The sequence below is a fragment of the Triturus cristatus genome, chromosome 1_2, assembly GCF_964204655.1.
Source record: "Triturus cristatus chromosome 1_2, aTriCri1.1, whole genome shotgun sequence".
NCBI lineage: Eukaryota > Metazoa > Chordata > Amphibia > Caudata > Salamandridae > Triturus > Triturus cristatus.
The window spans coordinates 638,958,884-639,030,972 of record NC_140580.1 but is presented as its reverse complement, the minus strand read 5'-3'; the positions used below and the strand labels follow the sequence as shown (position 1 = coordinate 639,030,972).

General features: G+C 42.4%; 1 long non-coding RNA gene across 1 annotated transcript; it reads right to left on the bottom strand.

Moving 5' to 3' along the window:
• Positions 1 to 24,019: 24,019 nt before the first annotated feature.
• On the bottom strand, positions 24,020 to 34,831 carry LOC146867757 (uncharacterized). Its single transcript, XR_014962179.1, has 3 exons — positions 34,656 to 34,831; positions 28,006 to 28,035; positions 24,020 to 24,341 (listed from the first exon to the last, which is right to left on the bottom strand). It is a non-coding gene; the product is annotated as an uncharacterized LOC146867757 (long non-coding RNA).
• Between the last annotated feature and the right edge of the window lie 37,258 nt (positions 34,832 to 72,089).

Below are 72,089 nucleotides of genomic sequence, written 5' to 3'. Positions count from 1 at the left end.
TTGTTACCTAATACTGAATTTCATGCGGAATCTTAAGTAAAGTAAAATAGCTCAAAATAACAAGAGGCAGAATCCGTGGTATAAGAGATTTTCTAAATGGGCTTTATTCCATCAAAAATGGCCGACTCGAGTCGCGGCCTTCAGGTTCCGTCACCACGAGGGTTCAGGAAGTGAAGTACAATACTTTATTGACAGACATGTATTTTTATAATAAGTACATTACAATGAAACGAATGTAGAAGGCGTAACATTTGATAAGAAAAGTGACAAAACAGGGACGTAATCGAAACTAGGCGTAATAAGGAGCGAAAAGAAACATGATTGGCTCTGGTTATCTTACATAGGTGGATCTATACGATAATACTTAACATAGATGCGTGCGCAGCAGTATGACGTGTGATTGACGTGCAACTAGGGGGTGAAGGGGACTTGACATTTAGCTCTACATGTGGAGACGAGAAGTCTGGGGGGTCAAGTCAACCTAATCCCAAATCATATCTAACATCCTATGTTTAGAGAACTATGTTATCCACAAGAAGAGACTCTCGGACAGAATCTATTCTATACTGACTGTGTGCGTGTACAAGCGTCTAAGTGTCTACATGAGATGCGAGGGGGTAGGAATATTCTCCATGGCAGCAGGGCTATGAATCACTTGCATGAGGACAGAGAAACCGGGCCTTTTGCTTGGTAACTGGAGGAATGTTTACTTAAGCTACTAGGCAGGAATGCATCGGCTGAGGGGGAAGCAGATAATTCGAAGGTGAAATACAGCTCTTGGCAGAGAATAGGCTGATGTCAGGCTTCGTGGGCCGCGCAGAGAATGAGACAGAGTTCATGGTCACAGATGCGAGCTCAAGCTGAAGCTGTCAGAGACAGAGAGCAGGGAAGGCTTTGAGGACAGAATCGGGCCTACTTGCCTGAACTGTAAAATAGAGTAACTTAGCCATATAAAGTCGGTGGCCTTTCACACTTAGGAATCGAATATCCAGCCCATCAATGGCGGATCTGACAGAGAACATGTTGACGGTGGACACACATATGTTTGCGTTTTGGAAACTGGAACTGGAGAGAACATACATGTCCTTGTGACATGTACATAGAACCGTTGGGGTCCAAGATAGGGGACATAACTGATTAGGAAAATCCACATTTCCACAAGACATCACTGCTTAATGTCCTCCATGGCCACACCACACTGCTGACACAGATGGTGTCGTATATGGAGGGCATGTCAGCAGCGATGTCGGACCAACGGATGTTGCTGAGGTCCATAGACTCGTCAATGACTGCAGCAGTGGATCTCCAGCAGTGCTCTGTCCCCCCTACCCCTGCACCATCCACACTTCCCACTCCCATGCCTGTCCCATGCACACCCAGACATCCCCATGCACGCACCCCACCAGACACAGGCAGCACACCACCAGGGAAGGCCAAGCGCACACCTCCTGTCACGCACACACAGGGGGAAGTAGGCACAGCCACTGGGTCGGGGGGCAAACCTCAGCCACGCAGCCACAGTGGGAGTCCGCAGTCCTCAAGACCCACTTCCTCCAAAACCACTCCCCTAAGCTCTCCTGGCCAACTGTCAGATAAGGAGTCCTTCGTGGCCAGTGTGTCCCTCAGACCCAGTGTGGCACCACCCCGCAAGCAGTGGAGGCAGTGCCCGGCCAGGGTAGTTGAGTCCCCCCCCTGTCCACACCCTCCCCCAGTAGCGCTGCAACCCATCCCTCCGACCCCCCCCTCCTTGGGGCCTGTGGTTCATTCGGGTGCAGGGGAGACACTGGAAGACCTTGCGACCGTGTGCAGCGTCATCCTAACCACCACCTTTGGCGCTGCCCCACCCCCTGTGGGGGAGTCGTCCATCCCTGAACCCACAACACCTACCCTTGCCCCTCCTGTCCCTGCGGTGCCTGGTCCTTCACCCCCACATGATGCCCCCCCTTCTGTGGATGATATGGAAGTGTGAACTGTGCAGGCAAGCTAGGGGAGACGCGTCCCCAAGTGTCCCCCACCAGGACTTTGCACATGGCCTGGCATATGGCCCCTGTATATAGTTGACATTTCTTTAGCTATGATTTTTCATGCTGAATAAAGCATTTGGTTTTTCATTTGCACACGAATGCTTTACTGGTCTTGCTGTTGGTGGTGCTGCTCCATGATTGGGGGTGGTGATAATGTGTTAGGTGTCTGGGAAATGTTGTAGTGTGCTGCTCATGGGGTGTACCCTGGTATCTGTGTGCCATCACAAGGTATCTGCAAAAAATATTTGGTCATGTAAGCTCTTACTGTATGGTGACATTGTCCCAAGGTGTGTTCCTTCCTGTGTGGACCCTGACATCTTCCCTGCAGGGTGTTTCCCAATTGTTGTGCTGAGCTCTGTCTACATTGCCTGGGTGTGTGACGGATCCCTTCAACTTTGGACATGCATGCTCGGCAATGTCTCCACCTGCATCATTTGTGGCATCCTTGGTGGTCACTCTACTTGTGTATGGAGTATATTGACATGACTTCATGTGGACATGTTCCCTTTACGCACTATGCAGGTGTGTACTCCCAGCCTCGCACACATGTGTTACGTGTTCTGCAGGGTCTTTGGGCACCTGTCTGACAATTGTGGGCATTGTATCTGTGGGTACTCCACCCTTTTCCTTCCATGGGAGGCACCAACTTGTTGGCTGCCCCAGCACCTGTACATTCCTATCAGTCCTGGAATGTGCGTGACAGTGTGTGTTCCCTTTGGGTCTCTTAGTTTAGTAGGGTGGCAGATGAATATACTGTCTTGTTGCATGCTCTCAGTGTATGTATTGTGCTGCCAGTGCCAGGGGTGGGTAAGCATGTGTCATATGTCATCACACCCACATGTGGTGTGTCATGCAGTGGGGGATGGACACCCACCCTCATGGGAGTAGGACACTGCTGTCAGTGATGTGTTGGCATGCCACTCTCAATATAGTCGCCCTTTGTGTATGCCTTCATGCACCCATGGAGTTTTGCTAATTGTAGGATGATGTACACACCACCATGTCTCTGTCCACTGCTGAGAGGACTCTGCACCCACCTCTCCTGCGTCTGGGCACTGCTGGGAGGACTCTGCACCCACCCCTCCTGTGTCTGGGCACTGCTGGGAGTGATAGGCACCCACCCCTCATATGTCTGGGCACTGCTGGGAGGACTCTGCACCCACCCCTCCTGTGTCTGGGCACTGCTGGGAGTGATAGGCACCCACCCCTCATATGTCTGGGCACTGCTGGGAGGACTCTGCACCCACCCCTTCTGTGTCTGGGCACTGCTGGGAGGACTCTGCACCCACCCCTCCTGTGTCTGGGCACTGCTGGGAGGACTCTTAACCCACCCCTCCTGTGTCTGGGCACTGCTGGGAGTGATAGGCACCCAGCCCTCATATGTCTGTGCACTGCTGGGAGGACTCTGCACCCACCCCTCCTGTGTCTGGGCACTGCTGGGAGGACTCTGCACCCACCCCTCCTGTGTCTGGGCATTGCTGGGAGGACTCTGCAGCACCCCCTCGTGTGTCTGGGCACTGCTGGGAGGACTTTGAACCCACCCCTCATATGTCTGGGCACTGCTGGGAGGACTCTGCACCCACCCCTCCTGTGTCTGGGCACTTCTGGGGGGACTCTGCACCCACCCCTCCTGTGTCTGGGCACTGCTGGGAGGACTCTGCAGCCACCCCTCGTGTGTCTGGGCACTGCTGGGAGGACTCTGCACCCACCCCTCATATGTCTGGGCACTGCTGGGAGGACTCTGCACCCACCCCTCCTGTGTCTGGGCACTGCTGGGAGTGATAGGCACCCACCCCTCCTGAGTCTGGGCACTGCTGGGAGGACTCTGCACCCACCCCTCCTGTGTCTGGGCACTGCTGGGAGTGATAGGCACCCACCCCTCCTGTGTCTGGGCACTGCTGGGAGTGATAGGCACCCACCCCTCCTGTGTCTGGGCACTGCTGGGAGGACTCTGCACCTACCCCTCCTGTGTCTGGGCACTGCTGGGAGGACTCTGCAGCCACCCCTCATGTGTCTGGGCACTGCTGGGAGGACTCTGCACCCACCCCTCCTGTGTCTGGGCACTGCTGGGAGTGATAGGCACCCACCCCTCCTGAGTCTGGGCACTGCTGGGAGGACTCTGCACCCACCCCTCCTGTGTCTGGGCACTGCTGGAAGAGATAGACACCCACCCCTCATATGTCTGGGCACTGCTGGGATGAGTCTGCACCCACCCCTCCTGTGTCTGGGCACTGCAGGGAGGACTCTGCACCCACCCCTCCTGTGTCTGGGCACTGGTGGGAATGATAGGCACCCACCCCTCCTGTGTCTGGGCACTGCTGGGAGGACTCTGCACCCACCCCTCCTGTGTCTGGGCACTGCTGGGAGGACTCTGCAGCCACCCCTCGTGTGTCTGGGCACTGCTGGGAGGACTGCATCGGCCCCTCATATGTCTGGGCACTGCTGGGAGGACTCTGCACCCACCCCACCTGTGTCTGGGCACTGCTGGGAGTGATAGGCACCCACCCCTCCTGTGTCTGGGCACTGCTGGGAGGACTCTGCACCCACCCCTCCTGTGTCTGGGCACTGCTGGGAGGACTCTGCACCCACCCCTCCTGTGTCTGGGCACTTCTGGGGCTGATGGCCACACACCCCTATCTGTCTGTCCATTGGCGTGGTACGACCCGAAGCGTGGGTATGGGCCGTACCCCTACGGCACCCCAACAGTGGCGGTACGGCCCGTACCCACGTCCTACAGGCATGGGTACGGGTCGTACCACGCCCACCCCTACGTCACCCCAACAATGGCGGTACGGCCTGTACCCACGTCCCGAATGCATGGGTACGGGCCATACCGCCATTGTTGGGGTGACGTAGGGGTACGGCCCGTACCCACGCCTTTAGTGCGTGGGTACGGGTTGTACCACGCACACCCCTACTTCACCCCAACAATGGCGGTACGGCCCGTACCCAAGTCCCAAAGGCATGGGTACGGGCTGTACCTCCATTGTTGGGGTGCCGTAGGGGTACGGCCCGTACCCACGCCTTATGAGCGTGGGTACGGGTCGTACCACGCCCACCCCTACGTCACCCCAACAATGGCGGTACGGCTCCTACCCATGCCTTTGGGACGTGGGTACGGGCCGTACCGCCATTGTTGGGGTGACGTAGGGGTACGGCCCGTACCCACGCCTTTAGTGCGTGGGTACGGGTCGTACCACGCACACCCCTACGTCACCCCAACAATGGCGGTACGGCCCGTACCCACGTCCCAAAGGCATGGGTACGGGCCGTACCGCCATTGTTGGGGTGCTGTAGGGGTACGGCCCATACCCACGCCTTATGAGCATGGGTACAGGTCGTACCATGCCCACCCCTACATCACCCCAACAATGGCAGTACGGCCCGTACCCACGTCCCACAGGCATGGGTACGGGTCGTACCACGCCCACTCCTACGTCACCCCAACAATGGCAGTACGGCTCCTACCCATGCCTTTGGGACGTGGGTATGGGCCATACCGCCATTGTTGGGGTGACATAGGTGTGGGCGTGGTACGACCCGTACCCACGCTCTTAAGGCGTGGGTACGCTGCGTACCACAATTGTTATGTTGCCGGTTCGTGTCAATGTCGACTTCCGTTGTGGCAAACGCAGGCCTTGGTGGAGACGCCCCCGCCCCCCGAAGTGACCATGCCCTGGGGGTCAGGTATGTACAGGGCATGTATGGATTTTGACTTGGTTGGGGGTTATGTTTCCTGCCCCTGCCCCCCCCTTTGCCCCTGGGTGTTGTTCTGACCTTCTGCGGCGTCGGTTCCTGTACACCAGGTGGACTGCTATGAGGGCCGGGATGACACGTAGGTTGGGTTTCATGGCTGTCCGACGCGTACAGGTGCTCCTTCTGCGCGTCGTCCTGATTTCCCGGCAGTTTTTGGCTGCCGTAAAATATTATCCGTGCGGAGTGACGTGGGCACGAATCGTACTTGCTGGTTTGTGAAACGCTGCCTGACTCCGTCCGGACGTCACCTCCACAGTGTCCCGGATCCGATTTGTATGTTATTTTTTGCCGGTCGGTGTTTTGTACGATTCGTCCGGAAATGGTGTCTCTGTACGAATCGTACTTGCGGGTTTGTATGGTGTTTTTCACGGGTACGGGTCGGACGGAGAAAACGCTCCGTCCGACGATTTGTACCTGGTTTTTCCAGGATCGGAATCGACACCTGAGTTTCAAGAGTGAAAAGTTATTGCTTGTAACTTTTCACACATTGCCAGAGACCTCTGCCACCAATGTGGAGATCTTCCTTTTGGAAAATATAAGATAAAACTCAAGTGTTTATTAAACTTTAATCTAATATTCAAAATACTTTATTATAAAATAGTAATGTTAAATAATTTTGCATATTTATTTTGCTTATAACTAATCAAATAAAAAAGTTACAGGGCATTCATTTTTATCTTTATTAAATATTCAATTAATTAAAATATATTTTATTTATAAATGTATTTATAAATATTCTCTAAAATGAATTTTTAAATACTGCCATCAATTAAATATACATTTTTATTTCCTATGTATTCAAATTTACTAAAAACGATGTATAGAATGTATTTAACTATTTCTCATTATTTAACAAAAGTTGAAAAATTATTTACATTTGAATTAACAAATAAGCATAATTATGTAGTAACCAAATAATTATTCATTTAATTATACATACGCAGTTAACATTATTTCACATGGGTTTTATTTTAAGTCCTTGCCTCCACTGTTTTCCGTGGGAGAGTGTTGCACTACTTATAAGAGGACATGTGTAGACTTACTTCAAAGTTGACCTGGATTACATTTATTACTTGTGAGGAAAGGGGATTGTTATGTGGTGTGGTTGTGATCTCTCACTGTGTAACAAACCCACTACCTGTACTAAGTTGAGTCAGATTTGAAAAACCTTAGCTCAACCCTGGGTAGCTGTGGCTCTGATCAGTCAGGCAGTAGGAATGAGCAAGTGTAAAGCACTAAAAAGAACCAAAACAGATGAAGAAGAGCTGCAGGCTGGTGGTCAACAGAGGTCAGGCATTTTTGGCTACCAACTCACCAAGGCAGGCTTCTTCTGATTTTGTGGTCTAGTACCTGTAACAGGAAGTCAGCCAGCTGAATCTTGGAGTTTCTTCTCGAGGACAACTCTTCCTCGAGCACAGGCATAATTCTCTGTTTGCTAGTCCAAGGAGCTGAAGTTGCAGTCCAGTCTTGGTGCAGCCGCTCTTTGCTGAGTCCAGGGAACAGCAGGTCAGTTGTTCAATCCACTATTCAGGACAGACATGATATGGGGTATGGGTGCCATGGGTGCTACCTTTATGCCCAGTTTGTAGCCACAGGGGATGTGGCAATGTTAGACCTGTCAGCCCTAGAGTGGCCTTCTTCTAAAATTTTTGCCTTTACCTTCCTATTTTTCTGAATTTGTTATTGCTGCATTAAGACTCTGTGCGCTTTACCACTGCTAACCAGTGCTAAAGTGCTTGTGCTCACTCCGAAAACAGGGTAAAATTGGCTTACACCTGATTGGCATATTTAATTAATGTTTAAGTCCCTAGTAAAGTGGTATACCAACAACACAGGGGCAGTAACTTTTTGAAAATAGTTAACATTATTTCTAAAAGAGACTTGGACATAGGTTAAATCAACCTCAATGTTTTCATCTTCTTCACTTCTGAATGGAATGTTAGAAACTCTGTTGCAGGTTGTTATTATGCATCTTGGTTTTGTATTGTGCTGTTCCTCCGCCGCTTGACTAGAGCTGATTTATTTAAAAAAAGAAACAGACAAGAGGGACCCAGTCATTGGATACCATTTTTGCTACTTATTGTTCTACAGTTATGAGTCCTGAGGTGATCCCCGGAGTGAAAAGGGGTGCAAAACACATCACCAGCCTTAACTTGGGTGGTGTGTCCACTGAAAGAGGCAATTATAGGCATACAGGGAATTGTTGATGCAAATAATTCAACGCTAAGGTCCCTGTTTGAAGCCTTAAGTTAATGTAAAGGTCAGGTTGCCACCCCTAGGGTAATAGCCAGTAGAATCAGGGGTTTGCTATGGTCATTTGAGTCAGTACCCCCTGGGTGTTGTTAAATTCAGAACTGGGCAATGCACTGTTACATGTTGTTATTGTGTGTTCTTGATGTTGTGTCCAATGATTCATTGTTGTGATTATGTATTGACGTTCATTTGAGGTGGGTCACAAAATGAATGTGAAGTGATTCCTTTCTATTTCATTGTTGCTCCTCTGTTATTGACAGTTGTTTGTAAATTTGAATGATCTTTATGAATAACAATAAAATCAAATGGTGATCACAGTAATTAAGTTGTGTGACCACATAATTGAAACTATGATATAGGTGAAATTGAGTCAGCGCTTGCATTTGTGTGTCGGTAAAAAACCTTTAGAAAGTTGGCATTTTCCTGCACTAGCTATTTTGTGCTTGCAGCCTGTTCCTGGGTCACATGACTGGGTAAGGTTGGTAGTTGGACTTTGTTTATTCCTCCCAGACAGCCACACAATAAAGCGATTGATTAGGTGTGCCTGCATGGGTCTTCACTGGCAGGATGGGGGTGGAACTGAGCACAGCCAAACTTACAAGTCATTAGGCTGTGCCGTGGCTTCACACAAAGGACATGACACCAGTGCATTGTTCATGCCTGGAGCTAGGGCAAAGGAGGCGGGAAACTCCAAGCACTTCAAAGAGTATTCTCTATAAACATCTCCTACTTCAAAGAAGGCACCAGGTATAAAAAATAGGGCCCTCAGACCCACTCTTCAGTTAACTTTCTGGATCTGGTAAAGGACTCTCAGAGGACTGCCTGTGCTGTGGTCTGCTGTGTACTTGACAAGACTGCTTTGCTGCACCTGGACGAACTGCTTTGCTGCCTGAAACCTGCCTTGAACCTTCTGATGGCTACCCTGCTGCATGAGCCCGGTTCCACTTCTTTAACCCAGGACTATCAGAGGGACTCCAGGGATAGTTGGATGGCATCCTGATCAGAGCCTCGTGGACAGAAAAGGCTCCAACCACCTTGAACCCCCACCTGGACCTAGTCTGAATGAGCCCCAACCCTCCAAGTGGTGCTTCCTCAGTCCTGGACCCTTGTGAGTTGTGCTTAATGTGCCCAGATTGCCAGAATCCAATACATCAGACTTAGAAAACTGCTGTAAGAGTTCATAGGAGACAAGTACTGCAGTGCTCATTTATCTGCCCAAGGTGCATCACCGGTCGGCCTGACCTCTTGGCAGTTTCCACTATGTTCTTCGCTGCAGCAGCAAATCCAGTTTAGTGGTCCTTTGCTGAAGGGTATCCATCCTCGTGGAGCCCTCATAGGCTACAGTTTCCAGCCTCGTCTTGCTGGAGATTTTCGACTTCCAAAAAAAGATTAAGGGTCTGATTTATACATATTGTCATAGATGGTACTCCTTCGCAATGGTGATGGAGTTGCTTCCCTGCTAATATGGTGGTTCACCTGCCGCATTTATATGCGGACGGACTTTTGGGTTAATCACTGGTTATTCCCAGCAGAGACTATTCTGTACCACCGTGATTAATCCCGTCCATCATAAAAAAATAGTTACATGTTCGTCTACCCAATTTAGATGGGCCGGAGTGTAGTCATTATTTACTGGCCCTTACACCAGGTAAAACCTACCTGTCAGGAACAGTAAAACCATTATAATGCTCCCCTTGCCATGGGAGAAGCCTCCCATGGAGAAAGGAACATTACTCTTTTGCTTTTCAAAAAGAAAACCCCATCCCATTTTTGGGATTTTCTTTTTGAAAAGAAAAAAAGAATAGTGTTAGTTGCAGGCCTGCAGCAAACAGTAAAATGCATTGATACGAACTGCAGTGATGGCAGCTTTTGCCAATGCCTTTATAAATCACCGCCTGGTAGGCAGTCATTTATAAATCTGGCGAGCGAAGTATTCTCTGTCTGTCGGGCGAAAAATCCTCTCCCAGGCAAATGGAGAATGCTCCGTCTGCCACAATATAAATCAGGCCCTAAGAGTGAATGTGGAAATCTTCACCACAGCTTCATCCAGTGGCTCCCCGATCACAATGCCTCCTCCTCGAACACCACCTGCATCCTTGCCCCTCTTAACTTCTACCTCTCCTGTCTGAAGGTTAGCGCTGACCCAAACTAGCCCAATCCAATTTTTGTGTCCAATTTGCACTTCATCACAGTCATACATATTTTTGAACTTTAATTCGGTCTCATGCGACTAGATGTTTGTGGTTGGCGTTTTGATGTTTTAGGCTTTCTCACAAGGGACTACTCGCCAATTGACTACCAGGTCCCCTCCTGACTAGCGACAGCGTCCTGTGAAGTGTGGCATTTAGCTAGTCCAGAATACACCATTCTGCCCACTTCCAAAATGGTGGAAGCCTTCTTTTGACGTGTGGAGCTCTCTGACCCATCCCAGAGTTGTGACTGCCTGGGGGTTACATGCCCATGGAATAAACAGTTTGGCAATAGCTTCCCCTTCTCTGGCCTCAATGCCAAGCTGTCTGCAAGAACAAAAGAGCAGCCTCTCATGTTTGTCCATCATTTGCCCTCCAAAGGCGGTTGCCTCTTGGACTCACACTCTGTTTGGCCTTCTGGCCAGGGAGAGGTTACACCTCTTCCAACGGCAGGCTTCTTTGTGTTTCTTCCTGAGACTCATTCACACCTCCCCATAGGAGGTCAGAAAACAGTCTCGTCGCCAGCAACCATAAACGGTCAGTGAAAAACGTTAGGCAACAAAGTGGCTACTTACTAAATTTACCACTTATGCAGAAGTTACAATAAATTCAATCTGACCATCAAGTTGGGTTTAATAAAACGATTCTTTTGATACTTTGAAGTGTCATATTAGTGGTCCCATTCAAAACATTGTACTGTTGAATTGTCAGAAGCAACTCTGTGCACCTCAAAGGGGCTACTAGCATTTTCAGAGTGCAGATGACAAGGCAGAGTTTTTACTGTCAGGACATAGTTAGAAAACACATGTCCAACTTTTTAATTTAATGCACCCCGCCTTTAGGGATCAGTAGGCCTGCTTTTGGGGTGACTTATACATTTTTTTTAAAAGGATTAGACTCAGCAATTACTTTAAACAGCAAAGGTAAGTTAGCAGTCGAAAAACTGCTCTGCCAGTCAGCAAGGGAATAAGTATGCAAAACAGTGATGAGAGAAGGCTTGAATCAAACTCAGCCACTGGTAATCACACGGCCTGAATCACAATCCATTAATATTTTGCACCCTTCCCACCTCAGTTTGGACCCACCGATATGCAAATCATTCTTGACCCGGCTTCAATAGGAGTAGTCCAGCCCAAACTGCCAAGCCAGGTCCTCCCTGAACCGGAACACAAGCCACCCAGAAACGGTGGCATGGCTGGGAGTCATACTTTGCTTTGTCTCACTCATGGTGGCAGAATAAGTGCTGCAGTCTACAAGAGATAGTTTAACTTGGGGCCCCTGGTACCCCTGGTACCATGAACTAGTGATTTAAACGTAAGGTAACCTGCCAATAGTGGGTGAACCAATCAGACATATATATCTTTTCAGGGCCAGAGCACTAGCACTGAAGCCTGTTTGGCAGGACTCAGTGCACCTTCAGAGCCAAAACAACAGCAGATTAGTCCAAAACTTTTGGGAAAAAGAGACATTTCTTACTTACACTACTGTTTTGGGACCAATCAGGCTGTAGTAAATGTAAAAGTTTATGAAAAGAAAAGGGGTTATTCTTTTTTTTGTGGGTGTTTTGTATTTGTCTGTCCTTACCTCTCTCTAAATTCCTACCATGTAGGTGTAAGTATTCTCCATTTTCCAGCCGCTCCCCCATCCCTCCCACATTTACTACTAAAACGTAGGCTTACGTGTGCAGAGATCTTCGCACATGTGGCAGAGACCTCCGCACAAAAAAGGTAAGTATGCCGGAGGCTGAGTTTTCACCAGTTAGGTATGTGAATAGCATTTTGAAGTATATGAAGTGTACTACATAGTACTACTACACATATCCCAAAGGGCAGTTTGTACATAGGCCCCATAATTGCCTTATGGTTACATTTCAGGAGAAACTTGAAGGGGTCATTGCAGTTGTCTCTCTAATGCAATGTTAAGAGCTACTAAATTCTGAATGGTATGACTTGTTAAGTCAGTCAGTACAGAAACGCTGAAACCTAACTGCACATGGGCTGTGTTACACCTTGCATGCTTCAATTCAATGTTTTCCAAGAGTGGGGGCCTTCATATCGGGAACACCAATTAATTCACATTCCATTTCTGAAGCACGGCAGTTGCCTTTGCCTCTTATCTAGTCAATCAGAAGACCTGAAATTCCAGAGACCAGTTTCCTGGTATATGTTCACAAGGACGTGCCATATGAAACCCACAAGTGGGAGGCAGGAAGCAAAATGTGAAAAAATAAAGTCTTTAAAAGCAAAAATATTGCATTTTCAGAAAGCTGAGATACGAATGGACTCTCCCGTAGTTTCTCTTCACAACCTGATCTACCTTCAAACACAGCATCCACCTAACCACTAGCAATTCTGAATCGCTTCAATCCTCAGCCCTATGGAGAGGGTCCATGATTTAGAGCAGTGGTCTTCAAACTGGGGGGCGGGTCCCCCATTGAGGCCCTAATGAATCTCTCGGCTAGAATGCCAGCATGTCTAAGAGGAGCCTCTGGGGAACAGCAACAAAAACCACGCTGAAAACAACAGTGCAAGAACACAATAAGAGAAAACAGAGAAACAGTGAGACATTCTGTAATGGACCATTAGTAACTTCTTTCTTCACTTGTTCTCGTTGACAGGTGTCACAGTGGAGATGGGCTCCAAATAAACCTCAAAGTCCCTTTCCCAAATGTCTGATTAAGGATCACATGCTGAATACGTTTACACTTTTAAGGAGACCTGGCTGCAAATACATGTGATTTGTGTTTTAAGAGGGATTAGGGGCCATAACTGTTTGACTTGTCAAATATGTGTATAGAGGTGCCAATTGTATAGATTTGTGAGAAAATATTATTGGCATTATGTGGAGGCCCAATGATTTGTTTTTGCATGAGAGAAGCACATCATTAAAAAGTTTGAGAATCACTGACTTAGACATCATTTTAACTTTGGTGGAAGACCTGATAACCCACTGGTTTGTAGGAGGTTCTTGTTTCAGCCTGTGGAGAAGGGGACCGGCTGCCAAATCCAGAGATCCCCAAAGGATTGTTGAGAATGATTCTGGCAAAAGTGTTCCCACTGACCCTGCAAATCTAGAGGAGAAGGGTACAACATTTGCAAAAGATCACACCTCAACAATAGTGGTAGTGGCGGTGTCAACGTTTTTGGACACAGCCTGGACAACGAGGCAAAAGCTATTAGGCAACATGCCAGGTTGAGTCTTTTAGGGTCGCTGGATTGCTGAACACTTGATGAATTTTTCTACATGCATGCTTTTAAATTTAGAATTTATTATTTTTTAAGTCTGCAACAATTTGTTATACATTAGTCTGATTGTTTTAACTTATTTTACTTGTGATTGTCTCATGTATTTTGATGACATTTTTATTTCAAACTATCAATAAACTTAGAACTTGAACTCTGCAAATCACTTTTGTCAAAACTGAAATGCTGTCCACTGCCATGTCATGCTGTATATATTCTGTTTCTAAAACAAACTCTCAAAGCAGCTGGTTCTTTCTGAAAGAGAAAAAATCAATAGCCTCTTGCTGTGGGCATTTACAGTCTGTGGTAAGTACTTAAGCCCCATACAAAAAACTTATGTGCAGGAGCATTGCTGAGAATTACATTTATTAGAGACAGACATGTCACTAGCTTGGTAAATTAAAATTGCTAATATGTTTTCCAGGAATGAGCAAATGTTGTACACAATTCTCCCAGCATAGTAGACAAATCGCTGACAAATATAAGTAACGTGGGGTGTATCTACATGGCATACCACTCACCACAACAATTATGAGTTCACCAGGTGCAGACCTGCAACCAGTAAATATGCCTTTATATCTTCTCACAATTTCCACTTGCAAAATGGAGGTGGATTTTATGTGTGAAATGAGGCTTAGAATTCAGGAAAATGTACTCAGGAATTCTGGGACCCACATGCTCCATTCTGAGCCTGAACTCATAGTTGCTAGTTACAGGAGCATGAACATTAGCTGGCAATGATAATTCTGGTATTTCCTTATTCCTGCACCAGACATCTTGAAATTGACTACTTACAGAGCTCCTTAAAGGTCATTTCCCAGATTCTGTCATTCGGCTGTTGATCTGAAAGTGACAGATACAGCCGTTCTCAGTACTGCTCCTCAAACGGAATGAGAAATGTAGCTACCATCTTCTATAACAACATTGTTACAATATTTAAAATTAGTCTATAGTTAAATACATATCTAATAAAATGTGCAAGTCATTGAGTCATCTAGGAAATTGTCAGGGGAGAGGTTTGTCTAGATCAATTAGGCTAAGGTAAAGTCCATCCAGATCTTCCTATCAAAAAAGCCTTTATTAGATGAGTTGGATTGCCTAGATGAGGAACTTCCCAGGGTTAATGATGTCCTAGCCACTAAACCTGCTATCAGGACCAGTTATTTAGACAGCTGGACCTGGGAGAAAGGGACCCCGGGTAATATTTAAGATTTGCTAGAGTGAACCAAGAGACACATGTTTTGCCAGGAATGTTTCATGCGACTCAGTAATTGCACTTGGAAGGGATTGAGTTCATTTGACTTGAACTTGATGCATTTACATGAAGAATAGAGCTGAAAGGCTAGTTTTCTTTGTGCATGAATGCTGCATTGCTACCTTACAAATAGCCATGATAGCACTCAGTTGTTAAATATCCTATCAGTCAGTGTCAGGTAGTGACAATGTGGAAAGAAAAATCCCCTTGAAATATTTGATAATGCAACCTAAAGATTCAGATATCTCACAAATGTCAAAAAAGCATAGAGCTTAACAAGGGCCACTGCCAGGCAGAGTGTCCTTGCTCTGCAGTGGCTGATGTAATGTCCCTGTCCAGAAGATGGTTGTTATCAATAACTATAGGGACACAAGGAACCTGTGCACACTGATCAAGGATGCTAAAGAGTCATTGTTAGAGTAATATGTGTCAGGAAACCCTTTATTGAAGGATGAGAAAAACCTTGGGACATGCTTAGATCAGCACTAACACTTCTTAGACAAAGACAATGTAAACAGCATTAAGGTAAAAGGATGCAGACAGTCTGTAGTTCTGTGACATTTGCTTCATCAAGAGAACAATAGCTGATGGGGCAGTATGGAAATGCAAGCTAAATCCAGAACATTTTCATTGCAAAGCTTTGGGTAACGTGTAGTGCTGGGTGATAAAAAAAATTCTAACTCCTGTGGATGTGGATTCCAACAAAATTCTGTGAAAATCACTTCTGCATACTACAGAATAATGGGATTTGAAATGAGAACCAACCAGTTTCTCAGGAGTTGTAAGGTGAGAGGGGGGTTTAACCCAATTTCGCCTCACTAGAGCAGGAGTTTTCACCTTTATGTAGTTTGCAAAATAGTTCTATCAACCCCTAATGAGAAATACATTTGATTTGAACATTATACATTGCTATCTGTCCTTGAGACATTGATTGTGAGAATGGATAATGCAACACTCTAACTTTTTTTAGGTTACTTTGTCTCCTAAACTAGCACTGATCATATGGAACAACTTTCTTTTTGGAGACATCTTCTATTTCATCACCAATGAAGTTTCAATTATAAATCTGTTTTATGAGGCATCTGCTAAAGGGTTTCTTCCTTCTAATGGGCAACCCACTATCCTTTTTTTTATAATCATTTCACTTTTTTAGGATAGAATGAGGGAATTTCGTCTCTAGAGCAATGCATCACCATCATTATTAATCTTGGCTGCCACCTTTCTTCTTGGTAGTTGTGATACACTCAGATCAAACTGTGCCTGAGAGATCAGGACATTTCAAACAGTTATAAAACACATATATCTAAAGAGCAGAAAACCAATGACTTTCTTTTTAAACCATTGCCCTAATATATGTGAGCCCATACCAAGAGGAGTGTGTGTGCAATACTTCCATTAGTTAGAGATGGAACTATATAGTGATTGTCACAACCCATCATGGAGGACAGAAAGTTGTAACGGAGGGAAACACAGAAAGTGTGGTTCTGCTCCAGCCTTTCTGAGCTAAATCGCCGCTTTTCAGATGGCAAACCACTCATGGTGGTGAAAAGAGATTCATGTAGATGCAGGCGATCAACCTGACTGACCACTGGTGCCTCAAAAGAGAATAGTCCAACCTATTCAGAGCCCCTCTCCTGCCTAGTATGGATGTATACACTGTGGGGGAGTCACTGCCCACCAGCTCTCTTTACAGCACTAAAGGCTTGCCAAATTGGCGCTGTGTTTAAAGTGTCTGTTCTGCAAACCTTTATGTTTCGCAAAAACAAACTCCCAAAGTGGGAGATTGTTTTAGGGTAAAAAAAATGTATGGCCTAAAACGCATGGATCTCCCTGCACGTGGGGTCCATTTTCCATATTTTGTGCCGATTCTTTTAGGTATCTCTCTTTTAGGTTACACATGTTAATCGTTTGGAAATGAATGTGTGTGATTAATACAAAAAGCGAGTTTTATGTCATTTTTCTTTGCAACGTGATAATAAAGTCTGCTCATATATATTCATAGTATTTAATATGAGCTGACTGATTTTTTCTACTGAATAGTTATTGAGTTGTAAGCAAAGTTTCATGGAAAGCTGATAATTATGTGTCTCGTTTATTGTTGTTGTTCGAGGAACACACTGTTGGAGAATCAAAGTGAGTAAAAGGGCATTGGGCTGGGGGCGTGGCTATGGAGCCGTCGGAGATGGCTGCTCGACTGGAGAGCTCTGTGACACTGTAGAGCAGCGGACATCCACCTGGCTTCTACGTTGGTGTCGGGGACCCTGTTTTCAGCGCAGATTTGTTGGAACCTCTACTGCTTCACACGCGACTTTTGCGGATGACCTGGGTGAGCCCAGAAGATGTTTATTTGACTTTGTTTGCCAGCCGGGGCTATTTGCGTAGTCGCAGCCGCCATTTTGTATTTTGGTCGTCTCTCCCGCTTGCCGCCTGACGACCTGAGGTACTTCACAAAATGCTCGCATTTCTAGCGCTGCCTCCTCATATTTTTCAGTGCTCTTCCCCTCTTAGTTTGGCTTTCTGCTAATGAGCGTCTGGACAATAATTATTTATTTACTCTCCTTTTACACCTCAGAAGCACAAGTAATGTGCGTTTAAACACCTCTATAAGACTTGGGCTATATTTTCAACACAGCTTTCTGCAGTTTCATTTTGGAGGTCTCTTTTATTTTTTATTTTTTCCATGGCAAAACCCCGCTCTAACGGCAGTGATGCTCAGCCCATTGACCACACACCTATTGAGGAGTATAATCATATTAGTGTCTTGCAAGACAATTTGGAGGATATAGTCTCTGGACCTTCTGTTACAAGTGGCTTGTCTCCTCCCACTCCTAGATCCAACTCCGAAATTCCCTCTGCGTCCAGCTCAACGCCAGGCAAACGAGTTAAGCAGGATCCACCTTCTCCTACGTCTCCTCCCTCTTCAATTTCTATGGAGCTGCTGGTCGAAGAAATTTGTGCCCTTAAGCCTTACATGGAGGAAACCAATACCTGTCTCCAGAGCCTTGAAGATAATTGGTCAAATACAGAGCAAAAGGTTGAAGATTTAGTCAGGAGAGTTGATACTATCCAAACAACCACCGATCAGGTTCCCTCCATGCATAGAGAAATAGCTCTTCTTAAACAGCAGGTGGAAATATTAGAACACTGCAACAGGCGTAACAACCTACGCATTTATGGCCTTGTTGAAGGTCTCGAAGGTTCTGATCCTCTCTCCTTTTTCAAATCCTTTCTGCCAACTCTTCTTGGTCCCCACCACTGAAAATTCAAAAAGCTTATCGTCTGGGACAGAGCCCTAGCTCTTCTTCTTCTTCAGCGAAATCTAGAGGAGTTATTTTGTACTTTCTGGAGTATACCGATCTGCTTAAAGTCCTCCAGGCCGCCAGGCAGAAGGGGAACGTTTTTTGTAATGGTTCTAATCTCTTTTTCACCCAGGACTATGCCAAAGTGACAGTGGACCGTCGGAAACAGTTCTTGGATATGAGACCAGCGCTTCGCAATTTAAATGCTCGTTATGGGTTGTTTCACCCCTGCCTTTTCAAGATGACTTATAATAACAAAACAACAAACTATGAGGACCCTGCACTTCTTCAGCGCTTCTTGGATACCTGCAGCGACGAGTCCATGGACATTCCTCGACCATGAATGACTTAATTGTTCCATTAATGTTTGTCATTAAATTTCTTTTTCTTCTTTATCAGGTGCGGTTTTGTGGTCCCTCGATATACGTCTCCTCTTGCTCTGCCTGGAGGGTGTCCCCCATTGCCGTCTTGGTCCTGGAGTCCTCTGCTCGGCGTGCTGTCTCCCCTGTGTGGCTTCACCTACCCCGCTTTTATTGTCTCTTTGAGGTATGACTTTAGGCTATCCTTTTTCATTATCATATGTTTGATTTGTATTGTCTTTTTGTTCTTTATTCTGTTCTCTCTTTCTCCTTATCTTTTTTCTTCAGAACTTCGTTTCCCTTCCTTCTTCATAACATCATTCTTATCTCCCCTTCTCCCCTATTCTCTAACCTAAAACAATATTTCTTCTTTCACTTTTTTATTCTTTTTCTTTCTCTTAATAGTGAATTTGATGGTTTTGCTGTTTGCATAGTTAATGTTCATGTCAAAATGTATTCGTCATATTTAGAGTTACTACATGGAATGTTAAGGGAATAAGTAAACCTATAAAAGACAACGGGTATAAACCCATTTAGCTAAATTGAAAACGGATATTGCTCTAATTCAAGAAACTCACTTAACTGACTCCGAGGCCTCTAAACTAAAAAGATGTTGGGTAGGCAATGTATTTTCTTCCCCAGCTCTAGGTAAGAAGAATGGAGATTCAATCTTTTTCCACAAGAAATTTCAGGTTTCAGTTGCCCATCAAGTATCGGATTCAGAGGGACGTTGGGTAATAGTTAAACTTCTTATCAATCAGATACCTTTAGTTCTCTTTAATGTTTATGGTCCAGTTACTGTTGATAAAGATTTTTGGACTCAAATCTCTGATAAACTTCTTTTATTGGATGATGATTACATTGTTTTTGGCAGTGATTGTAATAAAATTTTAGATCCTGTATTAGATAGACATTCCTCAGTTAAGTTTGTTAATACAAAGGTGCACTCACAATTCACCTCCACCATACGTCGCAAATCCTTAATTGATATTTGGAGACTTTGTAATTCAGACCTTCGAGAATATAGTTTCTATTCCCCCCACACCAATCACAATCCCGACTTGATTACCTTTTTCTAAGTAAATCCCTATCTCAGCAGGTTCTTCATTCAGAAATAGGTTATATTTTAATATCCAATCATGCTCCAGTTTACGTTGATTTTGACTTGATACCTTTTACCCCTCATGCTGGTAGATTGCACTTTAATAATATTTTATTAACCGATCCTAATTTTTCTAGCCAATTCAGCTCTTTTATCTCTGAGTTCTTTTCTCTCAATTCAACTTCGGACTCCTCTTTTGTAATGGTTTGGGATTCTTTTAAGGCCGCAGCCTGAGGTTTTATAATAAATTTTGTTTCACAGAAAAAGAAATTCTTTGAAGCTCAAAATTTCCAATTACTCTCTAAGATTAAGCATTTGGAAAATACTTATTATCATTCAAACACTGAATCTTCTTCAAAAAATCTTATCAACGCAAAACTCACTTTCAACAAATTATCCACAGAAGCTGCCTCCTCCTATCTTTTAAAAAGTAGTTCTCGTAATTATGGAGGCCAAAATAAAATGGGGAAATTGTTGGCCAACTGCTTGAAGATAAGACGTGAATGGACTAAAATAGATTCTTTACGAAATGCTGCCGGTACTTCATTATTTAAGGACAGCGATATTTTAAATGAGTTAGCCTCCTTTTACAAAAATGTATATACCCCTGAACAACAACCATGTTCATTAGATCTTTCCTCTTATTTTCAATCTGTTGATCCCCCACTCCTCCTGACGGTTTTACTATTGAATTTTATGCGCATTTCGCTAACCTTCTACTCCCTAATCTCTTATCTTTATCTAGCTCTTTTGTTACAACTGGTTCTTCTAGTGGAACATTTCAAGAAGCCATGATATGTTTAATTCCTAAAGACAATAAAAACTCTTCTCTTTGCAAAAATTATCGTCCCATTTCATTAGTAAACACTGATTATAAAATATTTACAAACATTCTTGCTCTCCGTATTGATCCTATATTACCTAATCTAATCGGCCCTGAACAATCGGGTTTTGTAAAAGGTCGATTATCATCAGATGGCGCCAGAGATTTTTTCAATATTCTTAGCAAAAATTCCTCTCTTGATTATCCTATTGCAGCTATAGCTTTAGACGCAGAAAAAGCTTTTGACAGGATTGGATGGGATTTAATGTTTCAGGCCTTAAAATGGATAGGGTTTCCTCCAAAATTAATTTCTTTTATTTCTTTATTACATTCTGGCCCCAAAGCTTCTATTTTCATTAATGGTAAGATTTCAGATTATTTTCCTCTCTTCAGAGGAGTCAGACAAGGATGTCCCTTATCACCTTTATTATTTGTAGTAGCATTAGAATCTTTCTTAACTAAGATTAGACAAGAGACTCAGATTACTGTTTCTCAACTTGATACCTACCAGGTCAAAATGTCTGTATATGCAGATGATTTTCTTTTATACTGTTCTAACCCTACAACATCCCTCCCTTCTTTTCTTAACCAGGTTGATACCTTTTCTCAACTCTCCGGATGCTGCCTTAATCAAGATAAATGCAAGATTCTACCTCTCAATGTGATTTGTCTCAAACACTCTTTTATACATACTGGTTTCTCTTGGCAACCTTCTAAAATAAAATATTTAGGTCTATGGTTCACGAATATTTCAGACACATTGAAACTAAATTTTGTCCATGTTACCAAAAATCTAAATGATACTATTGAACGTTGGCATCCGCTCTTTCTCTTCTGGTGGGGTCGATTAGATTCCATCAAGATGATGCTTTCTCCCCTGATTCTATATACTTTATCAATGATCCCTGTACACATTCCTGGATTTCATTTTTTTTAAATTGACTCTATCTTAACAAAATTTCTCTGGAAAGGCAAATCTCCTCGGATAGCTTTATCCTCCTTAAAGAAAGACAAATCTAATGGTGGTCTTAAATTCCCTGATTTCAAATTTTATCATTATGCTTTTTTCTTTAAAACAATCATCCCACTGGCTCTCCCTTGAGCATGATACTCATCCCCCCATATGGATTTCCATAGAAAAGTTTGTAGTGTCCCCTTTTGTTTTTAAAGAGTCTCTTGCTTTCACTAATAACATCTCATCTTATCGCCCTCCCGTTATTTCCCATACTCGAAAAATTATCATCCCTCTTTTACCTTCCTCTTATCCTTCTCCTTCTTCTCTAGATCAGCAACCCATTTGGCACAATAACTTATTACGTCTAAAGAATCGCACCATTTACTGGAAGTCTTGGAGACATAAAGGGTTGTTATGGATTTCACAACTATTATCTAATGACATCCCTCTATCTTTCGCTGACCTTCAAACACAATATTCATTGCCGTCGTCTTGTAAATCACAATATAATCTTTTATTTCCTGTTCTTACTCAGTATCTTCTCTCTCTATCATCTGCCCCTAAACCACCCATGAGAAGTTTGAATATTTTTCTCTTAGTACTTCCTCCCCTTCTGCTTCCCCTTTATATAAACTCTTATTTCTTTCCTCAGACAGAAATAAAACAAAGGCTAAATTGGCTTGGGAAAAGGACTTATCTCAGTGCTGGTCGACCCTCATATGAGATAAAATAGGGTTCAAAATTCACAAAACATCTAGAGCTTCTAACACTTCTCAAACCCTTTATTTTGTTTATCAACATCTTTTATATACTCCTGCAATATTGGCATCCTTCTCTCCGAATGCTTCCTCTACTTGTTGATCCTGTCCTTATACACCTGCTGATTTAAAACATATGCTTTTTGACTGTCCCACTATTTCTCAGTTTTGGCATTCAGTTTGGAATCAAATTAATAAAATATTTAAAACTGATGTACCTGTTTCCCTTTCTAACATTTTCCTAGGTTCTTTATCACCTCAATGGCCCCAATCCCCTTCTAATTTTAAATTAATAGATGTATTATTAGCAGTAGCCTTACATTTAATAACTTCAAACTGGAAACAAGCAGACAAATTCACCTTCAGAGCCTGATGGAACGCTGTATGTTTTCCTCATCGGCTTGACACAAATTACCTTACCCCCATATACTTATATATTAAAAGAGATCTTTTGTGGCTCCCTCTGACTACCTATTTAACCTGTGTTGCATCAGCTATTGTTCCACCTATTACCACTTCGGATGAAGTTCGGAAAGTACCAAAATTCACCATGCTGTCTTTTTTCTTTTGAAATATCATATCATTATTATCCTTTACTTTGTTTTCTGTATCATAATATGATAGTTCTTCTTTAATTGTTCTTTATGCTTACAGTAAATATTTCCATATGCTACTTTCCTCTTAATGTTATTAAGTTATTGTATACTCTTCATTTCCTGTTTTTCTCCCTCCTCCTGCCTCTCCCCTTCCGATCCCTTCCTTCACTTCCAATTTTACGCAGCATGATTTCTGATAATGATTTTACTTTGATTCTTATTGTTCCCTTTACCATATTTATACGTATATGAGATGTATCATATTTTCTGTACATGCTGTTTAATTTTGCTTCTATTTCTTCATTGTTAAACAAACTCAAACTTAAAAAAAAAGGTCATTGGGCCACTTTTTACTAATCGTTTATCCTGAAAGACTGAACAACAACTACATAATGTTATATATGCTAAACACAGGGCGTGAGGGCGGGAAGGGTTAGAGAGGAACTTCATGCCAGGTGACACATGGCACAGACAAGACAGGCCCTGCAGAATTGCATCACCTACTTTGGCTGAAGGCTGACTGTAAGGCATTGACTTTCCTTGCAGCCCATTTGCCCACCCTCCAGCTCAAAAGGAGAATGGCAGACTCTGCCATTATATTCAACATAAAACCCTATTGTTCAAACACATGTGGGTGTGAACTGTCTCTAAAATTAGGCTTTACTTTTGATGCTAAGAATAGCTTAGTGAGTAAAGTAATAATGGTGGGATTGCTATAAAGTTACTCAGTCAATACGTTTGAATATTTTCTGCTGATCACTCTTTTGATAAATATTTCAGCTACCATTCCATTCATCTTTATTGTAGTTACAATTCATATTGTGTGTACTAGGACAGGATTATATTTTAAAATAAATCATGAAAATCTATCCATTGTTTGCTAGTGTTCTTGAATGTGTTTTTCCTCAATGAAAGAGGGTTTGGAGTCCAACAACTATCTCTGTGATATTTCATAGGGTTAATCATTTCCTGTAATGCAACTCACTCAAATATTGCTTAGTGTGTCTTGTGTTGGTACATTGGCTAACTCCTTACTGCCAGGGTGTTTATAAAACTGAATTCTGGGTCATTTGCTAGAGGATGATCTCAAAAACATATCAGTGTGCCCTCAAAAGGGCAGTATGACCTAATGACCCCCTAGTGGACTGTGTGCCAGGTCAGAGGTTTATACTTGTAGAGGAAGCAGACCTCCAGTGGTGTAAACACACCATTTCCCCTGACTCTAAAGAGAGCAGGGAAAATGCATGTTTTGGAGGAAGGAGCGCATCCAATATATGGTGCTCCTACGCTGCCAAATTGTAAATGAGGCCCATAGGAATCAAGGGGGACATTATAGAGAACTAGCTTCATCAACATAGACTTAATTTTGACTTTTTGTGTAAGAAGTAAGAAACACGTCATGCATTAGTCAATAGAATACTGCTGCTTTATTACAGATTGATCTTCATTTCAGGTTTGCAAGATTGACTATGCAGTTTTTCCAAAAAGGAAATAAACACAATCATAGAGAAATAATTAAACCATGTGGATAGTAAATGCTACCAATCTGAACCACCAACTTCCAACAACATCTCTTGAACAATGGCTGATGGCTGGATGAGACAATAGAACCTGGAACGTTTATTTCTTCTGTCCACCTGCATTTGCACCTCCACCAAAACCCAAACCAAAGCCTCCACCAGATGATGCTTTCCCTTGGTCCCCACAAATGTCAACAGGAGCACATGGATCTAATGGAAAAAAGAAAAGACATGGAATTAAAGAATGATCACGCAGGTCATCGCTATAACTTAAATACTCTTCAGTTATGAACAAATGCTTTTTCTCTACAGTTCTCTTAACCAAGATATAAATTCCATGTCCTTAGATGAGGTGACACAAATTGCTACTTCAATGAGGTGATTGTATTTCCAGAGCTGTGTTTGGCAAGACTTTAATGTAATCATGATTGCATGGGCCAGCTCAAAAGAGCACAATTCAGTCCTGTGCCTCGGTGGGCTGAGAGGTGGGATACCATTGAGCAAAATAAGGTAAAACAATTGGGTGTAATTAGTAAAAGCATAAAGCCTTTAGTTGGTTAAGTATATGATTCAAGACACACATGTTTTTACACAAAGACAATTTCTTTTAAGATGCACATTTTCATTATTATACCTAGGCAAATCACCAAAGACCACTTCTGGTCTCTGCCATACTTTTTCACCAGGCTTTGTTGGTATCTGGGTTGGTTACCTCTGTCAACCACTGCCCCAATCCAATTGTGCCTGAATGCTTATCTTCTGCATGTTTTCATCCTAAGGAAGGGCAATGCAAGATTTGATGATTCATTAACCCCTTGTGTGCCCCGCCCTTTCCCCGCCCTGTGCCGGGCGTTGAATTAGCGGGCGGGGTTCATGACGAGATAGTCTCGTCATGGGCACAGCGCAACCGCGGCCCATGACGAGACCATCTCGTCATGGGCACTCAAGGGGTTAAAGTTATTCCAAAAAGGTTGACCTCTACTGTTTTATTGCAGACAGGAAGGAATAACCCTTCTTCAGTCTCCCAATAATTCCCGCCAGTGTTTCTGTCTTGCTGCCACCTATTAGGAGCCACTAGGTTCCAGCATGATCGGGTTACCCTCATCAGGAGACCATACTACCCAACAGCACAACACTAGATCGATGAGTTGTTTCACATTAATAAAGCAGATAAGGACACTGTAGTCTTGGCACCTGCTTATTTTGATTCAGCAACAGCAGCTGTCCAATGTGTTGCATATGCATGTTTGACCTTCTTGGCTTTCTAGGCCCCACACCATTGTCAATTTAGTGATGCCCGAAATGCAAAATACAGCATTCAGAGATGATGCACAGCATTGCTTGATATCAATCTACTGTGAGAGGGTTTTGTAAAAAGTGCTTGCATCAGGCTTATCTTTTGAGGACAACCCCTCCTTTTTGTGGGCCATGGTTAGTGACTATCCCTTCAACTTCTTCTCAGAAAGAGACTCTGGACCACTCTTTTTTCTTCTTAACACAGCTGTGAAGACCTCTCCATGCCTCCACTTAAATCTTTAGAGACAGGACAGAGAGAAAGATTTTATAGCAATTGAATTGCCCAGCGCAGTACTTTTTTAATTTATGTAGTGAAATAATAATTTGGTAGTAACGAGTGTAGCTGTTAATCAACTCAATATTTCTCAATGATCCGTTATATATATGATATAGGCATGGATATAGGTTAAACTAACAATAAGCTGTTTTGAAATCTGCATTGTTAATCAACATATCTATTTGCATCTCATCCAGACTGTTATTAAATTCTACTGAAATTGGATTCTGGTACCTTTAGTTGAACAATAAAGTCCTAAAAGTGCATGGAGAAGCTTTGATTTCATCCATCTGGCAAAGGTTGTGTGATCCTGAGACTGACGTCCACCGAAAATTCTGCATGAAGCTATTATAATCCCAACTTGCCTATTTCCATTAGTCACAAAATTGTGCTGTAGTAAATAAGGAGCTAACCATGGGCTGTCAGGGATAATTGTGGCTGTGATGCTTCATTGACGGTACAAGGTTTGTACTATTCACCTACCTCCTTTGTTTTTAAAGATCACTGCAACACTAAGCTTTTCCAATCTTGATCCCAATATCATACAAATATTTGCTAACACTATTTGCTTTTTACCAATACTGTATACTTCTTTCCTCTAACAAAATCCATCTCAATTTACAACTGAGTTCCATTTAACATCTAATATTGCAATGTACTGTGCAATCATTAGTGAGATCAGGCCTTCTATGTCCCATTCTGAGACCACATCATATGTGGAGTATAGCAATATGGAAGCTGTGAATACCACTCCTTTTTTTAACAGAATGCATTTGCAAAGTTAGGCTGTAACCTCAACGCAGAGTGTTATAGAGAGGTGTCAGAACATGAGGTTATGTTGTGAGTGATGATGTTAAACAGAATTAAGAGCAACATTTTACATTGCAGACACGCAATGGGCCTGTACTTCTGGTGCAACAGTAGGAAAATGTATATTCATGTCTTTATAAATATAAAAGCTGTAAATCCATCAATATGTTATCAAGACAGAAAAGTAAAACCAATGAACTTGCAAAGGTGATTAGCGAATAGTCTTAGTCTGCCATAAATACAATCAGGACATGCTTCTTAAACAAAAAGGCATCAACCACCAATTCAAATTCATTTTGGTAAAGTAAATGCACCAAAGAACACACAATGACTCTGAAGTACAAGCTTTGTTTCATGTGGAATCTGCAGTCTAACAAAAGAAGGGCTACTTGAGCACAAGTACCAATAGGAACACAAATGGGACACTGAAACAATTCACAAATTACCATGGCCTTGCTGGACAGCCAATTCAAGCAATTTAAAGCCATGACAACCTAATGGAAACCCACTCACTGTATACTACTTCTTATGTGAGATATTTAAAAGGATGGGTAAGGTCTCCCAGACAGCAAAATCTGTCTGTAGACAGATTTAGAAACAAGTGAAGAAGTGTAATTGTATTATAACCTCATGCCTCAGTGGAGTGCCTTCCTGATCTTCCCTATATATGTAGACATGTAAAATCTAGTAGCCAGTCAATGTTTTGGGGGTAATGTGCATGTCAATGGTGCATACCCAACTAGTTTATGCCACAAAAGTAATCTTATATTTGCATTGAGGGGGAAGGGCATGTGGCAGAGGGGCGCTGTCTGTTTACCATGGACAGTTATACAAGCTCTACCTTATAAAGTGTAGAGTGGACACGTGCAACTTGAAGGAGTTTGACTAAGCAATGCAGTTTCTCTTATAATTTCCCCTCATTTCTACTTTACATAGATTTTGAACTATGACTTTCCAGTTTTCCAACCTGAGGGACCTACTCTACTCTCACAGTATTTTGGGTGGTGTGTTTCAAGATCTTAGAAGATGTTTGCATTGCATGGTACACAAAATTTGCTAAACCAAATTGCATTGACTCTTTGTAAAAAAACAAAAAAATGCCCAGTGGTTTCACTCCTTAAAAGCAAATGTATGTTGCAAATAGTTTTATCTAGGTAGCTAACAGTGAGTTCTACATAGGAAAGGCATCAATATTGTAAAATATTTTAACCTTGCTTTTCATATTTTCCTGAATTTATGTGACTTATTAAACCTAAAAGAAGACACAGAACTTTATGGTAAGAAGGGAACGTGAAGACAATTTGAAAGCATAAATTAGAAATTCTAATTCATAAGTTAAGAGTTATTTCAAACATGAGCTTGCAAAATAATGTTCTTTAAGGGATTTGTTCTTGGAGCAAATTGATAGGATCCATCATAAGAACAAATATCCTCTGTGTTTGTTTTACTCAATTACAAGTGATAACACAGTAACCACAGTAGATCACTTACTTGGGAGGCAGTCCAAAACAGGTTTGCATGCTAGAATTAAGAAAGCAGAATAAACACAATTAGATTGCAGTAATTCTGAAGTGTTGTTTCATTTCTTTAAAAACCATAAAATGTAGTCCTAACAGTGCATATGAAGCTTTTACATTCTAGAAGAAAGCAGTACACATGTATGTCATTAATTTATAGAATCCCCTGAGCACCACGAAGTAAGTGTATGCAATGTCCAAAAGTCCAACGCAAACAGTAGTTCTTTATTTTGCATGTTCATATGCTTCCAGCAGTCTTGCCAATTCCTTAAACCAATCCTGTAGCCAACACGTGTTTCTACAGTATGGTATACCCACCACTGACTTTGTCAGGACTCTACTGTTTACAAAAAGGTAATAACGTATTCCAATTTAGGTAAATCCTGCCTCTAGTACTGCATGTGTCCAAAAACTCTTTTAATCCAATCAAAGTTCTGTTGCAGCAAACATGTGCATAGATAAGTTCCGTAAAGAGCTCCGTTTTACCATAGAACAGAGAGTGCTCCACACTACCTAAATCTGAATACGTTATTACCTTTTGGTAAAAAGTAGAGCCCTGAAGAAGTCGGTGGTGGATACACCACATCGATGAAACACGTGTTGGCTACAGGATTGGTTTAAGGAATATTCAAGGCTGCTGGATGCATACGGAGATACAACACAAAGAACTACTGTTTACGTTGGACTTTGAACACATTTGGACATTGAATACATTTACTTTATCATGTTAGCTGTTACTATTAACGAGTAAGTTAGTAAACCAATTCTTAAACTTGCAGGTGATGTCCAAAGTAAGAATGTAAGTTTATGTAAATGGCTAAAGGCATGATTCCACATTGTTTAGTATGGCTTAAAGCTTGTGATTTAAATATGAACTGATCATAGATCATGGATCTGAATCAGGCACACCAAAATATGATCAGCTTTAATTCAGCTTGATGATCTACTTGAAATGCTTGGGTATGAATTCCACATTCCTGCTCATGATGTGCCCACAGGTAAATATCAAGAAAAATGTGTCCACTACAGATATCCTTAGATTTATACTACTTTTTGATTTTAAAGCCGATCATCTCTTTGCAATTGAATAAGGCATTGTTCTGATCCAGTCTGTGTATCAAAGTATGTTTGTGAGCCTGCAAGTATTTCAGTGAAGGACTTTAGTTGCTTCGAATACTAATGTCACAACTTTCCTGCTTTACATGGCACAATCTGACTAGCGCATAGGTAATACTTCAGAGACAACTACAGCTGTAGCTGAAAAAGGCATCCTAAGTTCAGCTGAACTAATCATGCAATGTGTACCTCAGAGTGGGTGAATATGTAAAATAGCATTTCCAGTTAATTTCATTTGATCTAACACATAGTAAAACACTGTGGGCTCCAGCATCTCCGAAGCACCTGTTAGAATTAGAAGTGTGACAAGAAACCATGAAGAATTTAACTTATTTACCCAGGATGGTAAATGATATTTTGGAAATGTAGTTTGAGAATCCACCACCATGACAAGCCTTGTTAAGGAAGGAGATGAGACTACGTGGCTCAGTTGCTGTTTGAGTATTAACGCCTCACTTCTAATCTTGAATTCTGAGCTTAACTTGCATGTGTGATTCTGACAAATCACTTTACCTCTAGCGCCCAGTCTTATATTGGAAACAAAATCGGAGCACTTGCAAGCAATTAAAGTGGTCTATTTTTTTCAGAGGACTTTTCAGGAGATATGTAAAATAGTCAGGGACCTAGATTGTTTGAGTTCTACATGATATAAATAGCCATTTAGTCATATGGCAATATTACGCATGTATTTTGTGAAATATGGAAAATCAAGGACTCTCAACAATAATCATTGTTGAATAAACAGATGATAAAAGTGTGCAATGAACAATGAAATACCGACAGCAATTTGTCACGACAGAGACGCTGGATTACTCCAGAGGCTATGATATACAAGTTGAAGGTGCTGGATCCTACTTATCAGGGAGGCTGGATGTATCTAAAGACAATGGACCCAATTTATAAGGTGAGGCTTACACTTCTAGTACTCTTGTATTCAAGAACTCTTGACTCACTCTTAAAATCCAGCAGTAAGCAAGTACTACCACAATAGCAAGTCAAGCAAATTGTTTGTGAATAGAGATCAGCATTTCTCTTAGTGGGTCCTGGTGTTATAGATTGTTACTTTTTACGCAATCCTATATTTGCAAGGTATATGTTCTTACAGATGTATGTGGAATTTTGAAACATCATTATTTACTATTATGGCCTGTCTTCGTCATTCCTGTTACCTAAGGATAAAAGGCATGAATTATTTTATTTTTTCAGATAAATGGCTGTCAGTTTATGGAAGAGCCTCAGAGCTGACTATGTAAAGAATACAACTGGATTTTTGTTTTCTTAAAAAGCCTAGAAAGAGACAAACCTGACTATGCTTACTTGTTATGACATTCACTGTTTTAATGAATTTGTTGTGGGGTCAATTCCACTGTTATTTCCATTTAAAACTAGCAGTGATCCCTAAAGTTTCAAGTGTTAATATTTAAGTCCCCCAGGCTCCATTAATCAGGTCCTTAGTCTTTGTATTTGTTACTTTTGAAACTTCGATTGCATGTTCTTAATGCTAGAATATGTTTTCACTCTTTGTCAGGCTCTCATTCCACTTCCTCACCCACTCCATTTTCTATCTTTTACACCTTTGCACTTCCTCCTTCACTTCCTGCCCCCCTCCATACCTTTACTATTCCTTCCTCCTGGTACATATAGCCAGATTGTTAGGGGCAATTTTAATAAACACTTTGCACCACTGCAAAGTCATGCAAAATGGCGTAAAGTGGAGCAAGGTGTTGATATTCATTTTCCAGTGTAACACTTTTTTATGTGGAATGTATCCCTCAAAGTAACGCAAAATTGGCTTTCCAATGCTTTGCTCTATTTTCGTCTAGGGGCGTCCTTTGGGTGGTACGTGGATGTTCTCTTGTTACCACCCATGTTTATGATACAAATCCCTACCTTCTAAAAGTGATAACGGCTTTGCACCAAAAAATACCATCGGATCAAAGTAGGCGCTAACAAAGAGAAACGTATTTAATCTGACTTTTCTCAAATTGCACGTGAACTCCACCCTACAGCACACATCCAATGTGTGAAAAGTCTTAACGTTAGTCTGATCATAATATTTTGTACTTGAAGGATTGCAGCACACAATCTATGCTAGACATCAGACAGACATATTTGAGCTGTGGTGTAAAGGATGTGTGCCTCTCCAGAACCTGCTTCTGCACCAGTGCTGGGAAAGAGAACTTCAGCTCCATGTCGTAGTAGATATAGCTCTGCGATGCTCTTTCCCCAAGTGCAATGTAGCAAAGTAAATATGGTTGCTGCACTGTGTTGTGCTACTTTTTAAATAGATCTGCCCCTTAGTGGAGAATTACTTCCTCGGGTGAACAGCACACGTTTTGTGAAAGATGATTGGCTTAATTAAGGGTCATATCAGCAAGGGCCGGCGATAATTATCACTCAGCGCTCTTAGCGTGAGGATAATTATCGCCGGCCAACTCTGAATTTTATTGCGGAGATAGCGTTCTATTAGCAACGTTTATCTCCAAAGCGATAAAATTCAGAGCACAAGCTGCCTATTTTGAGATTATCGCTGGAAATACAGCGATAATCCCATAAGGTTTGCCGATAGCTTGCTGATAGGGATAGACATTCTTAGCCATGATATCCACCTTACATAGGATATCATGGCTAAGTCAGAAAAATACCAGACGTAAAAAAGCAGCGTTAACCGCGGTTAGCGCTGCTTTTTTTTTTATCTCTAACAGGGTTAGCGATATCCTTGATAATAGGAGAAATGTCGCTTAGCGACATTTCTCCTATTATTTTACTCTGGAACGCCCCCTTTGCATCTCATTAGAGATGCAAGGGGAAGTGTAGAGTAAAAGGGTGCTAACATGCGAATTTGCGTGTTAGCACCCTGTTGTTGATAGGGCGCTAGTTTTATCTCTGCTTTTTTGGCTTTTAAAGCCAAAAAAGCAGAGATAAAGCCCTTGTTGATATGCCCCCAAGTGCCTTCCTTATTCCAATCTCTTGTTCCATAGTTTCCTTTGTCCTGGTCCTTCCTTTACCTACCCCGAATTTATTTATATGACCCCATACAATGAAATATTGACGAGCACAGATATAGCATAGTTACATATTAGGATAACAAGCCCTTTTTACAGGTTGTTCTCAACAGTTAAGGAAGAAAGAGATGACATCTCTTTTTAGATTGATTTGAGGCACTTTTGCGAAATGTGTAGGTTTTGTTGCTTTTGATTGAAGCCTCAAAAAGCAGAAATATAACGGAGTTGAACAAACAACCAGAATCACAAAAGTTAACTATTCTGTGTTAGATTTCTGAGGTCCTGATTTTAGGACAAACGTGACGGATTATTAAAAGTGCATTATAACCATTGGCACTTGTTACACGGCAGACGGGATATCCGTCACTTTGTGACAAAGTAACCTGTCCGTCAGGCTTCAAACCTGGCCCTAATTTTGTTGGTACTACCAAAATATTATTAAATATTCTGCAACATAAACATCGTAGACAGAATATAGACTGGATACATCAGCATAGACTTACTACTATTAGCACAAAATTATTCTGCGCTTGATTTCCTGACATTCATGCAACTATAGCAGGGCATGCCCTGAGAGTGGTGTCAGAGTGCTGCCCTTGGGATGAAACGCATTTAACACACACCTGCAATTAATTCAAATGAATCTGTTCTTGGCACCTGTCATGGGCTCGGCACCCCTCAGTGAACGCCAGGGCACTGCCGCCTGTTTTTGGCGCCGAATCAGGCCAACGCCCACCGGTGCGCTCTACCCATGCCCTCCTTGCCTTTGCCACATTGATACAGTTACAACCCTACTGCTATGGCTTTTACGTGGTTGGTGAAGCATAGCGAGCTTTAAACATGTTTTTTTAGTCTTAACTGCAATTACTTTGAAGAAGGGACTTCTTTGTTGTTGGAGACTCTGGCAGCCCCCATTATTGTTCGTTACCATTACAGTTTTTTAAGGGAGTAACCGTTGGAAAATGAGTAATCCTGTTGTAGAACACGATTGTGAAATAAGTGCTTATCCCCGCTGATGCAACTGTGTTCTGGCACAAAAATGATAACAACTGTAGATTATTGTTGCCAGACGTGTCCAGTCTGAAATATTTGCTGCAATCCTCAAACTCTACTCAAATTCAAACCAGGCCTTTTCTCAGAGAGGAGGAAGACTTAGGGGACGGGCCGCATTCATGTTGATGACACGCTGGCGCTATCACATACATTTCGGCATGTTGACTTGTCAGTCCTTAAAGCAGACAAGTAAGATATATGCACCTACAAAGAACATTGATCAGGTCTTCCTAAACAAACAAGGGCAAGGCAAAACGGCTTTAGCAATAGACAAAGAAGAAGGACTATGACCTTGCCTTCTTGACTGACAGACTCGAAGTAGAAGGAGAGGATCCCACCTCATCTTTCTTCACCACCCCACACAATGTTGAAATCATTTTGGAACGGAAGCCTTTCGATTTCTCTATACCAACTGCTTGCTGCACTTCCGGGATTTGAACAGCGAAACTAGCTACGATGTGCATGCCTTTTCCTCTAACCAACTTGGGGGCATATCAGCAAGGGCCGGCGATAATTATCGCTCAGAGCTCCTAGCGTGAGGATAATTATCGCCTGCCAGCTCTGAATTTTATCGTGGAGATAGAGTGCTATTAGCAACGCTTATCTCCAAAGCGATAAAATTCAGAGCGCAAGCTGCCAAATCACACAACTTTTGGCGATAGCTTGCTGATAGGGCCTCACATACTTAACCATGATATCCAGCTTCCATAGGATATCATGGCTAAGTCAGTTTCAAAGCAGGCGTAAGGAAAGTACCGATAACAGAGGTTATCGCTACTTTTCTTGTCGCTATGCTGCTTTGCGTGAGGCTTGATAATAGTAGAAATGTCGCTTAGTGACATTTCTCCCGTTATCCTGGGGAGGAACACCCACTTTGATGGGTGTTAAGGGAAATGGCGATAAGGCAAGGTTTCACACAATAGCGTGACCTTGCTGATAAGGCGATAAAATTATCGGACGCAAAAGCAGCGATAATTTTTTATTGCCTGCTTGCTGATATGCTCCAGAATCTTTTTCAAATGGAGCATAATACATCGATGAGCTGAGTTCTCGGTGATCGTGTTTTAATGAATGAACATTGTTGGATATGGTTTAACATGTATGAATTATGTCAGGCTATTTAGTGCAAAATGTATATGTAAAGTACTGTCGTTGTTGTCACATTCATGTCCCATCACTTCCATCATATTCTTATGTAAGTGTTCTACTGTCTATGACCTATTAAATGTTCTTGTTACTAAGTACATTGAGTCTTCTACAAATGCTTTGTTTACGAATATATATATTTGAAAATTAACACCGCAGAGCAACAAACCCTAACAGATCAGTTACCATTAATGTTTCCTTCTCACTCACTATGTCTAAAACAGCCCATAATGTGCTGAGGTTGGCATTAATATAACATACCATAAAACAGAATTTGACATGAAAATACATAATTGGAACTCACGGTCTATGGTCGCGCCCTGGCATGGGTCTGGGTTTTGATTCTTCTGATCTCCACACTGTCCTCTACCTCCATAGCCACCACCTCCACCGCCACCTTTGACTCCAGACATGGTTGCTTCGGTGACTATAGTAGCCGATTCTTCAGAAAAAGATGTGAGGATAGTTTGTCATCTGTTCAAACGATCCTCCTTATATACTGGAGCGTGGACGGGGCTCAAGTGCCAACTGCATGGCACTCCAGAAGTGGCACAGCCCTTCCCTTGTCAATCAAAATTATGTACAATTTAAGAAACGAGTCACATTAATTGATATTAATTAAAAGAACGTTGAACGTCACAATCAATATTTTTATTTCCTCCCAAAAGCTGGGTGTGTCTTATTTATATTACCATTCATACAAAGGGAACAATAAATTGTATCAATTACAAGACCTAGACAAGCAGGCCAAAGTGGTTAATTGAGGGATGCAGCAGTGGAAGATTTCAAACATGGGTTATTTTAGAGTTAGGTAGAAAGTTGAAGTTTGGATTGGTAGACACAGTTCTTGCTGAAGGACATTGATGCAGAAAAGCTCAAAAAGTGGCTTGACAAAGCACGTGTGATTTATGCCAAATATATTAATGCCACAATGGTTCTAAATTACAATCCTTTGAAATCCATCAACATCTTTTTCAAACATGTCTCAAAAAATAATGAATGGATTTACATCAAACCACAAAAGGTTAAGTGAAGTTTAATTTTTATGCCAAGTTTGATACAGTTTTTTCAGTGTCTCTTGTTGTAGCATGGAAGTACATTACATGTGGAAGCTAAAAAGTCAAATATATCTCTTTAACATTCCCCCTTAACTTACCATTGCACAGATCTGTACAACCTATAAAATGGCGCCAGAGTTATTAGCAAACCAGATCAAATGTTTTTTTTTTAATGCGAAGTGCAGTTGAACTATAAACTAGAGAGACACTATCGCCAACTTTCTGTTGTGGTGTACATACCCAACGTGGTAAATCAGGACCATATGGGGAAAAGAAAATGAAAAAGGGCATGGGGGCATAGTAAACCTATCATGATGACCAATGTATATGTATGGTCCCTAAAGGGACCCCTGCCCATAAAATATATAATGAAAGGTTTATTTTTATTGTGGGATTTGCAAATCCTGCAAAAACCAAAGGAAATGATGGACAGAGTGTTGAACATTGCAAGCACTCACACCCAGTCAACTGATCTGGGTTTAATCCATCACCGTTCTTTAGCCCACTCTGCCACCCCAGTTCAGACAGAGCAAAGCAAATCCTGCTCAGCCTCATCGAGAGTACAGGATTAAAAAAATAACATACGCATTCTGTAAAAAAAAAAAACTATTCAGTGCACTATTGCTGTACTTGGCCACTGGCTGAAAGTGGGCATTGGCCACATGCAGTAGGTGGCAGCAGGGCTTAACTGAAAACCAGTCCCTTACTGTCAGCCCCTACGCCACAGATTCAAAGGGCATGCATGGTGGGGTCAATAGCCGATGGCAGGAAAGGACCCTGTGCCAACCTTGTTGCACACAGCCGAATGCCTACAACGGGGGTTGGCCACACACTACAAATTGGACACAGGACCTGACCACCTGCACCCAACCCCCACTGTGCAAGGCCAAAGTCCGTGTGCAGAGCAGGGTGGCTTCCTGCAGGAGATTGTTCGTTGGGTTTGGCCAAGGACCATGCACTCTGGCCTACCGTGCTACGCATGACCTATGGCCTCCCATAGATGGTTTGGTGCAGGACCCAGCCACAGAATAGTCTGTGTGGCCAATCCCACTGTGCACAGTGGAAGGTCATGACCAGCATGGGCCGGCTGCTCATGGTTGGTTGGATGCAGCGAACTGTTGCATGTTGTATATGATAACAAAACAAACATTTATTGAAAAAACAAAAGTTACTGGAAAGTCATGATTAGATTTGGTCATAACACATTAAAATATGTTTTTAAAAAATCACATTAAAAAGACAGTTAATAAGTAGGTATGATTATGAATTAAAACTGAAAAACCACGGAAATTCATAAATTATGGGTAGGACCACAATCCATAACTCAAACAACAGCTATGAAAATCATAACTTGCACACTAAATGAAATGCGTATGACCTCACCACATTTACAGAAAGGAATGACAGCTTCTGAAAGTAAAATATAATTGAAAACAATACATATGAAAATCAATAAATGACACTAAGTTTTAAAGTCATCTCTGTCAAACTGGTAATGCAATCTCTTCGGTTAGATGATTTACGTTTGTATTTGCAGCTGATTCATCAAGGGTGAGGCATGAGCATTGCTTTTGGCGTGCAATGTATGGATCTTCTTAATTGTGTAATTGACATACTATAAATTATGATGTTACAGTTTTACAACACGTCAGTAATTAACATTCTTGTGACGACTGAGTTAACCGGCTACGGTTCCAACATATAACTCTCGACTTCACACATCCTCACAACAGACGTAGTAAACCTCTAAGTTACTATACGAGCTATAGGTTTCTCTGGTGATATGAGAGAAAAAAGATGAACAATAATGCAAGTCATGTACAGGTGAGTGAGTATGTGCCTCAAGCTAGATGAACAGACAGCAAAAGCAGATATCCCGCTTAACTGCTGACATGTTCTCAATGTTCTCTAGCAATCAGGATGGCTGCTTAGAGAGGCGGAGGGAGGTATAAGTACCCTCCCCCAACCTCTGTGCGCCGGAAGTGACGTGCCTAGCGGCCAAGGTAATGGACTCCTTCCCTAAGTTTAACCCTTAGACCAGGAGGGGTGGCGTTTGTGCCCAAATTGCACTAAAGGGCCGCCCTATTAGGTAGTCCCCTGCGGTGGCCGCGGACAGCCGCAATTGCCCAATTGGTGAGGTTATTTTGTATTCTAAATTATGACTCTGGAGCAACACAATGATCCATTTTTAAAGGTGTGTCTGATTTTTTATGTGTTTAAGGGAAATTTTGATCCGTAATTTCTTTTTCATTGTCTGCTAATGGCCCGAAAGACAAAATATGTGTAATTTATTACGCTTCCTTTTCCTAACAGTGTTACATACGACTGCCATAATGAACATTCTAAAGTGAATGGATTTCAAGACAAAAATGCACAGCTGTCCTCTACCTAAATGTACACAGTTCCTACTTTGAGTAGAATATAGTATTTTAGGATTAGATAATTTAACACATTTTAAATTATTTTTGAAAATCCGACCTTCTCTCTCTTAACAGTATTATGTCCTTATATGTGCCCCCGCCTATGACAACTTAGTTAATGAGAGTTCCTTTACACACATTTTGCATCTGTACATCTAAATCTACCCCACAATAATGTAAGTGCGGTCAAGGTACATTTAAATATTTCTAAATGCCAAAGAGGATTCAACTGAGATGGTGTGCAGCAGATTTTTTTATTTTATTTTATTTTAAAAGTTTTATATAGCGCTAGCTTGACCCGTAGGTATCAGAGCGCTTTACATACATACTGTAAAGAAAAACAGACGGAAATTGCATTACATAGTAGGCAGGCAGTAAGGAAGCAAAACCAGGGATAAAAAAATACAGCATGGAAGATAAGGTGGTTAAAACAGTCCGGTTGCCAACTATCCTTGAATGTCAAGAGAGAGGAGTAAACTCGGATATTAAAGTCTAGGTTAGTTGACTTTGGTCAGGAAAGTATTTGTTAAGGAGATGGATTTTCAGGTCCCTTTTGAAACAGGAGAAGGAGGGGTTGCATCTGCGGACTCTAGGGAGAGCATTCCACATCCTGGGAGCGTTGCCAGAGAACGATTGATATTGTGTGGTTTTGTTTTTCAGTTTCGGAGGAATAAGAAGGAGTGAGTTGGAGCTTCTCACCGATCTGGATTGACCTGCTCTTACCAGTTTGTTGTTCAGGTAGTTAGGGGCCAGAGAGTGAAGGGTTTTGTGTGTGATGCAGGCCAGTTTGTAAATACACCTCCCTTCCATGGGAAGCCAGTTGAGGGAGTTGAGAGCTGGAGTGATGTGATCAAATCTTTTTACTCCAGATACGAGTCGAGCGGCCATGTTCAACACTGCCTTTAGAGGGGCTAGGTGAGGTTTTGGAGTCCCTGTTAGGATGGCGTTCCCGTAGTCAATTTTAGAGAGAACTAGGGATTTCGACAGATGACGACAAAGGAAAATTCATTATTTATTTAATTTTTCCTCATGGTCGTCTGCTGAATCCCCCCCAACCCGGCCCAACGGCCTTACCCATCTTACCTGCATGGGCCGTGACTGTTTACAGGTCTAGGTCAGTCAAAACATTTTCTTTGAGAGTGTGGCAAGGTCAATTTTGTCTACGTGTCCCCACGACTAGCATGGATAAACAGCCCCATGAGCAAAACTCCCAGTGGGAAAATAAAGTGACATATTAACCCCTTCGCTGCTAGGCCTTTTCCTCCCCTGTGCTAAGGCTTTTTTGGGCTATTTTGGGTAGTTTGCGCTTAGGCCCCTGTAATTTTTCGAACACATAAGGTATCCACGCCAAGTTTGCATCCTTTTCTTCCAGCATCATGGGGATTCTAAAGGTACCCAGGGTTTGTGGATTCCCCTGGAGGTGACCCAGAAATTAGCAAAAATACAGCTACATTTTTTTTTGGGGGGGGAAATGGGAACAAAGTGCTCAAAATGAAAGAATCTGTTTTTTTCCCTGCAAACGGTATCAACAAAGGGTTTGTGGTGCTGAAATCACCATCTTCCCAGCTTTCAGGTACTGACAGACTTTTGTACGAAAACCAACATTTTTTACACACTTTTGGCATTTTACTGGGACATAGCCCATTCTTGCTATTTTTTGTGCTTTCAACCTTATTCCAGTAATGGTTAAAATGGGTATGAAAGCGATAATGGATCATGGAAAACTAGACATTTTAGAAAAGTTAGCAAAATTCTGGATTCAGCAGGGGGTCATTTGTGTAGATCCTGTAAGGTTTCTTTATAGAAACTAACAGTTGAAAATAGAAAAAAATGAAAATGAGTTGAAAAAAAACAGCCATTTGTGTCAACATTTTCACCTGTAAATTCTTCAAAGTATGACAGATCTTTTAGAGCAATATGTTAATGTTAATGTTAACTAGACTTATATAGCACACAGCTGCCTCAGCAAAGAGGCATGCCGGGGAAGATGTATGTCTTAATGGCTTTCCAGAAGGCCAACAGGCTATCCAGACTGCGAATATGAAAGGGCAAGGTGTTCCATAACTTGGCTGCCAAACAACGAAAGGACTGTCCCCCGGCACGGAGACGGTTTACTCGAGGGACCACAGCCAGGTAGGTGTTGCCCCAACGAGCGCAGCTGGTGTCTAGGAACGTACGGTACCAGCAAGTTGTCTAAAAGCCCCGGAGATGCAAGCTTTAGAATTTTAAAGGAAAAACAGAGAGCCTTAAATTCTATCCGATTAGCCATGGGCAGCCAATGTAACCGCCAGATAGCACCAGCTGTTGAGCAGCTACGTGGGAGCCCCAATAGGGCTCTGGCGGCTGCATTTTGGACTCGCTGCAAGCGCACTACCTCAGCCTGATTTGCCACAAGAAGGAGCAAGCTGGCATAATCCAGTCTAGATAAGATGGCCGCTTGAACAATCAGCTGACACATACTGTTACATCTGCTGCACTTTTCTGGTTGTGGTGATATATAGGACTTGTAGGTTCACTAAGAACCCGATGATCCCAGAGCCAATAACTAAGCAGCGTCTTGCAATGTTTTTTATTGTGTACCGGGTATAAAGCAATTAATTTGGGAAAATATTTACAGTGAAAAATCGGAATGAAAGACACCTATGTATTCCTGAAATTGGAACAAAATATAGAGTTTAGAAACAGTAGCTATTTGCACATTTCCGAAAGTGTGAGTACTAGCATGAGAATTAAAGGACATTTTTTAAAGTGACTTCTTCTTTACACATTGTCTTTAATTTGGAAGGCAGAAATGCATCGAATGTCAATAGGTAATAACAGTTGCTCTACAAAAAGTGTTTCCCTAAGTCTCCCAAAAAAATTACACCTCGCTCGTATGGGTAGGCCTTGTGCCCGCGACAGGAAATGGCTCAAAACACAACGTGGACACACCACATTTTTACAGTGAAAACTGACCATTTTTTTCAAAGTGCCTAGCTGTGGATTTTGAACCCTAGCTCTGCTGGCACCTAGGAACACTTAGTAAACCTATACATTTTTGAAAACCTGATACCCAGGGGAATCCAGGATGGGGTGACTTGTCTGGCTCTCACCAGGTTCTGTTAGCCAGACTCCCTTGCAAACCTCAAACTTTGTCAAAGAAATGCATTTTTCTCATATTTCTGTGATGTAAAGTTCTGGAATCTCCATGGATCCACACAATTACACCCACTCCGCATTGCCCAAAGTCTTCCAATAAAAATGGTACCTCAATTGTGTGAGTAGGCTTAGTGCCCTCGACAGGAAACGTCCCAAAACACAACATGGACAGACCACATTTTTACAGTGAAAACTAACCCCTTTTTTTGGCAAAGTGCCTAGCTGTGGATTTCGAACCCTAGCTCTGCCGGCACCAAGGGAATCTTAGCAAACCTATGTATTTTTAAAACCTAGACACCCAGGGGAGTCCAGAATAGGTTGACTTGTCAGGCTCTCACCAGGTTCTGTTACCCAGAAACTCTTGCAACCCTCAAACTTTGTCAAAAAAACACATTTTCCTCACAAAGTTCTTGAATCTGCGTGGATCCACAAAATTCTACCCACCCCGCATTCCCCAAAGTCTGCCAATAAAAATGGTACCTCACTTGTGTGGGTAGGCCTTGTGCCCGTGACAGGAAATGGCCCAAAACACAACGTCGACACACCACATTTTTACAGTGAAAACTGACAATTTATTTTCAAAGTGCCTAGCTGTGGATTTTGAACCCTAGCTCTGCCGTCACCTAGGGAAACCTAGCAAACCTATACATTTTTGAAGACTAGACAGCCAGGGAAATCTAGGGGGATGACTTTTCTGACTCTCACCAGGTTCTGTTATCCAGAATCCCTTGCAAACCTCAACTTTTCTGTAATGGAAAGTTCTGGAATCTGCATGGATCCACAAATTTGCTACCACCCAGCGTTCCCCCGGGTCTCCCGATAAAAATGATTCCTCACTCACGTGGGTGGGCCAAGTATCCATGGGCCAAAAACCCAGATGACCCCACTTGTAAAACCAGGTTGTTTTGTGATAGGTCATTTTGATTTCTCCTCAATACTTTTTGGGCCCTTGCTTGTCGCTGGTACTTGGCCCACCCATGCGAGTGAGGTACCATTTTTATCAGGAGACCTGGGGGGATGCTGGATGGTAGGAAATTTGTGTCAGCCCAGCGATCCCACAACTTTCCCACACAGAAATTGGAGAAAAATGTGTTTTTTCAGATAAATTTGAGGCTTGGAGGGGATTCTGGGTAGGAAAACGTGGAGGGTAAACGCAAGCTATACCTCGGTAGACTTCCCCGGGTGTCTAGTTTTCAGAAATGAGTGTGTCTGGTAGGTTACCTGTTATATCCTAAGTATCACATTTATATGTAATCAGCCTAGGTCTTCCTAGCTGCTCAGCCAGAGTGAGAGATGGACCGGAATGGAGGTGTGACTGTGATGAATGGAATGCCTGGGTGCCTGTGTGGATGAGTGGTGACAGTTGGAGATGGGCTAAGCAGCTAGGCAGGCTGCTCCTGGTGGGGCTGGTAGATAGCTAGTACCTGACTAGAGCTGGCTGGACTATGATTGAAACTACCCTGACGTGGAACCAATAAAGAAGACTTGATATATACAACATGGCTACCAGTGTCTCTATGTACAGGGTACAAATATTGCCCAAAATGGCTGCCGAGCCCGGGCCTAAAAACCCAGGTGAACCCCCTTTCAAAAAACAGGTTGTTTTGTGATAGACAATTTTGATGTCTCTTGAATACGTTTTGGGGCCTTGCCTGTCGCAGGTACTTGGCCCACCCATGTGAGTGAGGTACCGTTTTTATTGGGAGACCTGGGGGGAATGCTGGATGGTGGAAAATTGTGTTTTTTCTGACACCAGAAAATTATGATACAGTAATGCAAGAGAAATGCGTGACTTTAGCCACATTTTGAGGTTTGCATGCCATTGTGAGTAAAAAAAAATGTTGGGCTCCATGAGAGGCACACCACCTAGCACTCCCCATTTTTTGGGTTTACAGAAATAGCAAAAGTTGGTAAAGTTTCCCTAGAGACAGACTACACCTTAGCACAGAAAGACAGATGAGACAAATATGACTGCCTATCCATCTGTTCCTCAAGTATACACACATACTGGTTGGATTTGGCACACGGGTGAGTGAAAGGTTCAAAATGTATATTTTATTAACAAGAAATTTCACAAAAAGGAAATGCACTGTTAACAATTCAAAGGTTAAAAACCTGAACCAATGACTCACAGCTCGTGAGCTGTAAAGCCATGACAAGGCACCAACCTCTTTACAGGCCATTCACACACCTTTCATACTTGACACACACTTTCACACCATCAGCTGCGGCCCCAGCACATTACAACAGTCACATCCACAGACAGTGTGGGGACAATGTACACCCTGGCAGAGAGAGACAGAAAAGACAAATATTACTTCAAAATTATCAATTCCTTAAATACACACATACTAGTTGGATTTGCCACGAGGGTGAGTGAAGGTCCAAAGCATAAAATTCTATGAACAAGAGATTTCACAAAGAGGAAATGCTCTGTTAATATTTAAAAGGTTAAAAACTTGAACCAATAACTCAGAGCTCATGTGCTGTAAAGCCATGGCAAGGCACCAACCTCTTTACAGGGCATTCACACACCCTTCATACGTGACACACAAGACCATTTACACCGCCAGCCGCGAGCCCAGCACATTACAACATTCACATCGAGAGACAGCACCATTTAAGGGCCTATCACTTTCATACGCACACATGACTGACACAGCAATCACACCGGCTGGTGGTTGACAGTGTGTGCAGTGGTGTTTGACTAGTAGAGTGTGTAATGACCAGCAGCAAGTCAATATTCACATACTGCCAGCCAAATGCCAGTCCACGCACATTGCCAGTCAAGCACCAGCCCACCCACCCCGTCAGCCCACCCACACCACCAGCCCACACACACTGCCAGCCACATGCCAGCCCGTGCATACTGTCATCCAAGCTCCAGCCCAGACACACCACAAGCCCACGCACACCCCCAGTCAAGTGCCAGTCCACACACACCACCAGCCAAACACCAGTCCACGCACAGTCATCAAACATTTTTTTACAAGAAAGAAAACACAAACCAATTGGAACTAGATACAAAGCTATAACTACAAAAACAACAGCAGCAACTTAAGCCATCATTCTAATGCCAAACATGAAACTGAACAACAACTATATAAAACCATACAGACCAGGCAGTACACTATTAGACCCACGGTTGCTCCCAAAAACTCTTTTGAGTGTGATACAATCTGAAACATGTGGGCACACACAGCCCAGAATTAGAAGGACAATCTACACAATGCATACAACTCTCCTTCTGGATACCTCTTCACAAACAAACTCTACATCTCCTACAGGGATTGTTTTTTTATTGGTTTTTTTGGGCATGGGATGAATTAAATCTGGAAAGTGGCGATCTTTTTATCTAGCCACATCCTCTCCAACTCTACGAACTCTTGTCTGTTCCACTACAACAAGGCTGCCTATCACAGACTCCTGAAACTGAACAAATGTCATCTTTGACGCAGGAGAACACTCCTTGAACACAACAAAAGCATTAAAAGTTGCTAAATTGAAGAGATGGATGGCCAACTTCTTATACCAAATGTAAGCCTTACGAACAGCCTCTTATCTACTCTATCCACACCACCCATGTGCCTATTGTAGTCTACAATGCACAAAGGTTTGCTCACTTCGACAACCTGTCCCGAAACAGTCACAGGTGAAGTACTGTCATCATGGATGATAGTAAGCATGTACACATCCCTCCTGTCCACAAATTTCACAGCTAGCAGTTCCTCACTATACAAGGCACTGCACTGTCCCCTTCGAAGCTTTTTGCAAACAAGCTCTTTTGTGTAACCTTTATGGTTAGAGCGGATTGTGTCACAAGCAAAAGTGTCCACTTTGAATAATCCATAAACAATTGCACTGCAGTGTAGAAGTTATCAAGGTACAAATGATGACCTCTTTTAAACAGTCCTCTAGCAAGTTCCCACACAATTTTTTCTGAAACTCCAAAAGTTGATGGACAACCAGGAGGGTCAATATTGGAATCCATACCAGTGTACACCCGGAAATTATAGACACATCCTGTCCTACTCAGACAACATATATCTCTTAATTCCATAACGTGCCCTCTTGCTAGGAATGTATTACCTAAAAACCAAACGGCCCTTGTACAGGTCCAAAGACTCATCAACAGCTATTTCTTTCCCTGGAGAATAGATCTCTGAAAAACAATCTACAAAGTGATCAAGAACAGGACGAATCTTAAAAAGACGGTCACAGTCAGGGTGATCTTGTGGCAACGCCAAAGCACTATCCAGCATCCGAAGCAAAAGTAAATACCGATCACATCTCATAATTACAGGAAATATGGCCGTTGCCATCAAGGGACTGGTAGACGAATATGAAGCCAGGGACGGCTTTCTTATCAAGCCCATCAAAAAAGTCAAACCCAAAAACATATTCATCTCATCCAGATTTGTGGGAGTCCACCGAGTAGCTCTAGAGCGGGCCTAAGTCTGGCACTGTTGTCCCTCGAAAAACTGTTCAGCATACAAATTTGTCTGCTTAACAATCTCAGCCAAAAATAGATCATCCATAAACAACTGAAAAAACTGTATAGGCAAAAAAAATTAATAATCCACTCTACACCCTGCATCACCACTAAAGGCAGGCATCACCGGCTGCATCATTTTTAGATCAACCCAGAGTCCAGCACTTCCAGTAGAACGTCTTGCAGCCCCAGCCTGCAATCCCAATGTCTCTTGCTGCACCATCGACACATCAGTGTCCTCCTCTAAAACAGGCTCTTCATCCGCACTGAGAGTAGCTTTATCCGCACTGAGAGTAGCTTCATCATTAGATGATTCATCATGGACAGAAAACTCACTGCCAGAATCTTGCACTCCCTCCTCTCCCTCAGACTCACTGTCAGTCTCATAATCCTGCTCAGAGGAGGAGTCAAAAAGCATACCAACCACCTGCTGAGCAGTAATTCTAGGCTAGCCATAATCCCTATAATAAAGGTACCTTGTCAAACAAGTCAACAACAACAAACACTTTATAAAATAAGTAATAAACAAAATGTGGCTTTATCACAAAGACCTATATACTCCAAAACTATACTACTCACTTGCCAGAAGCAGCTAGACTCACCACCACCTACTCTGCATGGACACAGTAAGGCTTAACAATATCCCATTAAAAAGAAAAAGAAAATTAAATTACACATAAGACAACACAAAACACATCCCAAAGAATTTCATGCTCAAACCTCTAATGAAATATGCTACCATCATGACACCACTTACAAAGAATTAATTCATGCATGACAATAATACTCTTTTGGAGTAAACACAACAAAAATGTTTTCCTTACCAAATAAATGCAACCACACAAAACTGCAGAACAACCACTGCCGAAACCGCAACCAAGAATCAAAAGATTTACACTAGAATAAAAAGGAGAAATACAACATTACAATCACATATGCAAATAATGCATCAGTCCACACACAATCCACCAGCCAAGCTAAGGGGTAGGTGGGCCTAAGAGTATAAGGCTGATCTGCCCCCAAGGGGGCAGAAACAGCCAAAATATTCGCCCCCATAAAAGGGGAGCAATCCTTGCCCAAGAGGCCACTCCCCAACACCAGCACCAACATTTAAAAAACCCTGGTGCCTAGTGGCTTCTGCCCCCTTGGAGACAGATGGGCCTAAAAACATATGGCTGATCTGACCCCAAAGAGGGCAGAAATGGTCACAATCATTTCCCCATACAGGGGAGCGACCCTTGCCCAAGGGGCCGGTCACCGACAACATTTAAAAAAACCTGTTGTCCCATAGCTTCTGCCCCCTTAAGGACAAATGGGCTTGAAAACATTTGGCCAGACTGCCCCCAGAGGGCGCAGAAACGGCCACAAGAGTCACAATATAAAGGGGAGCAACCCTTGCCCAAGGGGCCACTCCCCACCATAAAAAAACAGAAATCCCTGGTGGCCTAGTGGGCCACACAAAGTTCTTTTTAAAAATCAGCTGATCTGCCCCCCAGGAAGGCAGAAACTGCCAAAATAATGCTCCCCAATGAGGAGCTACCCTTGCCCAAGGGGCCTCTCCCCGCAAAAGTATTCCTGGTGGTCTAGTGGGGCAGAATTAAAAAAAAATGGACCCATCTCCCCCCCAGGGGGGAAGAAACAACCAAAATAATGCTCCCCAAAGGGGAGGAACTCTTGCCCAAGGGCCTGCTCCCCGCAAAAATCTCCCTGGTGATGAAGTGGGGCAGTTTTTTTAAAATAAGGACCAATCTGCCCTCCAGGGGGCAGAAACAGCCACAATTATGCTCCCCAAAGGGGAGTGACCTTTGCCCAAGGGGCCACTTCCCACAAATAAATCCCTGGTGGTCTAGTGGGGCCAATTATTCAAAGAATTGTGAGGTCTGTCCCCAGGGGGGCAGACATAGCCAATTACATTGCCCCCAAAGGGGAGCAGCCCTTGCCTAAGGGGCCGCTCCTCACAAACAGTTATTTACTTTCACGTTTAAAAAAAAAATTAAGGGGCATATCAGCAAGGGCCGGCGATAATTATCGCTCAGCGCTCTTAGCATGAGGATAATTATCGCTGGCCAACTCTTAATTTTATCGCGGAGATAGCGTGCTATCAGCAACGCTTATCTCCAAAGCGATAAAATTCAGAGCGCAAGCTGCCAATTGTGAGATTATCGCTGGAAATACAGCGATAATCCCACAAGGTTTGGCGATAGCTTGCTGATAGGGATAGACATACTTAGCCATGATATCCACCTTACATAGGATATCATGGCTAAGTCAGAAAAATACCAGACGTAAAAAAACAGCGTTAACCGCGGTTAGCGCAGCTTTTTTTACTGCTAACAGGGTTAGCGATATCCTTGATAATAGGAGAAATGTCACTTAGTGACATTTCCCCTATTATTTTACTCTGGAATGCCCCCTTTGCATCTCATTAGAGATGCAAGGGGAAGTGTAGAGTAAAAGGGTGCTAACATGCAAATTTGCGTGTTAGCACCCTGTTGCTGATAGGGCGCTAGTTTTATCTAGATAAAGCCCTTGTTGATATACCCCATAACATCCCTGGTGTCTAGTGGGCATTCCTGCTGCATGATTGCGCGATCGTGCAGCAGGAATGCTCAGAAGAGGCATTGGAGGAAAGGAAAACCCTTTCCTTTCCCCCAATGCCTCTTTTGTTTAAATGCCTTGCTCCCCGAAGAGAAACTCACCTCCTCTCTGCAGACGCGCTGGAAGCAGATGTGGAGGAGGGAAGCGGGGGGAGGCAGGGGAAGGGCTTCCCCTGCCTTCCCCGGTGGTGGCAACTTAAAGGGCAGCCCACGGGGGGAGCACCAGAGCTTCCCCTGTAGGTGGGTGCTAGGACGGCCAGGAGCCATTCGACGCACACACCCACCGTGACATCGAATGGCTCCCGGCCGTCCGACGCACGGAAAGGGTTAAACATGCCTCCTATTGAGGTTAAAGTAATGATCGCCATAAATATGAACAGCTTGGTTTTGATTGTTTCATCTGTTGATCTGATAATACCATTAGAAAATAACTGTGTAGAAGCATAATATGCTCCATTCTAGATGATCAGAGTACATCGCAAGCATAGGCAAAGCCTTTAAAAGGTAAGTGCCAACCTATTTGCTATGCTAATTCTTCTTCATTATTTCTTTACGAATCAGAAATGGCCATCAGACGAGCAGAAAAAAATAAAGTAAAACAGCCCTCCACATTCGCACACTGGCCATCCACAACACCACACTGGAAGCTCTTCGGCTCCGGTGTCAACACAGCACAGGGATGCCACCACAGCAGTAAGCCCTCAGCCTTCCTCTTCCGTAGCTCTGGAGGGGATCACCCACACCATCTTATCATGCCCACCAGCTCTTACCATTGAAATGCCCATCCCAGACTAAGTAGTGAGCAGGCCACAACAGTCTCAGTCAGGGTTAGAGAAGGCATCTCTGTGCATTTGTTTCACTAGGAGCATCCCTGTCCATTTGTTTCAATAGCCACATCTCTGTCCATTTGTTTCAATAGGCACATCTCTGTCCATATTTTTCAATATAAATTACAGCAATACTATTATTATTGTATTATAACTGTTATTTTATAGTGTAATAATTTTTAATCTCATGATGTTTTTGTTTTTGATGTTTGTGATGTGAACATTGTTATGTAATAACATGGTGTACGTTGTTTGTTTTGATTGCTTTTGTTATTAGTCATCTGTCTTTGTGTCTCACTTGTATTTAGGTTTGCTTATGCATATATGTGGTGCTCACCAATTGTATATATATATATATATATATTACCTACTGGCAGTCGCAGTAGGTAAGTAGGTAAGATTATCCACACTCTCCCCACCCCGTGTGCAAATTGTGCCCGAAGTGCACCGTTTGTTCATGGCATATTTAAGTAATGAAAATGTAAAAGATTACCTTTTACAACGAAGCGCATAATATGTCCTCCATGTGCGCACGGTGCGCGAAGCGCATCGTGCGTACATGGCCCACCCAGCGTGGCCCACCCAGCGTAAGCGCAAGGTTTTTTAAATGCTAATTCCTAACTATAACGTGTGTGAAACCTATGTTTTTTTCAGTGAATTTGTACGGTTTTTTAAATGCTAAGTTACTTTATGCCATTCGTGGCGTGCGCGCCCACTTAACGCAGTTCGTTCCGTGCGCGCACGGTGCGCTTCGCGCACCGTGCGCGCACAGTGAGCACGCGGTGCACTTCGTGCACCGCGCGCCCACTTTACGCAGTTAGTGCCGTGCACTCACGGTGGGCACGGAACGAACTGCGTTAAGTGGGCGCGCACGCCACGAATGGCGTAAAGTAACTTAGCATTTAAAAAAACGTACAAATTCACTGAAAAAAACATAGGTTTCACACACGTTAGAGTTAGGAATTAGCATTTAAAAAACCTTGCAAATTCACTGAAAAAACCATAGGTTTCACACATGTTATAGTTAGCTGGACATTTTACTGATAAAAAAACCAATGAAATTCCCCCGTTATAGTTAGTGCAGGCAACTATAACTCACGCGACCGCAATCCTCTGCTGATGCTAATACTGTATTTAGACACTTATTTGCCCATGTCTTCTTCCATTAAATTTTAGCTATACATATATTACAAATATTTTTTTTCATAAAGACACATATGTCATCAGCAGAGGATTGCGGTCGCGTGAGTTATAGTTGCCTGCACTAACTATAACGGGGGAATTTCATTGGTTTTTTATCAGTAAAATGTCCAGCTAACTATAATATGTGTGAAACCTATGGTTTTTTCAGTGAATATATATATATATATATATATATATATATACATATATATATATTTATTATCTACTGGTGGTCGCCAGTAGATAGTTATAGTTAGGACCTTTTTTCCATAGGAAATCCGCAACATTCTATTCCCAAAAAGTCTGGCGCCGGTTGACGAATCCTCGCAAAATTTTCCAAACTTTTGGCCAGCTCTGCTCCGCTCCTACCCTGAAAGTTTTGTTTTGATTCGTCAAGCGGGGGTCGAAAAAAAAGGGGGGCCCCAAAACACGTTTTCCCCATGCAATTTCCCATAGGATCAGTTGTCGCAGCTACAGCCCGAACCGCTGAACGGAATGACACCAAATTTGGCAAAGAGGTAGTCCTCAGTTCAGAGTCGTGCCTTTTGCATAAATGGTGTGAATCCATTCAGTAGTTCCTGTGAAAATAGGAGTTAAAAGTACATAAATATCTATGGCCGGGGAGGATCCGCAGACCCTACACACACCGAGCGTGCACCCTCCCCGAACCGAGCGCGCACCCTCCCGATCGCGCCCTGAATGCTAATTGGCTGTCGAGTGTCTGTCTACATTCGAAACCATTTTCTGCCTCGGTAGAAGCGAGGCTGAAGAAACAAGGGGAATACGTGTGTAAAATATATAAAGGGGGCAGAGTAGAAATACTCTGACCCTCTAGAGGTGCTTAGGGGGTCCCAGAAGGACCCCCTGGGGCCCCCTTTTAAAAAAAAAAAAAAGCGAAATGCGCGCACGGTGCGCGTATCCTATCGCGTTGGGTGCGCGGATCCACGGAATGTTTTTTTTTAAAAAGACAAGAAATCATTGGTTGTATGACTACCTTGTACACTGAAAGGTAGGGTGTATATTTCTGTTTTTTTAAAGGTATGATTCTTATTGGTTAACAAAAACAGATTGTAAGGAACATTATATATGATAAGCTGATATGTTGAAAAGTGAAGCACACTTCCTCTCTTGTTTAGCAACATTGTGTGCTGAACTTCTGACCTGTGTGCTCAGTGCAGTGTTTCATGACCTGTTTCTATGGTAACAGGCAGAAGGCAGATTGGGGGAAGGGTTGAAATGTATTTCAGTTGGAAAGGGTTGAAATGTTTAACCAATAGAAATGTGTGTTTGCTTTTGAGTTTATGTGTGAAGGATTGTGATTTGATGTTTACATGTATATGTGTGGAAAATAAAAGGGAAACTTTTCCATTCTTTGTTTTTGCTGAGAGGTGCACAGTGCAGAGATTCTGTAAAAGAAAATATGGTGAGTGACTGATATACTTCTTAATCTACAAAACAACTTGAAAGATGAGTTATTTAATTGTGAGGGGATGTATGTAGACTATTTTGATTTTAATCAGACTAATGTTTTTCTCCTGCTAAAGTGTAGGGAGTACTTTTTTTCTCTACAATCTTATTGACAGTGTGTGTGCATGTAGAAAGCATTCTGTGATAAGCATTTGTGTTTTTCATGTGTTTGCAGAAAGATAACTGTGCAGTTTTTATATTTTGGTAGAATTAGAAACCAGTCATTGTTTATGAATATGTGAAATGAGTTATGTTATGTTTCTATAATAAAATGTAGTATTTCTTCTAGATGAAGAAATGTGTGTTGGTATAGTGCAAGGGATAGTGTTGTTTGTCTAGAATCACACAGTGAGAATGTGTGCATTTGGGAACCACTGTGATAGAAGCATTTGGTAACATTGTGTATTTGCTGACAGATAAATGTTTTAAAATCTGTCTTGTTGTCAATTTTTAGTAGCATTAGAAGGCAGTTTTTGCTTATGCTTTGATTAAATGAGTCAGGCTTTTTCACAAAAGTGCAGTCCTGAAATATGTAGATTGTGTGCGGTTCCCTTACCACTTGCACTGTAGTGAATGAGTTTTGGTAAACTCATAGGGATAGTGGTGCTTGTCTAGAATCACACTGTGAGTTAGTGTGTATTTGGGAACCACTGTGAGAGAAGCATTTGGTAACATTGTGTATTTGCTGACAGATAACTGTTTTAACCTGTCATGTTGTGAAGTTTTAGTAGCATTAGAAGACAGTTATGGCTTATGCTTTGATTAAATGAGTCAGGCTTTGACAGAAAAGTGCAGTCCTGAAATATGTAGATTGTGTGCAGTTCCCTTACCACTTGCACTTTAGTGAATGAGTTTTGGTAAACTCCTAGGGATAGTGGTGCTTGTCTAGAATCACACTGTGAGTTAGTGTGTATTTGGGAACCACTGTGAGAGGAGCATTTGGTAACATCGTGTATTTGCTGACAGATAACTGTTTTAACCTGTCATGTTGTGAAGTTTTAGTAGCATTAGAATACAGTTATGGCTTATGCTTTGATTAAATGAGTCAGGCTTTGACAGAAAAGTGCAGTCCTGAAATATGTAGATTGTGTGCAGTTCCCTTACCACTTGCACTGTAGTGAATGAGTTATGGTAAACTCCTAGGGATAGTGGTGCTTGTCTAGAATCACACTGTGAGTTAGTGTGTATTTGTGATCACTGTGAGAGAAGCATTTGGTAACATCATGTATTTGCTGACAGATAACTGTTTTAAAACCTGTCATGTTGTCAAGTTTTAGTAGGATTAGAAGCCGTCTTTGCTTATGCGTTGATTAAATGAGTCATGCTTTGACACTAATGTGCTGTACTTAAATATGTAGATTGTGTGCAGTACCATTAACTCTTCTAGACTAGTGAATGAGTTTTGGTAAACTGCTAGGGATAGTGTTGCTTGTCTAAAATCACACTGTGAGTCTGTGTACATTTGGGTAAGGATTGTGAGAGAAGCATTTGGTAACATAGTGTATTTGATGACAGATAACTGTTTTAAAATCGGTCATGTTGTCAAGTTTTAGTAGCTTTAGAAGCTAATCTTTGCTTATGCATTGATAAAATGAGTCAGGGTTTGACACTAAAGTGCAGTACCATGTACTATTCTATTAACTGTGCCAGAACTGAAAATTTAAAAGTTTTACCCAGGCGCTAACCTAGTAGTAGTCTGATGATTTAGTCAGTTTCCAAGTCCTCATGTTGTGTACCATACATTATCACATAGATTGTTTCAAATGTCTATGCAGAATGCATGCAGTCTTCTAACATACTATACACTTGTCTTTCACATTTTCAATTCGCTAGTCAGTATCCATACACTTCCAGGAAACACCCTGTAACTCCCTTTGCAGTCCTCTAGCGACCCATTCAGCATCATGTACTAATCCATTCACTGTGCGAAAACTCAAACACTTATAAATTCACCAAGATACTATCTTTGCAGTACTCTAAACATTCAGTCAGTGCCTAAGTATTCATGCACTGAGCTAGGCCTTAGCACATGGACTGCTTCAAACCCCTATCCACTATGTATGCAGTCTTCTAACCACCTAGACACTTGTCTTTCACACTTTCAATTCCCTAGTCATTATCCATACAGTCCAGCAAACATCCTGTCACTGCCTTTGCACTCCTCTAGTGACCCATTCAGTACCAAGTACTAATCCATTCCCTGTGCGAAAAGCCTACCACTTATAAATTCACCTAGGCACTCTCCTTGCTGTACTCTAATCATTCAGTCAGTACCCAAGTAGTCATGCAGTGAGCCAGGCCTTACCACATGGACTGCTTTAAATGCGTATGCAGTATGGATGCAGTCCTCTAATCACCTACACAGTTGTGTTTCACACCTTCAATTCCCTAGTTAGTATTCATACACTTCTAGCAAACACCCTGTCACTCACCCAGTGTGTCTCCTTATAGTACTGTAATCATTTAGTCAGTTAGCTTGTAGTGTTTTAGTGAGGTAGGCTTTAGGGCATGAACTGCTTCAAAGTAGTATGCACTATGCATGTAGTGTTTTAACCATCGTCACATTTGTGGTTCAGGGCTATAGTTTCTTAGTCAGTATTTATATAAAATGTGGTTGTATAGTAACATATACATTTGAAAGTTATTAATATACATTTATTTGTTATTCTTTTTTACAGATACAGAACAGGAGTGTTTCTCATCTGTTTGCACTCGTCTCGTGCAAGATTGTTTGGATGAAGGGTCCTTAGGTGTTTCATCATACTTGCTGTGCCGCACAAGTATGTTTTGTTAGGATCCCCTCGTAACAGAACTCTTTTGAAAATCTTGTGCGTGACAAAGGTGGCATTGGTCTTTGTTTGCCCCTCGAGAAATGTAGAAAGTCTCCACATCACTGAAGGAAAACGTTGTGGGCGTGGTGCATCCTCCAAAAATTCATCTTTAGATTCGGTGAATATCTTAAAGCGACATCATTTACATTTTTTGTAAGTTAAAGTTAAAAAAATGTGTTAGCTGTATACTCCATGTAAATACAACCTCATCATGCAGACCACTTTGTTTTGAAAGGGTGTTCTATAAGTGTTGTTGTGCATGATTGCACTGAATACTCATAGAACAAGACACATGTCCAGATTTATCAGAAATCATAAATCTCGATATGTGTGTAAATGGTGCACCATTCTAAAATTGGTGTAGGAAAGCACAACAAGGAGAATTGTTTCCATTTCTCCACATTTTTATATCTTCAATGCATGCTGAAATGTTCAGCATACATTGAAGGAGAAAAATGCATTTTCTCATTGTTTTTGTGCAGGAAGGTGTGTCTTCCTGCAGAAAAACAAACAGCACATGACACAGATATCCTTGCACTATGGTGCAAGGGTGCCTGTGTCACCACATGGCTGCAGTTTAAGCAGCCGTGCAGACAGAAGCATAGATTTGCAACATATTTATGTACATATGTTGCATCCCTGTGCTTCGGAAGTACTACAGCACACTGCAGTTAAAGAGGTTACTGTGTGATGCTGCAGCACTTCCTCATACTTCTGCACTTATACATTCACCATACGTTTCTAATGCATTCATTCAGTCAATTACGTACTACACATACATTCATCTAAACTAACACTAACAAATGAATGAATGAATGAACATGGATTTATACAGCGCGGTTGCTGCCCTGGGGCGTCCAAGCGCTAGAGGAACCAGATGGGGGGTGTAGTGAGGATAACAGAACTGGGAGGAGGGGGGAGGGGCTGAATTGTTACCGAGATTTGAACAGATGTGTTTTTAGTTGTTTACGGAAGGAGGCGAGGTTGGGGTTAGATCTCCGGTGAAGGGGAAGGGAGTTCCAGATTTTTGAGGCGTTGAAGGTGAACATTCTTCCGCCTGCTCTAGTCCTTTTAATTCTGGGGACCGTTGCCATGAAAGCCTGACTAGAGCGTAGGTCTCTGCCTGGATGATATTGGCTGACTAGGCTACGCATGATTTTGGGGCCCGAGTCCCAGAAGGCCTGGTGGGCAATACACATTGCTTTGAAAGAGACTCTTTTTCGTACTGGTAGCCAATGAAGGCTGGTCAGTGCCTCCCTAACTGAGGTTCTGCGGGGAATTTTCAGTAAGGTACGGGCCGCGCAGTTCTGTACCAGCTGCAGTCTGTTCAATGTGTACTCTGGGGCTCCCAGGTAAAGGGCGTTGTTCGAGTCCAGACGTGACTGTATTATGCCCTGTATGGCTGTTTGTTTTGCCTCCATTGGGAGCAGGGGGAGAACCTTCTTCAAAGTCCGGAGAAGTCCAAAGCAGGTGGTGGAAAGCTTTGTGGCCTGAGTGTTAAGAGAGAGATTCCTGTCCAGCCATACCCCCAGGCTTTTGATGTTATCCTTCGGAACCGGGGGGGGCCTAGACAGGTGGGCCATAATGACTTGAAGAGGGTCGGGTCAGCCGGGCCCAGGAGCATAAGCTCCGTTTTGTCCCCATTGAGCTTTAGCGATGACAGGGTCATCCAGGACTTCACCTCCTCCAGGCATTTGGTTAGACCCCCTGACAGAGGATGTTGGGCTTCCTGCGCTAGGGAGACCACCAGCTGTGTGTCGTCCGCATAGGATATGATCTTAACTCCATACGGACGAACTACCTCAGCCAGTGGCCTCATATAGATATTAAAAAGCGCAGGGCTTAGAGAGGAGTCCTGGGGGACTCCACACTTCAGGGGTATGCTGGAGGAGACTGTTTGTCCGTCAAACACCTGGAACGACCTGTTGCTTAGGAAAGATTTTAGCCAGAGCCAGGCCTTGTCCACGATGCCGACGTTTGACATACGGTTCAGTAATGTGTTATGACTGACCGTGTCAAACGCCGCGCTAAGATCAAGGAGGACCACTGCCACTGATCCTTCTTGATCAAGGATTTTCCTGGACTCCTCGACGACACTCTGTTCCGTGCTTAGGCCTGAACCCTGTCTGGGTAGGGTCCAACAGCTGATTGTTTTCCAGATAGCTAACCAGTTGGAGGTTGATGTACTTCTCCGCAATTTTGCTCACCCAGGGGAGTAGTGAGATCGGACGGTAGTTGGCGAAGTCCGATGGATCTAGATTTGGCTTTTTTATTAGTGCTCGAACCATTGCCCGTTTCCAGGCAGGCGGAACAATGGCAGAGTCAATGGATGCATTCACGAGATTCTTGATGATGGGTAGAACCGTCTGAGATGCGAGTAACATTGTCTCTGGAGGGGCCGGGTCGGTTGGAGAGCCGGATTTCACTTTCCGAGCCATAGATTCAACCATTTCCAGGTCCATGCAGGGAAAATGGTCAAGTGTGGAAGAGGAGGCTAGCTCAAGGTCTGACCCCCTGTTGTTATCCTGAGCTGTTGGAGAGGTAGTACTGATTGGGAAGGAAGTGTATATCTTATTTACTTTGGCCGAGAAGAATTCTGCCAAGTCGTTGCATTGGGAGACTGATTTCTCCTCGTGTACACTAGGGGGAGGTGGTTTTGTCAGTTTCTGCAGAGTTTGGAAGATTTCCCTGGATTTAGAATTGGAGGCTAGGGTCTTATTCGAGAAGTATGCTGTTTGGGCAGTTTTTATCTCCTCTTTATATGCTTTTATTTCTTCCCGATATCGGGTTTTGTCCTCCATGGAGTAATTTAAGCGCCATTTTCTTTCTGCTTTTCGGCATTGGCGTTTTTTATTCCTGAGGGCTTCCGAATACCATGGTGCTGTTTTGTGGGATCGTTTTGCCGTGGATTACAAAGAAATGTAGCTCTTTTTTTAAACCAGGAAAGTTAGTTCTTACAAGAACTTTTTTTTTCTTCCTTCTTCTTTTATAATTTTTTTGGGGTTTTCTGAACAATTTTTATTTTTTTTTGGTTTTTCTGCAAAAAAAACCCCCCAAAAAAAAACAGGAGAAACCAAACAATGAACTAAAATAGCAAATGTGACTTTCTTGGCGGCGGCAGATCAGATAGATCGACTGCTCACCATAGCACAAAGTCGCATTGCACTTAGTGCAGAGCACTTTTAAAAATTGCAATTGAGGACGGATGTCCAAGGTTTGGGCTGATGGATGCACTCTTGATGTGCTCGGCTGCGATGAGGTGGATGGCGCAGGAGTGTTTCTCATCCGTCGGTACTCTTCTCGTGCAAGATTTTTTGCATGAACGGTCCTCATGTGCTTCATCATACTTGCCGTGCCGCAAGAGTATTTCTTGTTAGGATCCCCTCGCGACAGGACTCTTTTGCAAATCTTGCACATGACCAAGGTGGCATTGGTCTTATTCTGCCCCTTGGGAAAAGTAAAAAATTTCCACACCACTGAAGAAAAACGTTCTTTGGGTGGTGCCTCCGCCAAAAATTCATCCTCAGAAGTATGAGGTGATGCAGGTGATTCCTGCTGCCCTGAAGCCATTTTTGGTTGAAAAAAGTTAGAGCTAAGTGTAAACCTAGTCTAAAAAATCTTCTTCTCTCCAAAGAGATGGTGCTCTAAAGAAGGTCAAAGAAGAATGATTGAAATGGGTGGGGTCTTTCAATAGTTAGAAGAGGAAGTGTAATGAACCAATAAATCTCTTTTTTGCAGGTCACATGGGATACGCTCACCCTGCGCTTACGCAGCACGCACCCAGCGCGCATCTGCGAAATTGAATTAAAATTTTTTATAGGATTAGATGTAAAAATATATTAGTTTTAAGACTAGTTTAGAGTTTGTCTTCAATTAATATTCACATGAAATACATATATATATATGTGATTTTAAATGTTAAATAATTCACGGGAACCGCGCACCTACCGCGTCATAGACGCAGATGACGCATCGCGGAAGCGCGTAAACGTCGCGTTACGTACATCGAACGTGTCGCGTATATGCTGGGAGTCGCGTACCAGTCGCATTGCGATCGTGCACTAAACACGTACCCAACGCATAACATAAGCGGATGCTATCGCGTAGGGATCGGGAACAGTGCGCTTAGGGTGCGCGGATCCAAAAACATTGAAAAAACATATAAAATAAAGTTTTGCACATATAGTTAAATAAATATTTTGAAAAATATAAAAAAATATGTTTGAAAAACCCATTAAGGTCAAATAATATTTTTTATTTTTTAAAAGAATTAATTGAAAAAAATAAGTTTAAGAAATGGTAATAAAAAAGTATTTTAAACAAAATGTAATTAATGAAATTGACACACTGAATTTGAAAAACATACAAATCCAATCAAAATCATTAAACATGATATCTTCAGAGATATACGTTATAGATAGGAATTAGCATTTAAAAAACCTTTGAAATTCACTGAAAAAACCATAGGTTTCATGCACGTTATAGTTAGGAACTGGCATTTAAAAAACCTTTGAAATTCACTGAAAAAACCAAAGGTTTCAGGGGCGTTATAGTTAGGGATTGGCATTTAAAAAACCTTAGAAATTCACTGAAAAAACCATAGGTTTCAGGGGTGTTATAGTTAGCTGGACATTTCCCTCGTACAAAACCCTAGAAATTCCCCTGTTATAGTTAGTTCAGCTAACTATAACTCGCGCCCCCGCAATGCACTGCTGATGACGTCACATATTACATCACTCATGACATGGTCAGTGACATCACTGATGACATCACTGATGACATCTCAAATGACATGTAGATTCATAGAAGTATTCATGTTTGCTTGTTTTATATATAAATCATTCTAGCTTTCAGGGACCCTCTATGTACTTTTGAAGTTTTAGAGAAGAGGGGAGGCCCGACTACTTCAACCCTACCCTGATGGATTGGTACCCTGTTCCACTCACCATGCTGTCTCCTCCTCACAGGGCCTGCCCAATGTGCTGGATCCCTCGGCTTGCAAATCAAGGGGCAGCAGTGCCAGGTGGTGGGTGACACCAGGGCAGCTTCAATCTGTCCCTGCCATCCTGAGCTCTGCCGCATTACCAGGCTGTGGTCGATCATCGTGTCGGCAGTGCACCAGTAGCTTCACAGGCCAGGCACACCACACTCCCCCATAAGGAAGGGTGATTGCTGCTCATTACGAGGAACAAACGTTCTTTGTTACTTTCTAGATTATGGCAGAATTGGGAGTATGGGTAGAGGAAATCATCAGAGCACGCCCATCATATTCATCTCCCATGAATTGCAATTTCTAGCATGGTAAATTCTGTTCACATTTTTATATTTAAGTTGATGGTCACAACATAAAAATGCCTTTGCTTCCGTCTTCAAAGCAGATCTAGACAGTGCTTTCTGAATTATAACTGAATGTACGGTGGGCCTCCACTGAACTTCACAAGGAGACGAAATTGAGGAACGGTACTTCTATACTGAAACATACTGCCTTCACATGAAATACTACACCTTTTCATGGGAAGATATCTGATACTGGAACAAGCTTGTGTTAATAGAGACATTACAGAGTTCTCATGCTTGGCTGAATACTCCTTATTATTAGACGACTGTCCAATCCAAAATATGAGAAAAATGGTAAAACACAAAAGGTTTATATGACATTCATAGGATTATCTGATAGCTGATTATGTATTCAGATTTTATTGTGAATTTTAGGTTTATGCATTTTGACACGGACATTTTAATGATATCATACGCTTGGTCACCTGGTCTTAAATAGTCCTGCAAGTGAATTTCTCCATGAAACATCAACATAATATCATATGTTTTGCATAAAGTACACAGCAGTCCTTCATAGGAAAATTTATTTTTGAAATGAGTGAAGTCCATGTCTTCTATCAGATTCACTTTTAGATAAATTAGTATTTTAAGGTTGGTTAATTAAGCAATGAAGGTGTAATCATGTAAATGTAGGCAGGGAGCCTTGGCTATTAATTGAGACATTCTCTACTGACAAGATTCTGTTTTAACCATTTACCTTTTATTATTGGCTCTCCAGAAAATTGTTTCTCTTTTGCTGACTTGATTCCATGCCTTTGTGATGGTGCTTCCACTCAATCCTCCTTGCATATCACGCTTTTCTGTAAACTTTAATAATCTCCTAGGAAACCATTTTTAATCCCTATTCTTAGGGAACATGAATTCAGTCAGTGTAGACCAGCGTTGCTGTTAAAAAAACCTACACAGTCCTGGGATATATTTTGCAGCTGCCTCGTTTACTTGGCAGTCATCAAAATTACAAAAGCGAGCAATTCACTGAATGATGATTCCCATCGATTTTTAAGTTTCATGCTGCTACTTGATTTAATATTGTGTGTATGTCCTCCATGGTCTTTTTAAATCAGTTTGTGTCTCAGCTAGTTATCTTTGAAGATATGGACCTTGTATGCATGGTTTCTTTTAGGAGAGTGTCTGATGTTAAGGCACTTGATTTTAGTTCTAGGTTTTATCAATCACAGGTGTTCTATTTGAAATCTGGAGGACTAAGAATATGTCAGTTTCGTTTTTTTATCCATTGTTTAATGCTTGTCCAAACTTTGCATTGTCAATTGCTTGAGCGAATATGAGAGTAGATTATTAGAGTTTAGGGGCGATGGACTAGATCAGTTATTAATATTTTATGTGAAAGCATATAAGGGAGTTCCATCGCCAACTGTAGCTAGATGGGTGGGATCGGTTATGAAATAGACAGGAGTGAATATGAATATTTTTGCAGCACATTCTATCATGGGTGCTAAGGCCAGTAAAGCTTATGTTAATGGAGGTAGCCTTGAGGAGATCTTAAAAGCTGCTGATTGGTGTAATGCAGATGTAGTGTTGAAGGGCTTTGGACATGCATAATGCTCGATTCTCATAGGTTTACTGCATAGAGAATCAGAATTTTATTAAAGATAAGTAGGCTAGTATTATCCCTCCCTCTCACCCTGGCAAGTGGGTTGGGAGATGTGATGCTATTTTGTAACATGAGTTTTCGTAAAATATATTTTGCTTAATTAAGTTGTTTAAGATTAGTAATAATGCAAGTGATAAACCTTTGGTTTTAGTGTTTTAAATGTATGGTGTGATTTTTTTAAATGTGAGGGAACTGTTTTTTGATTTATTGCAGGACATTAGAATCCGTTCATATTCATGAAGTGACTTCTAGTTTAAGGACCGGTTGAAAATGTGGTTGAGATAAGATCTAACATGGAGCAGAAGGAAAGAAAAGAGAGAGAAGATAACGGATGGCTGGATTATATGGGATTCTTTGATGTGTTTGCTGCTCAGAAGTGCTGAATAAAAGTATTATATAATCACAAAAAGAGTACGGAGGCACTTCAAAAGCTAACTAAACAAAAGAGGAGAGAAACAACTTGTTCCTGTGCCCTCAGCAAGTGTTCATCCATTCAAAATTCTATCAGGTTCATTAGGAAAGCTATCCTGTATGGAAGAGGACACCTCACACACGTAATAGTGTCATGCTTCATCATAGGCATCCTCTCACCTCCCTGGTAGGGTAGAACCACCCAGGAGGACTCAGCCTACTCGAAGACTTGGCCATATGAGAGAGTTCTTGAATAAAAACTACAGGACAGAAGCTGGTGCCAGATCAATTTAAAATACCTCAGTGTTTCTCAGTGAGTCACCTTTATAAATGAGGACACTGGGTATATCTAAAAAACAAGATTATTACCAGCAGTGCTCTGGCACTCTATGGTAGCAATGTTTGCTCTAAATTTAGCTAAACTCTATGTAGTCCAACTTGAAAATGTTGTCATCACGAACGACCAAAACCCCTTCTTAACAATATCCAGTGCTGGAAGAGGTATATTGATGATATTTTTCTGATTTGGAGAGGCAGTCAATCTGAACTATCCACATTTATACAATATCTTAACAACAGCCAAACCTTTCTTAGATTTATGTCCAACTACAGCAATCAAAGTATTCCCTTCCTTGATTTGGAGATAAGACACAACAAAAACCATCTTATTGTCTCTCTGTATGGGAAGTCTACTGAACGCAATAACTTACTTCAATATAATAGCTTTCACCCCAGAGCATTAAAAGATTGGCTGCTTTATGGACAGTTCCTAGGACTGCGCAGGGACTGTACCCTTAAGGAAGATTTTTAAAGAGAAGGTACCATCCTTAGCCGTAAACTTAATGAAAGAGGCTATCCCAAACACCTCCTGAGAAATTCCATGAACAGAGCTTGGTGAAGCCCAAGAGAACAGATTCTTCAGACATGGTCCAAACATAAAATGAATAAAGTTGTCTGTGTCACTACATTTTGCCCAAAGGCCAACAAAATAGTGAAAATCATCAAGAAGCACTGGTTTATACTCACCACAATGGTGACCTTATAAGAACTTACCCTCTTCACTTATAGAAAGGGTACAAACATCAAATTATCTCTGGTTCATGCCGACACAGACAAGATCCAACAGAGCAACACCATCCTGTCCACTTGGGGCCTTGACCACATCAAAGGCCATTGCAAATGCCTGGGTTGCACCCCATATGAATGAACACTAAAATTTCACACATGGGTGAGTCAAAATTACATTGCAACAACATAAAAACTGTGCATCTACGAATGTGGTATACTACATATGGCGTCCTTGTCAGTTAATTTATATTGGCCAGACAACTCAACAAATCAGAGTGAGGATTTCCAACACAGAAGCAGAATCCGATGCTCTCTCATCACAGCCCATTTCTTGGAGAAAACTCACAAAGCAGATAACATCAAATAGCAAGTGCTGGTACAAGCTACTCTACCACCTAGAGGAGGAGACATTAAATATCTCCTACAGAGACTTGGATGTTAATGGATAGATACATGTGATGCCTTACCAAACGGCTTGAATACACTTGAGGAATGACATAGCTTTATGACATTAATGAACTAACATGCAGGCCCCTGTCCACTACTATCTAATTGTCTGTCCGTGATGTTGTTTTTTAAAAAAAATGTATTAATCCATGATAGTTACAATAGATTGCAGTTACATAAACAATGGTATAAAGCAAGACAGACAAAAGAAAGAATGCAACATAGTCTTAAAAGCAGGTTGATATAAATATAAGACAGTATTTGACATATGCTTTAGACACCATTAATGCAATTTTATTACCAATCTAAAAGATTTCCCAATAGTTCTATAAGAACCACACACTGAATTAAAAAAAAAGGGGTTAACTAGTTCATCGCTTACAGTACATACAATATTATTGCAGTTCTAAAGTGCAAGGTGTAAAACAAATCCTGAAAATGCAAGAGCTTAAGTGTGCAAGATAACACATCACTCATCCATATAGGTCAGCACCGACCCCCAAATTTCCAAACTTAATTTCCTCTTTCGAGCACCTTTTAATGCATATAAACTATGTTCTAAACTAAAGATGGTAAAGAATCTTGCCCTCCATAGTTCAAAAGTCGGAGCATCTTTCTGAAGCCACATTGAGGCAACACATAACCTAGCTATGGCTGTAGCCAAAAAGATCAAATATCGATATCTATAAGCCAGTTGGTCACATCCATCACTCTCAGCTATCCCCAACAACACGTGAGCTGCAGTCAATTTTATTGGGCCCCCAACATTTCCTCAAAAATAAATTCTAAGTGCTCCAAAAAATTACTTAAGTGTCCACAAGAGAAAGAAATGTCCACAATATTGGCATCCTCAGTTCCTCAGCGAAAACTCTTGCTGTCATTTACTCCACCCCACTTTAACAACCTGGCTGGGGTATAATAGAGGTTAAACAAGGTCTTATAAAAAGTTATTATAAAAAAACAGGTTTAAGGTCCTAAATGCCACCTATAAGGTGTGGAAAGCGGTGCGAAAATGTTATAGATTCAAGACGGTTTCCCAATATACCCCGTTTACAGCTACAACTCTCTTACCCCTATATTTTGGGATAGGACTATTGACAGATGGCGGATCAGAGGTATTCAACGTATTGGTGACTTATATGTCAACGGGGGTTTGATGTTCTTTGAGATGCTAGCCGAGAAATATCACCTTCCTAGATCAGAATTTTTTTAATATTTACAAATTTGTGATTACCTATGCAAAAGCCAATGGAAAGTTGATTTGAATCCTGTAGTCGAAGCTGTAAAGAAAAATGCACGCATTGGTTCGTTATATAACTTGTTATTAGATACTAAGGGTGGGGATTTAGACAGACACAACACTAAATGGGACAACAGGCTCGGGTGTCAAGGAACTCGGGTGGAATATTCTATTGGACTAACGGGGAGGTTATTGATGTCTGCTAATCTCCGTGCACAACACTATAAGACCTTGTTTAACCGTGATGTTGTTTTAAAATTTTCTTTTTAAAAGAAAAGGTTTTTCAAAATATGATACTCTGTCTTGTTTGTCCATGCAGCCATTATCATCTTAGCTGGCAGCATGTATAAATGGCCATCTACAATGTTTAATAATGTGACATTTCACTCTATTTGATTAATTCATATACCCACTCTATCAGTATTAGTTCACTGACTTCTTGTATGGATATAACCTTTATGCATCCTTCGTGCCTTGTATCTTGTGTTCATGTTAGTATTGTAGTAACACCCACAACACCTAGTTAACCAACATACTGCCAAACCATCCAATTCAGTTTCACAGTAACACGTAGTCATCTGAACCCGATGACACTCATCCCCTTATGGTTCATTACCCTGATGTCCAATTTTCACCATGTTGGGCTGTCCCTCTCACCGGATGCCCTCCATTCATTTGACATCCTGGACCTTTAGATCCACAGGTACTCAAGCTCAAACCCAAGCCTTGTTTCCCCCCACTTTCCCAAGGGTAGTGAAGGAAGTGACCCGATTAAAGTCACCCGGGTCACTCACGACCACCTCGCCGCCTTCCACACCAAATGAAGAGTTGGTCAGAGAGTAGAGAATATAAACCAATTTCTGTTTATTCAGAGTACACTCAGAGCGGAGCTTGGTCTGCCCAGTCTCTAAGGAGTGCTGCAGAGGAACTAAAGTCCTCAAGCATAGAGATACATTTAGTACATTTCGTAATTGGGCTAGAACACGTCCATAGTGGAATTTTGCAGGCAGGTACTGTAAAGCAATGCAAATGAGAGAAAAAAAAACAACCTCAGTGCTCATATCTCACAAAGTTGCAGAGTCCAAGGCCACCGCAGGTGGGCCAGTCTTCAGACAGGTGGGAGAAGCCCCATATCTAGAAAGGTATGCGCGAATAAGAACAGTCCATTCATTAGTGAAGCAAAACCCAACCTTGGAAAAACAAAACATAATAAAGGCCGTTTCACAGAAATAGCAAAGAATTAGTTTCGATCATGATTCAAAATGGCCCCTACATAGAAAATGGCACAGCGAACGCTAACATACATAGAACAATGTGTAAGCATTTTTCTATTCTAAAAGTAGAATCACCCATCTTTGCGTAGCCTGGAGGAATCATTTTCCTCCGAGTGCTGAGAAGTGCAGGGTTCGATGCCCAATAAACCTGTGGTTATTTTTACAAATGTATTTCTTGAAAGAGTATTCTTTATTTTTAAACATACTCCTCCTTCTGCCTGTGTGCTTTATTTATTAAAATTACCTTGATGATCTTTCTGACACCGCTCCATTTACAACCTTGAGCAGTTCCTCCACCGGCCACACTTTTTTCAATTGACATCCTACTATATATTAAGCTGTACCTGAGAGACGATTTCCTCCTATTTCACAGGGTCAGAATCAACCCATTCTTGCTGGTCCCTGGCATAGCCTAGAGGTTTCTACTGTTCAACTTGCTCTGAGGCCTGGTGTTCGATTCCTCGGTTCCCTCCCGTATGTTTTTTTAATAGAATTTGTCCAAATTGTTTAAAAAGGTTCCATCCTTTTTTTGAATGGTATGATTCTCTATAATTCTGTGCTAAGGATTCAGTCCAGTACTCTTCATTTTTAGACTGCCTCTGTGACTTCTCAGTCTAAATAAGAACGTGAGGCATCCAAGCCCCCTCCACAAGGACGCTGCAAAGGTGTTCGACATCCCCTTATCTCTAACCTTGAACGAGCTATCCGCTTAGAATGTTATCTCATTCAGTGAGTAGCCTCGTCCATTATAAAAAGGCAGTCACATTTAGGATTATTCTTCTGCCCTACAAAGTAAGGATTTTTGTAGTTTGCTCACCTTCTTTTTTGGAGGTTTAATCCATGGCGACCGCTTATTCTTCCATTTTTTTTATACCTTTTAGGTATTGCCAATTTTCAGATATCCAAATTCGACCTCTACAGATTCTTTTGCAATCTGAAGATAGCTCACCATTGCTTCTTCCATTCCCTTACAGGCTAGCATCCACCTTTTTCACTATTATTGCCCATTAGACATATTATTATGGTCATACAATAAATTAATTCAAGCTCACCTATGTGCACAGGAGCCAATACAAACAAAGGGACAATTACCCTCATCAAGTCCATTATGATGAGTGTCTCCACTCCCTAGCAGTCCCTATGATGTGGCACCAGTGTTCTTTCCCAAAACTGTACCTTTGTTTCCACAATAATCACACCTCTGAGCCACTTGTAAATCCCTTGTAAAAGGGCCTTGTGACCAGAGAGGGGCTCTGAGGGCTGCAGTATGTATTATGCCACCCTCAGAGACCCCTCACCTTAACACCCACACACTGCCATTGTAGGCTGCATGTTTTGGTGCAATCCAAACTGAAGAATCTACATGGCACACACCCCTATGTGCCATGCCCACCAACACTGCTTGTAACATGCGTAAGTCACCCCCCTAGCAGGCCTTCCAGCCCTAAGGCAGTGTGCACCATACAACAGGTGAGGGCATAGCTGCCTGATCACTATGCCCCTAAAGTGCCTGTGCTTTTTACAGACATTGTAAGTGCAGTGAAGCAATTTTCAGCAAACTGGCTGGGAGTTTGTCATTATGAACTCTACAGCTCCATGTTGGCTTTACTGAAAACTGGTAAGTTTGGTACTAAACCTCTCAGCATAATAAACCCACACTGATGCCTGTGTTGGATTTATTATAAAATCCACTCAGAGGGCATCTTAGAGATGCCCCCTGAAAAACAACTAACTTTTAGTGTATTTGCTGACTGGTCGCCGCAAGTCAGCCACCATGAGAAGGTTTCTGGCCTCCTGGGGTGAGAGCCTTTGTGCTCTTGGAGATGAGGAACAAAGCCTGCTCTGGGTGGAGTTGCTTCACATCTTTCCCTGAAAATAACAACAACACTTGGTGGTGTGTCTCAAATGCTCTCACCTTGTGATGTGCTGATTTGGGCATCTCCAACTAGTGGAGATGTCCACCCCTCTGTCCAGTCAAAACTTTTGGCAGTAGAACGGGCAGGAAAATTAGTGTTGGAGTGTCCACCTCAGCGTGGTGAACCCCTTTCTTAGAAATTCTTCATCTTGAATTGCAGAATTAGGACCAATAGGAACAGGGATGTGCCCTTCTCCCTGAAGGTAGGGGGCACCCAAAGGGTGTAGTCACCCTAGGGGACAGTATATCCATTTACTTCTGCCCCCTGACCTCAGTAACTCCCTTAAATTTAGTATTTAAGGGCTCAACTGAACCATGTTCCTCAGATTCGATAAACCAAAGAAGAAGACAGACCAGGACCACTGCTGGCCCAGGAACTGAACCACTGCAGACGGAATCCAAAAGAATCCTGTCACCTGCATCCAGGTCGACCACTGGACCTGCTGTCCTTCCAGAAACCCTGCCCTGCCTCCAAGAAACCCAGAAGACCCGGCAACCTTTTCAAAGTGCCAAGAACCACCTCTGGACTTGAGGTTCTGGTCCCCGGCATCCACCAGTACAAGACCTACAAGAACCATCACTGGGAGGACTGACACTTGTGTCAACACAACTCCCTGCTAGAAGAGAACTCCAAGAACCTCTGCAGTTGAGGACCGACACTCCTGTCAACATGACTCACTGATACCTAAGACCTCCAAGGGCCGCAGTGGTAGAGGATCGGCACTTGTGCTGACACAACTCTGCCTGCCAGTAGAAAGCACCGCAGCCAGATGGCCTCCACGACCTCGAGGGATTTTCCCGGCCCCAAGATCGTAGCTGTTCACAGCCCTGTGCCCAAGAGCCCGTACTCTCCTGCAAGTGGCCCTGTCGGCCACCTTCTGCACCCCCTGCCCAACCACGACTGCCCTAGGAAGGCCAAAAGGTGGCAGAAACGTATCTGATCTACAGCAACCAACCGCCAGTGACCACAGTCTGCTGAAACCTATGCTGCTCAGTGCCACCACCCCCTGTGTGCTGACCGAGAGGGTTATTATCATTGCCGGTATCGACCACCTTGGAGCTGATTCTGAATTTCGCACCTTTCAAGAGGTCACAACCCCACGAACGACGCTGCGCTCAGTGGTGGCTTGTATACAAAATATCTTTCACTAGACTAAAACGTATTTCATGTAAGTGAAAAGTATTAGTTGATGCTTTACAAAGCTATTGCCAAGAATATTGAAAAGATTGCATAATTTGAACCTCTATTTGCCAGTAACTCTGTTCACTTGGTTCGTAAAATAAAAGTAACTAAAGTAAAATATTTTTACTACCATTGGCCAGGAGTTGAGTGAGTGTGTGTTCCTGCCTTGTATGAGTATGTACAACACATGCATTCCAACTACCCTCTGATAAGCCTAACTGCTCAGCCCAACTACCACTAAATTGAGAGTAAGGTATTATCTACTTAACCTATGCCATACCATTGGGGACTCACTGGACTCCTTTTGGAATAGTATATACAGAGCTGGCTTCCTACAACACATGTTAGGCTCTAGGCGTACCCAAAGTGTTGAGTTTTATTTTTTTTCACTCATGTTAGCTGTTCTATCAAATGTAAGGCTGTTCCATCAATCCAAAAAATAATCTACTAATGAATTTGAGATAACATTTGATTTCTGTTTTCATCTGATGAACTATGTTAATGTAGACCAGGTGTTAGGTCATGTGATTTATGTGCTTGTTTACATTGTATATTTTGAACACTGATCGTTATATCAAAATAGCATGTATATTTTCAAGAGGTTTGATGGTGGCTGTTTGAATGTGTAAGCAAGATCTTTAGTTTTTTTCTAAATGACAGTTACCATGATGGGAATGACCTACTGATCCAATCTAAGATGAAGCAGCAATTTCCTGTCTTTTCTAACAAAAACAATAGTGTTTGCAGGAATACATATTACTTGGTTGTAGCCATTTGTTATTATCCTGGATCTTCCGTCAGTATGTCCTTTCGGAAAGTATCCCCTAATGCTGTTCAAACACCCTGCTTCTCTGTGATTATTATCCAGGTGCTAATGTTACTAAACAAAGTCACTGTTTCATACCTTATATAGCTGTTGCTTATAAATCCTTCATTCTCTGTGGTTAGTCTTGAGGTATCTCTGAAGTATCATCAAAACATTTTCCTCCAGGATGGCTATAATTCCTTATCTTATCTCTTAAAAATTTATTACTGCTTAGCAGTGGCAGCTGACATCTACTGAAGGGGGGGGGCAAACAAAAGAAAGAACAAAGAAAAACACTTACCAGATCATGACGATGGCATCCTCCTCACTCTAACCTCTTATGCTGGGACTGCAGTGCAGACCCCAGCAAAATCCCTCGACCAATCCTTCCCAACTCATGTGCTATTTACCAACATGTGGGCAGTGATCTGATTGATGGAAGCGGTCTCTTTTGGCGTTCAAGAGAGAATTGGATGTCTGCACCTGCTCTCAACCTAGCTGTCTTAAGACAACTGGTTCGAGAGGTTTGAAAGTGAGCATGTGTGCGCCAGCCGGCCAAAGGGACATGTGCATTTTGAACTGTGCAAAGGCAGCCCTCTGTCCACCACTCCCCCCTGCTCCACCCCGTCCTGACTCTCGGTTCAGGATGGGACGATGAAAAATAAAAAGGCAATGAATTACTTTTTTTTTTCATCTCTGCGGTTTTTGGAGGCACTTAAGTGGGACAAAGCTTCTCCGCTCCAATGGAGGAGCCACCCCTACTGCTTAGATACCAACCAGGGTCTGTATTCTACAAGTGTCTTGGGGCACAACGGGTATTTGCGCCCACTTTGCGTGGCCCTGGGTAACTTTGGTGTTACAGAAGGGGCTGCAGATGCTTGTGCGGCCCCTTCTGTAGTACCGACAGCGCTGGTGCACATAAAGCGCCAGTGCTATCTTCAGAGGGTGTTTCCTCATTTACATGGATGTGTGCCCCATAATAATGAGAGAATCCCTTTGTCTCTGCACCCACACCTTAAGGCAGACTGTCAGTGCGGCACCCCTCTGATGGGGGAAAGAGGTTCCCATGGACCCCACAACACCCCAGGGCATGTGGGTGCAGTCACTCACTGCACCCGCCTGCAAGGGGATCTCAAATCCACTTTGAAAGTGCAGGTGGGTTGCTGCTTGCACTGTGAAAACATGGTGCTTCAAAGCAGCCATGTTTTTCACTTCAATGAGCTGCCCTGGTGGGCAGTGCGAGTTCGCGGCTGCCCTGGTGGCAGTGCATTCATCATAATACGGTGTATTTTCTTTTATTGTGCCAGTTGCACCCTTTAAAAGGTGCACCCGGTGCAATGAATGAAAATGCCCCACATGTATATTATGGCCCCATGTGCACTACCGCACCAGTGTCCATGCACACTGACTGTTTGACCTGCACCCACTCCCCTCAAGCCAGAAAAACATAAATTGCAATGGCTACATCTTCATCACCTTTACGTCGAAGCTCATTCTTAACCACACTTACTTAAGCACATATGAAGCCATATATATATAAATATATATAACTTTAATCCTTTGTTTTTTTGCAGTCCCCTTTCATCCTGGAACAAAAAGGATTGGACTCCATTTTTGCTTGTGCACATATTTATTTAGTTCAATGCTCTGCCATGACGCGTTTCGGCCTTTGCAGGCCTTGATCACATGACGCAGCTACGTAAACTTTCTCATTTTTAAGTGACAAGTGCAGTGCATAATGAATAGTGAAAACAGACAGTCCAATTTGAAAACACCTTTCTGATTAGTAACAAATGTGTACTCTTATATTGCATTCTTTACATGGTTACCAACAGTGCATACATTACTAACATAAAATTATAAATACATATTTAAATAGATAATACAGTACATGCAATTGTAAACAGGCTGGATAAAAGTCATTTTCATGACAGTAAATACTGCATTTTCCAAAAAATGTCTTTTTATCCTGAGTGACTTACCACGAGATAGTGTATGGATTTTATTATTAACCATTTTACTATTCTTGTCTGCTAAAGCCCATATGGGCCTAATTTGCTGCTGTTTCTGTCAAAAGTGCAAGTGTTAAAGTGCTTCCGTGCAAAGAAGAAAACACCTTCAGTACCACCATACTAGAATTAAAAGGAACGGAAAGTTCCTAGTTAAAAGAGAAAGAGAAAAAATGGGGGGGGGGGGGACAGTCATGCAGTATTGATCTTCATTTAGATGTATAAATAAATGTGTACCTGGGACATGTTTATAATTTTCATTGAAACTGGCATGTTGCAGGGAATCTTTACACTGGATTATTGTTATTAGAAGCTGGTATCTTGCTGCCTTTATAGGCATGTATAAAGAACCTCACTAGCATTTAGCCACTGTGGGCTTTTGGTATCGAGCTCTAGTATGTATCGCGTCTCTAGTCGTCTCAGTG